The 71,037-nt window shown below is 38.5% G+C and overlaps 6 protein-coding genes and 1 long non-coding RNA gene across 11 annotated transcripts; 5 read left to right on the top strand and 2 right to left on the bottom strand.

Moving 5' to 3' along the window:
* The first annotated feature begins 12,834 nt into the window (after positions 1–12,834).
* On the top strand, positions 12,835–15,430 carry LOC137086120 (uncharacterized). Its single transcript, XM_067451986.1, has 6 exons — positions 12,835–13,000; positions 13,108–13,458; positions 13,591–13,944; positions 14,873–14,983; positions 15,087–15,139; positions 15,225–15,430. Exons 1-6 carry the CDS (start codon positions 12,952–12,954, stop codon positions 15,312–15,314), a joined length of 1,008 nt encoding a protein of 335 aa, XP_067308087.1. The 5' UTR covers positions 12,835–12,951; the 3' UTR covers positions 15,315–15,430.
* Positions 15,431–19,713: 4,283 nt separating this feature from the next.
* On the top strand, positions 19,714–25,845 carry LOC137066035 (uncharacterized). The gene is made up of 6 exons (XM_067437336.1): positions 19,714–19,926; positions 20,033–20,383; positions 20,455–20,868; positions 21,827–21,934; positions 22,103–22,155; positions 25,747–25,845. The coding sequence occupies exons 1-6, from the start codon at positions 19,881–19,883 to the stop codon at positions 25,843–25,845; spliced, it is 1,071 nt and encodes a 356-aa protein (XP_067293437.1). The 5' UTR covers positions 19,714–19,880.
* Positions 25,846–28,457: 2,612 nt separating this feature from the next.
* LOC137086084 (uncharacterized) lies at positions 28,458–41,843 on the top strand. Of its 3 annotated transcripts, none has more exons than XM_067451985.1 (6): positions 28,458–28,539; positions 28,628–28,978; positions 29,054–29,404; positions 40,934–41,041; positions 41,271–41,323; positions 41,442–41,843. In XM_067451985.1, the coding sequence occupies exons 1-6, from the start codon at positions 28,494–28,496 to the stop codon at positions 41,487–41,489; spliced, it is 957 nt and encodes a 318-aa protein (XP_067308086.1). In that variant the 5' UTR covers positions 28,458–28,493; the 3' UTR covers positions 41,490–41,843. The 3 variants fall into 3 exon arrangements, with proteins under 3 accessions (XP_067308086.1, XP_067308085.1, XP_067308083.1); XM_067451984.1 differs by lacking the exons at positions 40,934–41,041; positions 41,271–41,323; positions 41,442–41,843 and adding exons at positions 29,573–29,677; positions 29,917–29,981; positions 30,068–30,514 and having other exon boundaries at positions 29,060–29,404; XM_067451982.1 differs by lacking the exons at positions 40,934–41,041; positions 41,271–41,323; positions 41,442–41,843 and adding exons at positions 29,573–29,677; positions 29,917–29,981; positions 30,068–30,514.
* LOC137082000 (T cell receptor alpha chain MC.7.G5-like) lies at positions 39,675–40,851 on the top strand. Its single transcript, XM_067447687.1, has 4 exons — positions 39,675–39,847; positions 39,941–40,291; positions 40,367–40,725; positions 40,843–40,851. Exons 1-4 carry the CDS (start codon positions 39,805–39,807, stop codon positions 40,849–40,851), a joined length of 762 nt encoding a protein of 253 aa, XP_067303788.1. The 5' UTR covers positions 39,675–39,804.
* Positions 41,844–46,870: 5,027 nt separating the features above from the next.
* On the bottom strand, positions 46,871–48,397 carry LOC137077636 (uncharacterized). Of its 2 annotated transcripts, XM_067445254.1 has the most exons (6): positions 48,358–48,397; positions 47,889–48,260; positions 47,460–47,789; positions 47,224–47,331; positions 47,093–47,115; positions 46,871–47,000 (listed from the first exon to the last, which is right to left on the bottom strand). In XM_067445254.1, exons 1-6 carry the CDS (start codon positions 48,395–48,397, stop codon positions 46,878–46,880), a joined length of 996 nt encoding a protein of 331 aa, XP_067301355.1. In that variant the 3' UTR covers positions 46,871–46,877. The 2 variants fall into 2 exon arrangements, with proteins under 2 accessions (XP_067301355.1, XP_067301356.1); XM_067445255.1 differs by lacking the exons at positions 46,871–47,000; positions 47,093–47,115 and adding an exon at positions 47,007–47,023.
* A 5,224-nt stretch (positions 48,398–53,621) lies between these two features.
* On the bottom strand, positions 53,622–54,726 carry LOC137064987 (uncharacterized). The gene is made up of 5 exons (XM_067436887.1): positions 54,696–54,726; positions 54,271–54,600; positions 54,031–54,129; positions 53,900–53,922; positions 53,622–53,807 (listed from the first exon to the last, which is right to left on the bottom strand). Exons 1-5 carry the CDS (start codon positions 54,724–54,726, stop codon positions 53,685–53,687), a joined length of 606 nt encoding a protein of 201 aa, XP_067292988.1. The 3' UTR covers positions 53,622–53,684.
* Positions 54,727–57,795: 3,069 nt separating this feature from the next.
* LOC137086053 (uncharacterized) lies at positions 57,796–58,853 on the top strand. 2 transcript variants are annotated; one of them, XR_010907508.1, is made up of 4 exons: positions 57,796–58,120; positions 58,226–58,287; positions 58,446–58,507; positions 58,730–58,853. It is a non-coding gene; the product is annotated as an uncharacterized lncRNA (long non-coding RNA). The 2 variants fall into 2 exon arrangements; XR_010907507.1 differs by having other exon boundaries at positions 57,798–58,120; positions 58,446–58,837.
* Positions 58,854–71,037: the final 12,184 nt, after the last annotated feature.

The following is a 71,037-nucleotide window of genomic DNA, read 5'->3' as shown; positions in this document are numbered from 1 at the left end:
CTTCTGTGCAACAGAAATGTAATAGTTCTACCAGAAAGACTCGGGAGATAAGAATGATGAATGAAGCATACATTTATTGACAGCCCAGCAAGCATAATAAAGTTTTGGCATAGCAAAACTTCCAACAAAAAGTCCATAGTTTATAATCCGAGGGTAGCGGATCAGCATATTCCTGCCTGAAGATGAAGGCAGGGGCGCAGCCGACCCCCCTTTGGAGGTATGGACGGAACCATCCTGGTGGTGGTGGGGAGGATGGAGGTTATTGTCACATCGGCATCTGCGAACTCAAACATGTGTAAGTACGACCTTTATACAGAAAATATGAAGACGTGATTGGACAGAGATTAGGTTAATAAGTGACGAAATGATTAAGTCTTCCTGGCAGAACTTAAGCTGAATCTTCCATTTATGAAGACTCTGCTACTTGCTATTTTCCCATGCAACTGCAATAAATGGGAACTTAAAAAAAGAGTTTTCTCTTCTTTCTCAAATCAGATTAATCCAGTTTAAGTGGGCATTACTGCCACCTACTGGACCAGAGTCATTTTAGTAACACTAACTCTAATGGGAAGTAGGTAATATACAAAAACCAATGTCAAAACTCAGTCTAAATGAAAAGAACACCTCTGGTCCAAAGAATGTGCATGTGCTTTTTGTGATGTTCTTAATACGAAGCCAGGCACAACAGATAACGTGGTTAAAAGAACAGGTTAAATTTCTTTATTTCTCACTAAACACACATCAGCTCATGCTCATCCTTCTTTTTTTCTACCGCTTTCCTATTCGTATTTCCCTCTTCCTACCTACTTCCCCCCAGTGGTCTGAGTAAGTATTGCACTGCCTAACAGGACACCACACTTTTTAAATTAAAATTATTGTTACTTTACTTGCTTTTCTCGAGCAGCCATATTGAATGTTACAGTTTTGAGTGGTTGGGCTCTTTCTCTTTAATGGCTGCGTTTGGCTGCTTTAAATATATATATATATATATATATATAATCATTTCTGCTTTTGTATTTTTTCACAACAAGTTTTTTTCATGGATCATGAATGTCTTCACAAAATCAACAATTACTCGGTCTCCACAATAAAGAGAATATCTGGACCACACACACACACAGTTTATCTGTTTATCTGTTTATAGGGTTTTGTAGGTGTGCGATAACCAACCCACTTTACTTTCTCTTATTCAAAATGGCCATTGCGGTCACCTACAAAGTGTTACTTAGCTTGCACAGGTCTAATGTTGTGGTCTTTGCACAAAAGCAGTAGCAGACCCTCACTTGTTTCTGTTTCAGGATGTGTCGTGCTGACCTGATTTCTTTTATCTGTGTTTGTGTTTTTGTGACCTTTTAAGATAAACGCACCCACATTGGTGTAGGAGAAAACTGCTGATACATGCACTTTGGTCAAAAAAGCTGCAAAATCTTTTAATAGAAGTGCCAGTCTCAGTAAATGCCTGACTTATTGCTTACATTTCATTATGTTCTAAAATGCTTGTTGGGAATTTTTATGAAATTAAAAAGGAATGCTGCTTATCATGTTGACAGGAAAGTTGATCGATTGATCGCAAGTGATTCAGCGGGGAACTCTTGTCCTGTATTGTTTGTGCCACGTTTAAACTCTGTTTCACATTGGCTCTGTCTATATTAATAAACCTTGTGAGTTTTACTATAATCTTCTTCTTTGGGACCTGAGCCTGACATAGTTAAAGGCAATGTTACTACTTTTAAAAGAACTTTCACTGTTTTTATTTATTTTGAAGAATACTGAATCTGTTTTTGTGCAAGTGAGATGAGTAAATGCATATTCACATTTAGTCTAATAACCATTGTGAACACAACACCCCTGCACTTAGAATTTCTCTCATCATGAGGACAGGAGAGCTGTTAGTTAACAAATAGGGAAAATAAAATAACTCAGATATTTGTTGTAACTTTAAAAGTAATGAGCTACTTTACTAGTTGAATAAGTAATCTGATTATGTAACTAATCAGAAGAACAACAGCAGAAGACCCCACCGGGTACCACTCATCTCTGCTACAAATAGGAAAACGAGGCTACAATTTATACAAGCTCACCAAAATTGGACAGATGAAGACTGGAAAAATGTTGCCTGGTCTGATGAGTCTCGATTTCTGTTGAGACATTCAGATGGTAGAGTCATAATTTGGTGTAATCAGAATGAGAACATGGATCCATCATGCCTTGTTAGCACTGTGCAGGCTGGTGGTGGTGGTGTAATGGTGTGGGGGATGTTTTCTTGGCACACTTTAGGCCCCTTAGTGCCAGTTGGTGATCGTTTAAATGCCACGGCCTACCTGAGCATTGTTTCTGACCATGTCCATCCCTTTATGACCACCATGTGCCCATCCTCTGATGGCTACTTCCAGCAGGATAATGCACCATGTCACAAAGCTTGAATCATTTCAAATTGTTTTTTTGAACTTGACAATGAGTTCAATGTACTAAAATGGCCCCCCACAGTCACCAGATCTCAACCCAATAGAGCATCTTTGGCATGTGGTGGAACGGGAGCTTCGTGTCCTGGATGTGCATCCCACAAATCTCCATCAACTGCAAGATGCTATCCTATCAAAATGGGCCAACATTTCTAAAGAATGCTTTCAGCACCTTGTTGAATCAATGCCACGTCGAATTAAGGAAGTTCTGAATATAAAAGGGTGTCAAACAGTATTAGTATGGTGTTCCTAATAATCCTTTAGGTGAGTGTATATCAAGAAAAAAAAAGTGTTTGTGTAAAATATTTAATAAGTAAGGGATAATGTAGCCTACATCCTTTTATCGCAGAATAAACCCCAAAAGAGTGATCAGGACACAATGCGGAGGGGTCTTGTGTCACTCTGAAGGGGTTTATTCTGGGATAACAACTGGCTGGATGTACATTCTCCCACTTATTACACGGCTACTTGTCTCAAGTAAATTAGACACAAACATTGTTTTGAGTTTAAATATTTTATTAGCTCTCACTTTCAAACTGCTTTAAGCCTTTATTTATTGCTAAACATTTGTTTTTACCATAGGCTGTTGAAAATAACACTGAAAGGGTTAGTTCACCCAAAAATGAAATTAAGCCCATGGTTTAGGCTACTCACCCTCAAGTCATGTATATGTCACGTCAAACACAAAGGAAAATGGTGCGAGGACTTAAGTGCAGAATTGATAATTTATTAACTAAATAAAACATAAGTACAAAACAAAACCCATGAGACCAGGGCCGGGCGGGGGGAACAGGGGAAACAGACAAGGAAGGAACAGACAAGGGAGGGGTCAACAAGGCGAGAATGGGGAAAACAAAATTCAGGAGGCCATGGTGGCCCACAAAATTCAAGTGGCCAGTGCGGCCCACTGCGTCCAGGTGGCGGGGGCAGAGCAGGACGCCATGGACGGGAGGTCAGTGCAGCACGCCTCTGCGGTGCAGGCAGAGCAGGGCGCCTCAGTGGCGCAGGCAGAGCAGGGCGGCGGGGAAACTTCTCCAGTCCAGCAGTGTCCACCGGAACCGAGTCCACCGGCACTGGGACCACCGGAATTCGGACCACCGGTGCAGGGACCACCGGCATCGGGACCATCCGAACACGATCCATCGGCATACGATCCACCGGCACTGGGACCCCCGGAACACGATCCACCGGCACTGGGACCACCGGAACACGATCCACCGGCACTGGGACCACCGGCACACGATCCACCGGCACTGGGACCACCGGAACACGATCCACCGGCATACGATCCACCGGCACGCGATCCACCGGCACGCGATCCACCGGCACGCGATCCACCGGCATTGGGACCACCGGAACACGATCCACCGACACTGGGACTACCGGAACATGATCCACCGGCACAGGGACCACCGGAACAGGCACAGAGGGAGCCTTCCTTCTCCTTCTCTGTTTCAAGACCACTGGAATAGGATCCTCTGGAACACGGACCACCGGAACTGAGTCCACCAGAAAACGGACCAGTGGCACAGGGACCACCGGCACAGCATCCCCTGGAACTGGGACCACTGGAAAACAATCCACCGGTACAGGGACCACCGGGTGGGAGGTGAATGTGGAGCCATTCTTCCTCCTCCTTCTCCCCGAAGGGGTCATCAGAGGACTGGGGACTTGGCAGTCTGTGGGGAAAATTGGGGGAGGCCCAAGAGGTGGAAGACCATCCCTCCAGGGCACTCCTTCACCATCACGATCGTACACATACCCCACAAACTGCCAAAATGATAACGTCCCCAGCATTCCCATCTCCCAGGCGATGATTGGCTCATTAAGGCGGGTGTTAAAAATGTCCTTGAGCTCTGTCTGACTGATGTTGAGCCCCTCCGCTGCAAACAGGAACCGGTAAGCAAACTCCTTTATGCCAGATCCGACACAGACTGAGAAACACAAGGAGCCTATAAAGGGAAGAAATCAAGAGGGAACATGTGGAAGAATTCAAACACTAATCAGATAACAAGGGGGGAGGGATCAGACAATTACATCAGCACATGCTCAGAATAACAAAACCCACATGTGCACACAAGACAGGACAGGCATGTGACAGTATATGCCATTCTTCTTTCAGACGAATACAATCAGAGTTATACAGGTCCTTCTCAAAAAATTAGCATATGTGATAAAAGTTCATTATTTTCCAAAATGTAATGATAAAAATTAAACTTTCATATATCTTAGATTCATTGCACACCAAAATATTTCAGGTATTTTATTGTTTTAATACTGATGATTTTTCCCACTCAGTGGGAAGTCTGTGGGAAGGAAAAAGTGTGGCAAAAAACGCTGCACAACGAGAAGAGATGACAGTACCCTGAGGAAGATTGTGGAGAAGGACTGATTCCCGACCTTGGGGGACCTGCGGAAGCAGTGGACTGAGTCTGGAGTAGAAACATCCAGAGCCACCGTGCACAGGTGTGTGCAGGAAATGGGCTACAGGTGCCGCATTCCCCAGGTCAAGCCACTTTTGGGCTACAGAGAAGCAGCACTGGACTGTTGCTCAGTGGTCCAAAGTACTTTTTTCGGATGAAAGCAAATTTTGCATGTCATTCGGAAATCAAGGTGCCAGAGTCTGGAGGAAGACCGGGGAGAAGGAAATGCCAAAATGCCTGAAGTCCAGTGTCAAGTCCCCACAGTCAGTGATGGTCTGGGGTGCCATGTCAGCTGCTGGTGTTGGTCCACTGTGTTTTATCAAGGGCAGGGTCAATGCAGCTAGCTATCAGGAGATTTTGGAGCACTTTATGCTTCCATCTGCTGAAAAGCTTTATGGAGATGAAGATTTGGTTTTTCAGCACGACCTGGCACCTGCTCACAGTGCCAAAACCAGTGGTTAATGGTTTACTAACCATGGTATTACTGTGCTCAATTGGCCTGCCAACTCTCCTGACCTGAACCCCATAGAGAATCTGTGGGATATTGTGAAGAGAAAGTTGAGCGACGCAAGACCAAACACTCTGGATGAGCTTAAGGCCGCTATCGACGGACGCATCCTGGGCCTCCATAACACCTCAGCACTGCCACAGGCTGATCGTGCTGATCATGCCACGCCGCATTGAGCAGTCATTTCTGTAAAAGGATTCCCAACCAAGTATTGAGTGCATAACTGAACATAATTATTTGAAGGTTGACTTTTTTAAATTAAAACGCTTTTCTTTTATTGGTCGGATGAAATATGCAATTTTTTTGAGATAGGAATTTTGGGTTTTCATGAGCTGTATGCCAAAATCATCAGTATTAAAACAATAAAAGACCTGAAATATTTCAGTTGGTGTGCAATGAATCTAAAATATATGAAAGTTTAATTTTTATCATTACATTATGGAAAATAATGAACTTTTATCACATATGCAAATTTTCTGAGAAGGACCTGTATTTAAAAAAGCCCTGGCTAACTTTAATCCAAGCAGTAGTTGTAGCTGTTTTTAAAATCCATAAAAATGCAGCTGTCCGCCAAATAATGGACTACACACGTCTCTCATGGGTTAATAGAGGCCATGTGATTCAAATCAATGCGTTTGTGTAAGAACATATCCATATATAACACTTTATAAAGTAGCCTAAACCCTTGAAGTCTTCCATTGTAACCCATGGTGTTTAAGTGTTTAACAGCTTCAAGATAGTGCCAGATATAGTCAGCGACAGCGTAAGCATATAAGTAGTATCGGTTGTAGTGGCAAAATGTAATGTTTAGTCAGCAGGGCCATACTGAGACAGGCAGGAACCAGGCCTAACCATAAAAAGGTCAGAGGTCTTGGGACACATGAGCAAGAGCTGAATAAGACTCCTTCTTCTTTGGGAAGATCACATCCTCAACTCACGGTTGACTATGTGAGATATACATCTAGGGGGTGCAGGGTCAGATACGTGGCGTATGTGACACCCTGACTTAAACAAAGACCTCTATGGAAATGAGGGGGGTGTGCTTGTTGCCAACAGTGTATAAGATTGTGTCTTCTGTTGTGTCTTTAGAGTACGCTTGGTGTGGCCTTGTGGTTGCATGAACCGTGCCCTCTTTCTTGCAAGAAATCTTTATTAAATTCTTTTTGTTTAACCATATTGACCAAGACTTTGTCTCTTATTCAGTAAGCAATTGTTTTGCCGTAACACGGTCAAGATAACTTGTAGTACCCGGATGAGGGGTGTGTTATTCAACTTTATCAGTTGTTATCTGGAAATAACTTACCGCTGGAATGCACGACCAATAAGAATCAAGTATTTCACAGAGCCGTGTAAAAAAAAAATAATAATCAATTGACCCTATTCATAAATACATTACAGCATGCTAAAGTGTTACTTTTCCATAATGTGTTTGTTAAAACAGTCTAGAACAGAGGTTTGAAAATGTTACCAGCCTATGGCTCATTCAAACAACCTAAAAAACTTCCACAGACCCCATCCACAACTCACTATATGAAGTAAATTGACCTACATGACAGAAGTCATGCACACTTAGTTTATACTGCACATCTGCTGTTTGTTGACCTTTGACCTACTGATAAATTCTCCATTTTATGCATATTCAAAACATTTATAGCATTCAACTTTAGATACTTTGTTTCAAAAACATTGTGGTGTCATAGAGCTATTAGGAAAGAAAAGTTTAATAAACTGATGGAAAGAATGGAAAATGAACCATTTCATAGTCAGATTACATTTCGTAAACTGGCCTGAAAAGGACATTTTGTTTCCTTTAAATGGATTAACATAGATTACTGTCTTTTGGGGCCTTGACTGCAGGACATCCACTAGGTCAAAGGTTTTTTATTGTCATGGAAAACTTAAAGAGGACAAGGGGTGTCAACTGTAAGAAAGGTTATAACGTCACTCAGCCAATGAGAACTCGAAGTTTGGACAATTTGCATTCATGATATACTGAAGTTTCTCAGTCTATGTGCCATTTTGTTATCAGGATGGAGACCGCTCATATGCCAGCTATCAAGAGGTTTGCTCTGCGCACATACGTTCTCATGTCTTGCATATCTTGTAAGTAATCTATCATTTATTTATTTAGGATGTTTGTAGTTTTTATTTTACACTTTACAGTATTATTAGAATAACCTTTGCATTAACTACATATGAATTGCATATGAATTTCCGACTTTGTCAGTATTTGGTCCTTCTTCTGGTTTAATGATAGCAGGACTCGAGCTGATGCGTTTTTTAAAGCTGATCCAAAAAACATTTTGTGCTTCAGTAGAATAACACCTGAGCGTCTTTACAAAAGATTGACATGATTAGTGTCACAAATATGCTTTTTTGATTATTAGTGAAAAACTTATACAATTCTAAATTTAACATCATAAACTTTAATTTAAAACATTGTACTCTTATTAACAGATTTAATTTACATTTACCTTTAATCATTTATCAGATGCTTTTATCCAAAGCGACTTACAAATGAGGTGAACAATAGAAGCAATCAAACCAGTTCCCAGTTACCTAGTCCCAGATTCCTAGTCCCAGTTAGTCTAGCACAGTACACGTATCAAGTTAGAATATTAAGTGTTAGTATAAATGGTGTTCCTTGAAGATGGCTAAAGGCTCAGCAGCTCGGCTTGAGTAAGGCAGGTCATTCTACCAGCTTGGAACAGTCCATGTAAAGGTCTGTGAAAGTGATTTTGTACCTCTTTTGGATGCCGTTTACTTGCAGAACGCAATCTACTAAAGGGCACAGTATTGAGTTTAGGTATAGGGTGCAGAGCCAGTGGTTGTTCTGTAGGCCAACATCAGTGCCTTGAGTTTAATGCGAACAGCAATTGGCAACCAGGGCAAGTTTATGAGGAGCGGTGTCATGTGCACTGTTTTTGGCTCATCATTTAAGACCACCCTTGTTGCAGCATTCTGGATCCTTTTGAGAGGTTCCTCAGTGTATGCTGGAAGCCGTTATACCATTACTGTAGTCCAGTCGGGATAGAACAAGAGCTTGGACAAGGAGCTGCTCTGATATAGGACTGTGAAGTTTAACTGGTCATTAATCACATCTCAAACTTCTGGATGTCCTGGATGGAGTTATGGTTGACAAACCTAGCTGAATGGAGAAATGTGATGAAGTATTAGGTCTAACAAATTCTTTAGAGTGTTAGTGGAGTATTCGTAGACTGGGTTAGGGTTAGAATAAGTTGAAATGTACTTATTACTTATAAAATGACTTATAGTCAGCATGTCTGTTGGCGGACCATCACAATAAACAGTTAGCAGAGTCTACTTATACTCTAATGAGAGTTATTTGACATGTAGTTGTAAAGTAACTTGTAGTTAAGGGACAATCAAAATGATTGTGTGACTGAGACCACCTCTTTGCAAGGTTAAGTTGAAGGTGGTGGTCCTTTATCGAGCAAGAAATACCTGAATTATGACCATAAACTTTTGAACTATCCATCCATCCATCCATCCATCCATCCATCCATCCATCCATCCATCCATCCATCCATCCATCTCTTTGTTTATTTCAGGTATTTTAATGGCACCCAGTGTTTTCCAGCCAAGCGCCGCAGTCACAGCCCCAGCCGGTGGTTCGGTCATCCTGGAATGCTACACCACTATTTTCCCAGTTGTGGCCTGGGTCTGGTTTAAACAAATCCCAGGACAAAAATTAAACCCTATAGTTTCCACATATTTCAAGAAGATACATCTTCAAGAGGAATTTATTAATGAATCACGCCTTGAAGTCAAAGTCGATGATAAGAAATCTACATTAATTTTCACCAATATTCTACCCAGAGATGCCGCCTATTACCATTGTGGTGTGCACTTGTATGAAACGTTGCACTTTGGAGGGGGATCTTATCTAACAGTTAATGGTGAGTGGAAACCTGGAATGTGAGAAGTTTTAGAAGCCTAATTTTGAAACTCTAAGAATATTATTTTTATTATAGATTCAAAGCCGATTAAAGTCATCCAGCATCCCGTTTTGGACTCTCATCATGTAGGAGACTCTGTGAATCTGCATTGCTCAATCTATGGTGAGACGTGTCCAGGAGGGCAAAGCGTCTACTGGCTTAAATACGAACCAAGGGAGTCTCATTCAGGATTCATTTACACCGATGGGGACATAAAAGATCAGTGTGAGAAAATCTCAGTGTCTGGATCGACTGTGCAGAACTGCGTGCACAAAGTCCCCAAAAGCCTCGCCAGTGATGAAACGTACTTTTGCGGCGTGGTCACATGTGGAAAGCTAATCATTGGAAATGGAACTAAACTGACAGATGATGGTAGCATATTTTATTGCGCACATATGAATATGTATCTTTTTCATATTTTGTCAATGAATTTCTTATATTCAGTAACACAAGTTTTCATAGAATTCAATAATAGAAAAAGTTATTTTATTCAGTTTGGATTGTTCAGATTTTGATGATAAAATGACATATTATTTATTAAACTTTTTTTCTCTCAGTTGTTTCTCAGAAAACAATGTTGTATATCATCATTCTGCTCTCCGCTGTATTAGTGATATCAGTAATAGTGAATGTAATAATGTTGCTGTTACGCAAAGGTAAGACTATTTTTACTCATCTCATATTTCAAAATTACATTCTGTCTAAAAAACAGATTCAAACAAATACTGATGTTTTTTAATGTTGTTAATGTTTTTCAAAGTAGTCTCTTGTGCACACACAAGTAATAAATGTGTAATAATGTGGAATATTATTTGAATTTGTTGTCTATTATTAATATATTTTTAAATATCATTTATTAATGTGATTCAAAGCTGAATTTTCAGCATCATTACTCCAGTCTTTAGTGTCACAGGATCGTTCAGATATCATTCTGATATGATGATTTGAACAGCTTAATATTTTTGCTTAATATTATTTATAAAAACATAAGTGTTACAATATTTTCAGGATTCTTGATTAACATGATCAATTTCTCTACTATAACTTTTGCCTAAAAAAAGTATTAATTTCATTAAAAAACATATTACTTAGCAAAAATGATTAGATACAATAACTGTTTTAATGTGTGATTATGATACATTTTAAGGTGTTGACAAGGTCCAGTCTACAACCCCGGTGAGTTGAAAGCTTTTTACTTTTACATTATACTATGGGGGAGAGTGTGTAAGCTGTGCCACTCAAATAAAAAATGACATGAACATTAATGACTGGTTAATAATGTACTTTACCACCCCAAAGTCTAATTTTGCTGCCCATTGTTTGCATTATTAATATATTCATAAACCATCCAGAATAACACATACATATACCATAGAGAGGTGTAAAGATTACCTGAAAACTATACTTAAGTAAAAGTACAGATACCTGACAGTGAAAATCAATCCATTACATATTTCAATGTAATGAATAAATAGAATCATGTTAGGTAATATTAAATAAAATAGTTAAAGTCTACTAGCACTGTATGTAATTTCGTAAAATATGAAACACATGCGATTCAGCTCCTGCTCATGCGCTCGCATTCACATAGCCTTGGTGACAAGTTCGGTGAGGTCAAAACTCACAAGATATAGTACCTTCAGACAGCGATATCGCTTCTTTTGCAGTATAAACTGCTGCAGAAGAAATTGGGTGCCATGCAAAATGTAACCAGTAATTGCATTATTCAACACAATATTGGAGTAAGGTATACATGTTCAAAAACGCAGTGCAAATATCTTACTAGAAAGTAGCCCTAAAGATACTTAAGTACAGTTTCTAATCATATTTACTCAAATACTTTACACTTACACCGTACTGACTGAGTAAAATGATTTTCTCTCATCAGACCGCTGACATAGAAAATTATGCATCGCTGAAGTTTTCTTCAGACCAGCCTACACGTAAAATAAAAAGCCACAAAGAGGTCAGTTCTGTGGTCTACGCATCCGTCCGTCAAACAAGAAGTCTAAAACGAGAATTTCCTCATTCTTAATGCTTGTCATGATGTAACTGTGAGTAAGACTGATTTTTTTTTTACACTTTTTTTGCTGTAATTTTTTAATGAAAATATGTCAAAAACAATTTGAGCATCATGAAGTCTTGTATTTGGAAATCAGTATACAGTTGAAAAAGTGATGAGGTTTAGACTTCTGTAACTGTCTTTTATAGATTTTTATGTATTTTTTATTGTCTTGTGTCTTGATGTTTATTGATGTTGTTTTAAGACATTCATCTTATAATAGCATTTATGTGGCATTGAAGCGTCACCAAGTGTCATTAATATGTTTAAATTTACGCATTAAAACATGAAAAAATCTATAAATTGTGTGTTTACAATAATTTACCATTACATTCAGCACCATGGAGAGGGGCAACGTTTTGCAAATGAGGGGGATAAAACTTCAGTGCAAATTACTTGGCATCAATAGACTGTAAATATCGGTATTATTACAAATTAACCCCAAAATGACCCAAACATGGACAATATGGTACTTACTTCTCTTAATCATTGTCGGAGCATTATGCAAACATACAGAAATGTACTACTAGTCACATCCAGATGATGGCAGTCAGATATCATTAGTACACACAAACGCAGATACACACATATAGATACCCTTTATACATAAAAACATGTGTTAGAATTGGCATGCAATGGCTTCCATTGATGAACTTCTTATACTCCTTATACAACTTAAATCTTTTTAACATGAAGTGTTTTCTTTCTTCCTCCTCTAGATTTATCTCCTGTTTAGATTTATCTCCTGTTCCACAATATTCTAGTCATTTTATTTTATAGCTGATATTGTAACAAATATTTATTAATTATATTTTGCATGCCGCCACCCTAAGAATTTCTCTCTAAAATGCATTCATTTCATCTAGACGCACCCTAGCGGCAGCAAATCTAATCTAGCAACTCTCAATACACGTCTGAGCTGTAAAAACCAAACTCTGGTCGGGCCAATCACAACGTGTATATATGGTTGGTGGGCGGGGCTTAACATAATGACAGCCGAGTTGCGTGCTTCTAGTAAACACAGAAGTTGGCGAACGGTGGTCTTTCGAATCAGCTTTGACCGCGAGTCTGGAAGACTTGGAGATAAGCTTTTCTCCGAGAAAAGAAGAAAGAACGGCACTGAAGTCATTCTTAAAAAGGGAAGATGTGTTCGGAGTTTAGCCGACCGGATACGGCGAATGTTTAATCAGTCAGCGAGCTCCCCTTCGCCGTCGTTGCTCCGGTTGGTGTAGCGCTATCCTAACGCGTGCAGAGGGAGTTTGAAAGACAACCGTTTATCCCGCCCTTCGGATTGAGCCCTGTCTATGGTGAGTTTCCAGACCAAACATCTTGATGTGGGTCTGGCTTGTCTGGCTACATTCATTTGGCTTGCTGACAAGACGTCTGCTAGTTGCATTTGCTTACTTCAGGAAACGGGCAGTAATTCGTGCATGCAGAGAGCCAGTAGAGTCACATGATGAAACCTTCAGAAAGCATAGATTCATAGACTGAGCAACACATTTAGACAGAAGTGAAAAAGACCCAGGAAGATCATAAAATGGATAACAGCATCTTCATGATACTCTTTCTCTTTCTTCATAAAGTCTGTAAGTAAAAAAAATAACAAGTCATTTTTATCCTTATCATGAACATTTGATAATGCTTTTACTAAACATTTACATCTTAGGAAACTGCTATGTTATTTTTCCAACAGGTGAATATAATTGCAGTGTCGCTCATGTGGATAAGGTCTTATCCGTTCAAGAAGGGGACCGTGTGCTGGTATCTTGTCTTATTTTAGATGATCAGTTACACAAAGCATTATGGTATAAACAGGTTCTTGGAGAGAAACCTGCCCTGATAGTTTCTTCATATTATCCCTCTCAACCCAATGAATATTCTCCAGACATTGAAGACAAGCAACGATTTAATGCAAAGCGAACGGTTGATAGTTTTAACTTAACCATCCTGGGGACTTTGAAATCTGATTCAGGCACGTATTTCTGTGCCGCTGCCTTTGCCAATGTTGTTTCTTTCGGGACTGGAACTATTCTGCTGGTTAAAGGTGAGGATTGTAATACTGTACTCTTTATATATATATATATATATATATATATATATATATATATATATATATATATATATATATATATGATTGATTCCATTTTTTGTCAATGTCTATTTTCTCTCTTATAAGGTGCAGACCTCAAACCTGCAGTTATACAACAGCCCGTGCTAGGTGTTATCAAGCCAGGAAACAATGTGACTCTGCAGTGCTTGGTGCAAGCACAAATGTGTGATAAAGGAGTACAACTAGTCTACTGGTTTAGACAGAGTTCAGACACAATCCATCCAGGAATGGTTTACACTCATGGAGACGTGAACAATGAGTGTGGGAAGAACTTTGCAGCCTCCACTTCTAAAGCGCAGAGCTGCCTCTACAACCTCCCCAAGATGAATGTGGGTCTCGCCGATGCTGGAATGTACTACTGCGCTGTGGTAACTTGCGATGAAGTTTTATTTGGAAACGGCACAACGTTGGTCATTGAAGGTAAGGTTTTGAGAAGTGCACTTTTATCCAAAGCGACTTGTGAAGTAGGAACAATGGAAGCCATTTATTATCAGAGCAATATTTGCAATACATAATGCCAAGTTTGAAAGATATATTAGATAAGATAGATAAGTTAAACACGCTTTTTAAAAATAGATAGATAGATAGATAGATAGATAGAGAGATAGATAGATAGATAGATAGATAGATAGATAGATAGATAGATAGATAGATAGATAGATAGATAGATAGATAGATAGATGATTTTGTTTGAACTCACCATTATGGTGATCAGTATTCCCTTTGGTTGGGCAGTGTTCGCTTTGGTTGGAGCAACCAAAGGGCACCCTGGCCCACAAAACCAGTATTACAAGCTGAACAAGTAAGCGTTCCACTGATGTATGGTTTGTTAGCATAGGACAATATTTGTCAGAGTTACATCTATTTGAAAAGCTGGAATCTGAGGGTGCAAAAAAAAGAAAAGAAAAAAAACTGAATATTGAGAAAATCTGCTTTAAAGTTGCCCAAATTAAGTCCTTAGCAATGCATATTACTACTACTACTACTATATATATATATATATATATATATATAATAGGAAATATGCAAAACATATTCATGGAACATGATCTTTACTTAATATCCTAATGATTTTTGGGATACTATTTTGTTGTTGGCTATTGCCACAAATATACCTGTGAGACTTATGACTGGTTTTGTGGTCCAGGGTCAGATTTATATTATTGTAATTCTCTTCCTATTGATGCAGCGATGCAAATTGAGCAAATTGCTCTTCATAATCATATTCACGTAGGCTTTTATATACTTGTGGTAATGTACTATATAATTATGGGGATTCAATTTAATTTGACTAAATATATTTTGAACAGTAGGTTTATAAGTTTGCACTATGTTTATTGTGTTTCAGATGAATTTAATAATGAGAGAACGCAGTATTTTATTTTAATTGGCCTTGTAGTGCTGTGTACAGTCAGCCTTACCATCAATATATTGCTCTGTTTACCAATGAGAAGAAAAGGTGAGTTATTTCTAAATGATGTGATATAATTCCAGTTTAGGTATTATTATCATTAATCTTAATAGGGTATAACTCTTCTAATGCTTTATTTGACATCTAACAGGAGAAACGCATCAACAAATCCAGACTGCCAGTGATGATACAACCAGAGTTCAGGTTAGGAGAATCAGACGTGTGAGTAACATTTAACTCATGTAATTCAAAAGAGTGCTGAAAAAAGTCTCTTAAATCTTTCTTCTAGTACCGCAACACTGATGACATTAGCTATGCTGCCCTGAACTTTTCCACAAAAAGAGGTCAAAGAAAGAGGACCTTAGACCTGAAGCTGTGATGCTCCAGGAGTGCATTAATTATATTCCACATTTGAGTCTCTAATGATAAAATGTCCTATGCACTTGGTGAGCCTCTGCTTATTCTGCTACGTATTAAAGATGTTTTTTTCAAGAATTGAGCTATGAGTGTTAACATGAACAATTGTGTGTGTATGGGAAACGACATGCAAAATTACATATGAGCAGAACCACATCCTGTAAGGGTGTAAATGTGTTCATCATCTTATGTAAACCTCTCGACGTTGGCTAATTAGATTTAGGTCACCCTTCTCTAATTCGGTTATTCATCCACAACACTATATGGTTACTTCCTCTACAACAGAGCATGTGTGTTGAATAGTTTATCATGCAATACAATGCACTCGATTTGACCTTCTGTTTCTAGTGAATACAGGGAATGGCCCCACTTTATATTAGTTGGCCTTAAGTACTATGTACTTACAGCGAAAAATAAGTTGAATGTACTTACTTTGTTCAAATTGCATTTCAAAACACCTTTGCTGATATTGAGGAGGGATACGGGTAGAGTGTGGTGGTGTGTGTCAGTTTAAGGGTAGGGTTAGGTGTAAGGGAAGTCCCAACTGTGCAATTACAAATGTAACTACAGATATTAATTACAAACGTAATTACATGCAGGTATTTTTTAAAATTTAAGTACAATGTAAAAACATGTATGAACACAACAAGTGCATTGTATGATTAATTACAATGTTAGTACATAGTAGTTAAAGGGTTACTTCAGCGATTAGCATATGGCTTTGTATCAGTAGAAACCCTGGAGTATATTCAAATGATTGTGCTTTCCCCCCTCATATCTCCCTGAGACAAGAGATTTATGCATTTTACTTCTGAAAAAATTCCTCCTATGATGCAAATTGACGATTTTTGCATCATAGGAGGAATGTTTGCCCAAAGGCTAAAGACTACAGCCAGCAGAGGGAGCCATTTCCGCATGTTTTGAATCCGCGCATGGGGGATGGAGATCACACTCAGCTCGCAGCTACAGGCACTCATTTAAACGGAGCTATGGTGAGCAATGTAAGTCTTTTAACTTCTCAAATTAATTTCTATGAAAGTTAAGCTTGCAAAGGCATGAACTGAAACGTGCCAGACTGAACTCGCGTTGTGAATGTATGCCGCGAGTGTAGTCGCGATTACCTCCGCTCTCATCACTCGTGCAGTTAGTGCTCAGTGCTGTGACACTCGTGCGGTGACTCACTCATTATATTGAACAGACACGTTCAGTTTTTAATTGTAGTGTCTTCAACAACTCAGTCACAGTAATGAAGTTGGTGGCTTTGGGAATGGCCTCACAGGGCAGCGAAGCATTCTGGGAATTGTAGTCTTTCATCCCCATGGGACAAAAACACATTTTCTGTCTTTTCTCAGGCTAGAAGACACCAAATTCAAAAATAATTTCACATTTCTACTGCATTGATGACCCAGATTAAATACAGATTCATCTTCCCAGCGCTGAAGTACCCCTTTAAGGCCACCTAATATAAAGTGGGTTCAAGGAAATTATATTTAACATATCATTCAAGTCAAGTCACCTTCATTTATTTAGCGCTTTAAACATAACAGATTGTTTCAAAGCAGCTTTACTGTGATAACAGGATACCAAGTGATATCATTGTTCAACTGAAGTCAGATTCAGATAAATATCATCAATTATTAAATTAGTTCATTTTCATGTTTTCTCCAGAAAACAGTGATGACATCATCCAGCTCAGTTCAGCTCTCATCCAATAGCGTTAATGCAGTCAATAATGAAATCAATAATACTGTTGTATATTAAGTGAACCCAACTAAGCAAAACAGAGGCGACATCCTTCTTTACTCATGATGTGATCATGTGATCAATTCTTTCCGAAAACATCCGAAAAATAGAGAGCAGTGGGTGGAGCTAAAGAATCCCAAGCACACACACACACACACACACACACACACACACACACACACACACACACACACACACACACACACACACACACACACACACACACACACACACACACACACACACACACACCTGTTCCTGGAACTTTCTATTCACAATACGTTGTGTTGACATTATATGCACTGACGTGCCGATTACCAACAAAATAGAGAAATTTGATGCAGTTTCACAAACACACTAATAGAACATCGTTGCTGCTCTTGAAAAAACAATTTTGGGAAGCTTGGGTTTGCGCATGCTCATCCCAGAGAAGTGCCCATACAAGTTATTCCTCCCTTTATAATGCCATAAAGGGCCATACTTGAAAAAAAAAAAAAAAAAAACCTTTCTGAAACTTTCTGAGTGTTTTTGGCACAGGAAAACTCTGGCATACCATGTTTTGGCCATGTTTAGCATGTGAATCACAATGGTAAACTTGTAATAATGTGTTATAATTTGAGTGGTACTGGTGGATTTTCCCTGACAATCCTCAGTGACAACTGGAGATTCACCCATAGTCAAAAGCAAAAGATTAGACTGTACAGAAATGTAAATCTACAGTAATGCTAATACGCTGTTGGTAGTGCAATTTATTGCAATGATTTTTTTTCTCAGTCAGTCAGAACAAAAGTGGAATATGTTACTTGTTCAGATTACATTTTCCGGTTTAACTTATTATTTTGGTCATACTTCCAGTATGTAGAATCTGTGATTCACGAGTTCAGTATCCACACCGATGTGTTGAATGAATGACAGCCACACAAAGTCCTCAAAACACTAAATAAGTAAATAAATTCCACAAATAACTGCAATTGCAGGTTTCAAACAGAGATGGCAACAAAGAGGCAAAACTTACAGACTGCAGCTTTCATTCCCATGCAAATCATGGAACTGGTTTCCTTAGTTAGAGTGGGATTAATGATATGAAAAATGTTATATTTTGAAGAATGTTGATAATCAGACAGTTGACAGTATCGATTGACTACCGTAGTATTTTTGAGTCAAAGGGTGCTGTCAGCTGTCTGGTTACCAACATTCTTCATAATATCTCCTTTTCTTTTGAATAGAAGAAAGAAACTTATGCTGGTTTGGAACAACATAAGGGTGTGTAAATGATGACAGAATATTTTTTTGGGGGTGAACTATCTCTTTAAGTAAATTTGGATTAATACTGACCAGATATTTTTATTTACAATACGAGAACAGGATGCAAATGTTGAATTAACCTGAAAAGTCACTTTTCTTCCCTATTGTGATGTACTGTATGTCCAAGTAAAATAGCTTCTCAAACAAGAAAACTATCTAGGACAGGACTTGTTTTTGTCCTTTAGGAATTGGATTGAATTGGATGGTTGTGGTTTGCTATTGGTCAATCTCATGTGAGTGACAGGTTGTCCCGCCCTCACACTGAAGGTCTAGAAAAGAGAAGTCTCTCTCTCTGCAAGAGGGATGATATTTGATTAAAGATTACAAGCGGACATGTATTGTAAAAAAATGATGTGCATAGATGCATAATTTATAATAAATACTGCAAATTTCCATTAAAAAAAGAAAGAATGGTCAATATGTCATATAGTGATTTTAAACATGCAACATAATGAGGTCATGTGGCAACAATGTAGACTACTGCTATGATAAGCTACCAGGTGATGGCAGTGAGCGATCACAGAAATAGAAAAACAGATTTTTTTGGCAAGGTTTGCAAAAATACTTTACACTAAGGTTAATTAGCTGACATTAACTACATAACATGAACTAATAATGAACTGCACTTATAAAGCATTTATTAATCTTTGTTAACATTAATTTCCAAGTTGACTAATAATTCATTAAAATTTTGTTAACATTAGTTAATGCACTGTGAACTAACATGAACAAACAATGAACAGCTGGATTTTTATTAGCTAACATTAAACAAATTCAGTAACAAATGAACTGTTCATGGTAAGTTCATAATCGCTAATACATTAATGTTAACTAATGAAACCTTACTGTAAAGTGTTACCGATTTATCTTGATTTACAACATATGTCTATGTAAATGTACTTGTACAACATTCAATCATCATTATATCCAGATTTACAGTATAATCTCCCAGCGCACACCTTCATTTTCATACATTTGCACACAGACATAACTCATTATCTGTTTATAATGGATCTCTTTCAGAGTTTCAAATTGTGGGTTAATAGTCCAGTTCTTGACCATAAAAGCTATGCAGGTTCCAACAAGAAATTCCACATGGACCTGTTTTGTTGTATACTTGTAATATTTCAAGATTAAACTGATTTCATGTTTCTTTGTGTGAGTATATATGTCGGCTATTGACCTCTCACATGTTTTATAAAGAGACGTTTCTTTTGTCTGATGAAAGGTATTTGTGTAAATGTTGTAAATGTGTACAACTTCGTTTCTAGTAAGATCTATTTATGTTACATAAATTGATAAGAATATCAGAATAGAAAATGTACATTAAAGATATATACAGTGATGTAGCACATCTGTGTTTAAAGTAAGCTGAACAAGGAAATGATTTGTGAGCTCAGAGAGCCAATGGAATCGTCTCATAGTGCTTCCACCTAAAGCAGAGTGAAGGTTACAGAGAATTACCCTTCTTAGAGTGACAATGTTTGTCTTTCTCATCATTGTATGTGTTCTCTTTTTTAAACCATGTAAGTACAAAACTTGTTTTTCTTGAGCTTTCTTTACTTCTCATTGTGCCATCTATGTATCAACGCATACACATTTATGTAATAACTGCGATTAAATATTTTACAGCAATGCAATATTCTGGAAGTATTTTGCAGACTGAGGATGCAACAGTTCAAGTGGGCGATGATGTGACATTTCACTGCTTTCACCCAAAAGACAAAATGAATAGAGTTATGTGGTTCAAACAGTCTCTGGGAGAAAAACCTGCTCTTGTAGCCTCTTCATATCACTACTCTCAAGAGAGTATACTTCATGATGAGTTTAAGAAGACGAAGCGCTTTAACGTGACTCCAGGGTTTGATAGCTTTAATCTGACTATTGAAAGAACCGTACAGTCCGATGCAGCCACATATTATTGTGCAGGTTCCTTTTCTAACATGGTCTACTTTGGAGTTGGAACTAATCTGGTGCTTAGAGGTGAGTGGTCAACATTTAATGAACCTTTTCTGAAATGTTTCAGTCTTAAATTCATTATGTTCCTTCAATAGATTCGAAATCCAGTCAGATTCATATTCTGCAGCAGCTGAGACCTGGAACATCATCCTCATCCTCATCATCATCATCATCCTCACCATCATCATCATCATCATCATCATCATCATCATCATCATCATCATCATCATCAGATGGAAAAGTGACTCTACAATGTACAATCCAAAATGAACAACAGAGTTGTGGAGGCGAACACAATGTCTTCTGGTTTAGACATGATGCAGGAAAATCTAGTCCAGGAATCATTTACACTCAAGAAAGTTGCAAAAACAGCTCAGTGGCCGCTTCTCCAACCGGGAGCTGTGTCTACAATCTGTCCGTGAGAAACACCAACCCTGGGATTTACTACTGTGCTGTGGTCACATGTAGGGAGATTTTATTTGGACATGGAATTAATCTGGATATTGACGGTAAGTGTGTTCAATAAGAGAAGTAGTTTTATTGATGATGCATATGACGTCATTTCAGTGATCTAGTGCATTTTATAATGCTAAGACAAAACCGGTTTATTTTTGACCTACTGTATAACACTGTATAGTATACCACAGAGTACTTAAGTTTGCATTTTGGGATTATTGTTGATATGGGATAATGAATTGTATGCTTCATATTGTTGTACAGTACACTGTAAAAAAAAAAATCAGGCCTCATTTGAAAGTTTTCTATTGACCGATCACATCTAAATTTTTCAGTTGGCCAAATTGAATTTCTGTGAATAATCGGTCAATAGAACATTTTCAATTGGGACCTGAATGTTTTTTGACAGTAGTGCCCAAAAGTGATGCCTAAAGGGGATATTTGTTTATAATGACCGTACAAGTTCAATTAAACTAAAATATGAGGAACAATTAAAACAAATATATATATATATATATATATATATATATATATATATATATATATATATATATATATATATATATATATATATATATATATATATATATATATATATATTCAAAATACGAAACAAAACCCTGACCTTGGTTAAGGTATTTCTCGGTTTATTTTGCAAAAAGGGCAAAATACAGCTTTACTTTAATATGAAAATAATAAAAAAAATGCATAAAAACATCACAGGAAAAAACACACATTGACTACAACATAATTAGTTATTAATTTGTTCATTAGTTTTTGTATGACAGCCTGCCCAAAATGTTGTCTGCACAATTTGCCATGTTTAATTGCGTTATCACACAAAAAAGAAAGTAAATCCAAACACAATTGCAATGTGCTTGCAAAATCTTTAGCAAATGTTCAATAATATTCGAATAAAGGCTGAAGATGTATATGTTCCTAGGCCGGACATCACTTTTGGCCTTTAGTTTTAGGTATTACGTGATGCATTCATTTATGTTATTGTTTCAGATGGACATAAAGACCAGCACATGTCGTTCTACATTCTCATTGGCCTTGCAGCATTGCTGATCATAAGCTTCATCACTAATGTTCTGCTGTGTGTGAACAAGATGAAAGGTAACCACTGACTTCATATATGATACATCGTATAAAAGCACACGAGAAAACATGCATTAGTTAGAAGTATTCAGAAACGTCATGTCAGATTTATGCAAAAAACATAATTCTCCTTAACAATGCCTTTTTGAAGTCCTAAAACTCGTCTAATATTTCATCTTATAACAGACAACGCTTCTCAGCAAGTTCATGCTACAGATAACATGGAGTCGAGTGCAGAGGTTTGTTTTACAAATGATATGAGTGTCTAAAAGTCAAGTATTTAGTGGTGTAATGTACACAGAAATATTAAATATATGTATATTTATTTTTAGTACCACAGGACCACGGAAATGAATTATTCTACCTTAAAATTCACATCCCAATGCTCGAGACAGCAGAGAGTGGAGAGACAAATGCAGACAGAATATTCTGGACAGAAATTAAACGATTCTGTACTGTAACACTATTTGCCGTTGCTAATATGGTTTTTGAACCAGAGCCCCTCTGAATTATATTTTATGTTCTGAAATAATTATGAGATGTAAATGTCTCTTAATTTTGTTGAAATATCCACAGCTTTTGATCTCTTTCATAATTTGTATTAATGTTAATTAGTATTGTACTGTATGTGAACACAATCTTATTTTCCCAGAAAAACAAGAATAAAACAGAAACACACTTGCTTTTCTTTTGTGTTGATAAACCTTAGATAAGAAACACAACAAAACACAAGGTCACATCAAAAAACAAAACTACAGAGTAGAGCTTAGTCCTCTTTCATTCAAAGAGGCTCTGGCCTATTTAACACCTACTCAACTCTAGGGGTGTAGCCATCCTTTCAGAAATGAGGGGGACAGAAATGTCAAGTAGAATGGCAGTTTTTTTTCTGACCTTTTTTGAGATGTTTTGATGCCATAACATTTAAAATCAACTTATTTTTTCTTTAAAATGATACATTTTGTCGGTTTAAACATTTGATATTTCATCTATGTTGTATTCTGAATAAAATATAAAAATTTGAAACTTCCACATCATTGCATTGTTTTTTATTCACAATTTGTATAGTGTACCAACTTTTTTGCAATTGGGTTTATACTATTTTATAGTTTCTACTGTATTAATGTTTCATCAGTCAAAACTTTTCTGCTTTTTGTTCAGCTACAGCGATAGTTACTGAATGGATGCATCCAAAATCGCATACTCTCTTGAGTAGGTACTTATTTTAAGTAATTGCTTCACAACCACTAAAAGGTATGTGTGTGCGTGTAGTGAGTATGTAATCTGTATGTACTACATTCGCCATGTTGTCATTATCATGTGACCTTCCAGCATCAGTTGAGTCGCTTCACCTTCATTCACCTCCATTCATAAATCCTCTCCCGTGGCCTCATGGGATAGTAAAGTGTTCATCATACACTCTTAAAAAAAAGGGTTCCTTGAGGTTCTATATAGAACCATTTTAGGGTTCCATATATGAAGCAGGTGATAGAACCATTTCTGGTTCTAAATAGAACCATTTCTTTTAAGAGTGTATGCACACTCCAGAATCTCCCCAGTAGTAGTTGGTCATCCAGGTACTTTTTGTCTACCCTTTAATGAGTACTGTGAATACAGATATACTTCTCTTGTCACATATGTTCTTTCACCTTCTATTTAGTGTGAAAGTATGCGATTTTCGGATGTCTTTGTTCATATAAAGGGTTTCCAGGAGCGTCATAAGTTATTTCATCTACAAGTCCTTTCCCACTTTCTGCAAGACGGCGCCCTCTTGTTTTTTCTTCTTGTTTTTTTTTTTTTTTTTTTTTTACATTTAAATCTAGATTTTTCTCACATTAGCCCATGAAAACCTTTCAACAAATGTATGTTTTATTAAAACTGCAGATGTATTCTTCGTCCATACTCAATGCTCTCCTTCCTCGCTCTGTGACACTGGGACAAGCTCTTAGGTCCCATTACCCATTGATGAGTAATGAAGGAAACATGACTCCCATCAGGAAAATCTCTTCATTTCATTTCATCATTTCATTTCATTTCATTTCATTTCATTTCATTTCAAGTCGAGCAGAAAAGTAAGAGAGCAGATATAATAGAAAGTGGTCAGGCTAAACATGTGATTCAAACTGAAAGAGGCGGAACGAGTGAATGACATCATATCCTGCTGAGTGAGTGTCAGGAAGAAACTGATCAGTGTAGAGCAAAACCTGCTACAGTGAACATCAGCGGATCAGCTTCGTGCCTGGTACTTATAACTGTGATCAAAGTACATTTGAATAATTTTTGCTTAAATCAAATTAATTGTGTGATCATTAAATATTTTATTTTTAAAATATTATTAAATAGAGTTTACGTAAATGACTGTTTGTAATTTACCCCACTTTTATTCTTGAAAAGTCCCAATTTTAGGTCTTTATATTGCTTAGATCTGAACTAAAAAAGCATAACCAGGCAAAAGTACATACAAACATAGCCGGATAAATATTAAAAAAGTGATAAAATAAAACACTACCAAAATAAATGACATAAAAAAGGTAAAAGTGGATCAGGACCTTTACTTTGCACTGTAAATGAGCGAGCATCATGGTTTAAGTAGTTTCCAGCCACAAGACCCATTTATTTTTCTTTCGCAACACTTCATGATTCAAAACCACAACATAAATACTTACTGCAACTATTGTCTTCACGTCCCTTTCCATTACAAAAAACAGAAAGCTCACCCTGCTCAGAAGGAACATTTATTACAAGAAGCCTCTGAGATCGTAATGGACAGTCTTTACATAGGGTACAACAGGGCAAAAAGCAAACAAGTTATTTTCAATGCACCCATAGTGTATGATTACGGAATGAAAAATGTTGGTATAGAAAATAAATCATAAAAGTGGTTTATTTAGTTTAAAAATATTTTGGTGGGCCTTTAAGGTGGGCAAGGTGGGCCTTTTCCACACACGTTATTTATACAAATACTTAAATGTTTTTGTACTATTTTAAGTTTATTTTGATAAATACAATAATACATTTTTGTTCAATCAATAAAGGCCACTGTCATTAAAATATGTTAATATAAAACTATATATAAAAAAACCCCACAGAGACAGATTTATTTAAAAAAAGTAACGATTTCCAAATTCATTTATTATAGATGTACAGTAGCAACAACAATAAATCATATTTTATATAATTAATATAAAAATAATTTTGTTTTAGACCTGATGGTTTGATTATAAATATTATGTTTTCTGAGATTATGGGCATGGCATAAATATTATCTTTTTTGGTGTAATTTACTCACTTAAAGGGATAGTTCTACCAGAAAGACTCGGGAGGCCAGATGAAGTACATAAAAGAACAAGTTTATTAACAGACCAGCAAGTATTATAATTAGAGGTTCTTTGGCAGAGGCCCCATCCGTAGCTCTCGTCTCGAGGGTAATGGTCTCTGCATTGCCTGCCTAAAGATGAAGGGAGGTGTAGGCGGGGACCCTCCTGGTGGTGGTGGGAGGATGGAGGTAAATGTAAGTGACCATATTTTATACTCTGAGAATTAGGACATGATTGGTTAGGTCTGAATGTGATGAGTGACAAGCATTGAATCTTCCTGGCAGAACTTAACGCTAGAGCTTTCATTTCACCCAAAAATTTAAAGTCTCTCATACTCACCCCGAAGTTGTTCCACACCTGCTATATATATATATATATATATATATATATATATATATATATATATATATATATATATATATATATATATATATATATATATATATACAAATGCAATAAAGTTTTGTTTTTAATTTACATTTAAATTAAATATTTTTAATTGCATGTGTTATTTAGAATTACAGTGAAAAACAGAACAGACAGATCAGCAAGCTCAGCTATGAGTTCACAGTGCAGAATGCCTGCCTCAGTGTTGCGTTTGTGGTCAGTGCATGAAAGTAAAAACAGAATGGAAAGATCAAGCAGGCAGGCTTCACTAGACCTCAATCTTAGTGGTCAAAAGTTTCCACAGTTGCTAAAAAAAAAAGGTGTCAAAAACAGTCACATGCATTTGCTTAGTTTCTTAGTCTATTTATCGCTACCACATGTGAAAGAGTGAGCTACAAAGACTTTTGATTTCAGGTGTTACATTCGTTTTCATAGGGCACTGCAGTAGTAGGCCTACAGTTTAAACTACTAATATGAACACATGTTAAAATATCACCTTTCTGATGCTGAGGGTTGTTTTAAAAAGTGCAGTATGGATCTCAAAGGGAACTGCAAAAATAACTGTCAGACAGGTTCTATTATTGAGATAAACAGGTCCCGCCTCAAACTCACACTATCAGTTGAGCCAGAGTTGCTGTGTCATAATAACAAAAATAAATAAATAAATAAACACAGTAATGTTTTGACAGAGCCACAGTTTCAAATTAACTTAGTAATATAAAACTTAAAGTTGTATCTGCATGACCTGTGAGAAAAAGATTACATACTTACAAGAGTAGAACTTGTTCACCAATAGTTAAGTAATAAAATAGATTAAAATGATATTTAATGTACAAAAAATATTTTAAAAATTCACAAATTATTTATGTTTATTATGTATTTTATTGATTATTTCTACCGCAGAATAAAGAAAATGTGATAAAGACAATATCAACATTCAGTGGTCATTCAGTAAATTCAGTAAAATTCAGTAAAATTCAGTAAAATTCATCAAAGATGATCATATGTGACCTGCTGTATGATATGATTATATCATCTTTCATTTATTTTCTGTAGACAAACAATCATGGTGCATCAAAATATTTGTTTAGTTTTGTGCTCACAAATCAGCAGGGCATCAGAAATAACAGAGTTGTGTAGTTTCAGGACCACGGACAGTGATATTATATGTCAAAGGTTGCAGTGCTTTATACATGTGGCCCAAATAGATTTATTAGCACTGCTGTCATTGACGGTCACAGTAAAGGTGAGGGAACGGATCTATTTGCAGCAGTGTATATTTAACAGAACTCAAAATACTAGAAACAGAACAACCACTATACAACACAGAACAGAAAGAAACACAGGACTTCAATACACAGACCAAACTAATTAACTAAATGAACACCAGGTGCAAACAATAATCAGACAATAAATAACCAAGGAAACCACCTTAAAACACACAAAACTAAACTAGTAAAAACCAACCCAAACAGACAAAGAACACAGATAATCCCCATACATTACCCCCTATTAAGAAGGCGTGTCCACCTTATTTAGAACAATAACAACAAAAACACGAGTCCAACAGAGGAGGTCAGGAGAGGGTTTACAGGGGGACACAGAGCAGAAACACAGGACAGGCATGCAGGGCGAGGGCAAAGATAAAGGCGGGAGGAGCCAGGATGGAGATAAAAGGGGGGAGAGATCAAGGTAAGATAGCCAGGACACAAGCCCATGGTCGAGTCGAGGGAGAGAGGAGCCATGGTGGAGGTTTGGCAGCTGGAACCAGGGGGACATCTGTCTGAAATGCTGGCTGTGGTGACCCAGGCTGTGTTGACTCAGGAGAAGATGACGAGTAGAATGAACTGGGCTACACAGGTCCTGAAGAGCAGGGTGGAGCTGCAGCGACGAGCAAACAAGTCTGAGCCAGGGTGCCAGAGGACTGAGACGAAGGCAGAGCGACTGAGGACCAAGGCAGAGCTGGAGGGAAGGAGGAGCCTGTGTGAGCCAAGGGGGTGGAGGGACGAAGTCCACGAAAACCTATGGACCAGGTACATCGACGACTGATCAAGGTGAAGCCGGAAGGATGGGAAAGCCAGGTGGAGTCGTAGGGATGATGGTAACAGGTGAAGCCGAGATGGTGAGGAGTCAAGGTGGAGCTGACTGCCTGACAGGCTGAGGTGGAGTTTCAGGCCAGGAGATTCTTGACAGAGCTAGTGGGTCGACACTCCAGGGCTGGCGAACACGAAGCCCAAGGTGAATCCAAGCAGATGGGTGGAGCCAGTGTAGGAGAAGCTAAAGGGTTGTGAGGAGACAGTGCAGGCAGGGGTTCACAAAAAGTTTTCATGGATGATAAAGTACAGACAAAATACAGGAATGACCCACTTTGATGCAAAACAAGCAGATATTTCACTTGGCTGACTAAAAACTGGCAGAGGAAGTGGGAGTAGGACTAGGACTAGGACTCCACTTCATCCCCTTAAATGAGAACTGTGAGATGAATTGAAAGAATAAGAATAAGAATTTATAAGAATTGTTTTGATTAAATATTAAAGTCAAATCTCACCAATTTCAGTTAATAGTCAAATAAAGTTCTGTATTAAATAAATTGATTGAATTGATAACATTTTAATTTAGGCCATATCATTTTAGGTTATGAATAAATAATGTGTTAAATTCTATTGGAAACATGAGAAGTATATCATCCAGTTACATTTTACATGGATCAAACTGTTATGTCTGTGGTTGGAAGCAATCTGCACTTAAAACTGTGTCAAGTCCAGGAAATGAGCATGAGTTGCTGTCTTAGAAAATCATGTGATACAACAGTTACCTCTGCGTGAGCTACTGTACTTTCTTTAGCCTGAGCACAGGATGATCTAGATGAAGATAAAATGGACAAACAACTTTGTTTGACGATCTTCCTCTTGTATGAAATCTGTAAGTGCCATTTCAGTAATATCCACATCCACTTAACAAATAATGTTAATGCATTTCTCAAGATCTAAAGTTTGTAATCTTTTAATAGTTAAGACAATATATGGCAACATCATACAACTGGATTCAGTTGTATCAGTTCATGAAGGAGAGACTGCGGTATTGTCCTGCTTCATTTCAACAAGACAAATAAGTGTGGCTTCATGGTACAAACAAGTCACTGGAGAAGAACCACATCTCATCGCTTCATCTCTTCTCCATTCACCAGAAATCCAATTTCACAACGAATTTGATGGCAATCATTTTGAAGTGTCAAGAGTGAGTGACAGTTTTAGTCTGAAGATCAAGAACACCGTACGATCAGATTCAGCCACATACTACTGTGCCACATCTTTCTCTAATATCCTTGACTTTGGAAATGGTACTCGTCTGGTTATTAGAGGTGAGTCACCTTCATGTTAAAGCTTTTGTGAGGGGGAATTTTTTTTATATTTATCCAAAACATCATCCATTCTAGGAGCAGAATCCAGCAAACCCACTCATCAACGGACGACGTTTGAACTATTTGAGTCGGATGTAAATGTGCCTCTACAGTGTTCAATCCAAAATCAGTTAGTGAGTGATGGAGGTGAACATCGTCTCTACTGGTTCAGACACGGATCAGGAGAATCTCCTCCAGGATCCGTTTATATTAACAGAAACACAAGTGATCAGTGTGTGGGGAGATCTGAAGCTGGCTGTCTTTCCCCGACCTGTGTGTACAACCTCCCAAAGAAAACGTTAAATTCACCAGAAAAGGAAACGTATTACTGTGCACTGGCCACATGTGGGGAGGCTTTATTTGGAAATGTTTCTAAACTGAATCCCGGTAAGAGTGAGCGTTTGATTATTTCTTCCGTACTTATATTTGGAAATGTCCTGCTTTTATAGTCAAGAGTTTTGTAAGAGTTGTCATACTGTAGAGAAAAACAGACCTAAATAATGGTATGCGTACTAAATATAAAATAAAGTAACTATTTTTCCTCTCATGCTTAAGACTCAGATAATAGCCAGAACATACAGTTAATTCAAATCGGACTTGGAGCAATACTGGTAATAAGTGTTACCATCAATATTCTACTTTGTTGCTTGTGGAAAAATGGTAAGCATTTTAATAATTCATCTGTAAATACATATTAATTTATATTATTATTGTTACAAAATATTGTATGAATTGCCTGATCAGTGTAACAGAAGTGAAATTTTCAGAAGTTTTATTATTATTTCCTTAATCAAAAATGGTGTACCATTTGAACATTTCGTTTTAGGCCTTGTGTCAACGATGAAAAGTCTCTCATTTAGGCATCTACTCAACACCGTTATATCTCTTTTTAAAAACAGGGAGAAAATCTCAACAAATGCAGGCTACTGATGAGGATAATAATGATGATGGGTCAATAAACCAGGTGATAAAAAATGGATTAAATCCACTGTTTATGCATCTATAATGAGCGATATGATTAACAACATGGAAATCTGCTTTACCTTTTAGAACAGGGAACTGACTTACGCTACTGTACTGTACGCCAAACACTCAAGAGAGAAGAGGATGAGCAGCCCCGAGGACACGCTGTATTCTGGTTTAGCATGTCAACAGCAAAGCTGAAAACTACTTTATTTATCCATATTTGGTCTATTGTTCTGTGTGCACAAACATTTACTTCCCTTTCCAAAGCAAAAAAGCACATCAGATTTAGTTGGATATTTCTGCCACCATAGTAACAAAAGAGGCAAAAACACACTATAAGAAGTACAGAAAATTTCATCATAAACATTTATTTGTCATCTGATCAGAATTTCCAATGACCTGCTATTGTACAGAATCATTTGTTGTTGTTTTTAAAAAAAATATGTTTTTATACTTAAAAAATATATATGTTTGTATGTGGGTGAGGCCAAACATGTGCAGAGTAGAGAAATGCATGTTCTGGAAAATAAAGTTATGGCACAACAAAGGCTTCTTTTTAGTTTGAATTTTCTCACTAAATACTATAGCAACAAATGCCACACAATGACACCATCCTAAACACGAGTTTTCAACATTTTTCTTCTCATTCAAGTCAAGTCAGCATTATTTTTACAGCACTTTATATAATAGAAATTGTTTCAAAGCAGCTTCACAATAATCAACCAACAGTATTGTACATAATTATTTATGCGAACGGCATCAAATATGAGACAAATTCAAATCCTGCCATAAGCAGCTGTAGCAAGGTATTAGTCATGTCACATACTCACAGACACAATGACAAAAATAATGCTAATATGAATGTTAAAAGGGATTGAAGTGATGCCATAGTACAACATTTTGATAATATGGTAGCCTACGATATTTTACTATTATATTCTTTATTATTTGCTATTTCATTCACGTTTTTTAAAAGATTTATACGATTTTAAAATCAAGCCTATTTTATTTCTTTTCATACAAATTGTAGTAGATAGATAGTAGCTATGTGAAGGCAGTATTAATGCGTCTAGATTTCTAGACTATGTCACACCACTTGTTGTGTTCAAGTGCTTTGTTGTCGGAAAGAATGGAGGACACACATACTTTTTGTGCGTCTTGGGAAAATGTTATTTTAACACAATAACCATTTCAGTAATTTCCCGGTCCCAGAAAATCATAGAATCACTGGCAAACAGTAGCAGCACAACACGAAAGCATATTGTTTATAATCACATTCACAATAAAGGCATAATGTAGACAAGATAATGCTGCTTAAACACTAAAATGGTAATAGTTTTCAGCCATACATCCTATTTAGCTACTTTTACCACACTATCTAGATAGCAGCTTGCTCACTATTCTGGATGATGGTCAACTACATGCAATTTTCGATGTGTTTGAAATACACAATATGCTTCAAATGATTATTTATTTATGCCTACTAATTTAACGACAAGACAAGACAAGACAAGACAAGACGGAAAGACTCACGGAAAAAAAACTAATAAAACACCTGCCACAGCAGAAATTCATCTCCCATTCGCCATTTTAATGGTTAAGCCACGCCCCTCTCAGGAACTTGGGTATCAAAATTATTTCCGAACTATTTCCGCATATATTTGACCATCATTTCAGAATAGTGAGCTAGCTGACTAGATAGTGTGGTAAAAGTAGCTATACAATAGTATGGCTGAAAACTATTAGTCTTTAAGCAGTCTTTCTTGTCTACATCATCCCTTACGAAACAAAAATATATTGCAATATATTTGAAAATATCATGCAATATATTTACATATATGGCATTTAATATTTATATTTTCCAATATATTGCAATATATTGAAAGCGGCAATCATTTGTATATTTTGCAATATATTGCATGAATATATAATATATTTTATAATACCATCAATATATTATTCCATATATTAAAATATATTTCAAGAAAATATATTGGTAAATATATTTTCCTTTCGTAAGGGATGCCTTTATTGTGATTGTACATTATAAACAATATGCTTTCGTGTTGTGCTGCTACTGTTTGCCAGTGATTCTATGATTTTCTGGGACCTGGAAATTACTAAAATGGTTATAGTGTTAAAATAACATTTTCACAAGACGCACAAAAGTATGAACCTGCATCCTCCATTCTTTCCGACAACAAAGCACCTGAACACAACAAGCTCGTAAGCACGGCTTCTGAAGTGGGAAGTAGGAAGCTCCCGATAGAGCATAATTCGGGAATTTAGGGATAAAAATTATGCTGCCTTCATAAAATTGCAGATGAACTTGCTGATGTGTTTACTTGGAATTTAGGAAATAATGCCAAACATGCTATCTGAAAGTGATCATATTGACTTCCGAAGTCGTGATTACGAGCATTGTATTCAAGTTTCAAAATGTGTGACATTCATGTTGAATGAGGGCATTCATGTGTATTTTTTATTTATTTATTTTTACCTAGGAAAGTAAAGTATATAGTATTTAAGACAATTCCGAGAGCACGTGAAGGCAGCGTAATTCCCGTGATGGGCGTGTCACAAACTTTAACAGAACTACTGCTGTGACAGCCTAGAAATCTAGACGCACCCTAGCGGCAGCAAATTTAATCTGCCCGCAAGTGTCGTCTAGGAATTCTCAATACCATTCTGAGCTGTATTCCTCACAATCTGGACGGGCCAATCACATCATTTATAGAGTTGGTGGGCGGGGCCATAATGAGGACAGCCGAGTTGCGTTTGTGCTTCTAGTAAACAAACACAGAAACTGGCGAACGGTGTTGCAGTCGATTCTGTTCCCTTCGGAATGTCTGTTTCCCTTTACGCAAACATACTGCAAGTCACTCGTAGTTGCCGAGTTACCATGCGTACCGTCAGAAATAACGTGAGCACGAAGCACAACTGGATGTACGGGAAGCCGAAAGGTTCAGAAAGGTTTTTTTTTTTTTTTTTTTAGAAGCGAGGGTTTCCAGCTGCCAGTTTAACCCTGCTTATTTCTTGTCAGTTTTAAAATGTATTATCGATTTCAATGTATTGTTTACTAAGGCTTTGGTTAGATGTTCACAGGTGTTTGTCACATTTTATATTTTGAAAGTAAAGACATACTGCTTGTTTTCAGACACCGATTTTCAGGTGTAACGGTTTACCAAAAGTGAAAAATAAACACAAACTCCAAAAACAATTGCTTCATAATAGTCATTTAATGCAAGAAGCACATTTGTATTCATCTTCTGTAGATGGATTGCCCACACACTTCATGTGGAACCAGCGCCCACAGTAGTCACAGGAAATCTGTAAAAAAAGAAAAATTTGTTATTATTATTTAGTGTATGCAACACCAACTAAAAATGCAGCCATAGTTACCCATTGGATATCTCCATCTGCATCTTTTGCGTCATCCTCCGAATCATCATCTGTGTCTTTTGCCTCATCATCATCTTTGGCATCTTCAAAGATTTCTGCCTCCCCACAAAAGTGGCACAGATCACTTAGGTCATCTATAAGGTACAGTACAACACTAATGAAAGTGATGCACATCAAAAAGAATAGGTCAATAACAGTCAAGAGCTTATAAAGCCATACCAGATTGGCGGAGCAAAAATAAAGCAATCTCCATTCTGTATTGGGTTACATCTTGTGGCCTGTTGGAGAAGTCAACTGCAGTGTTTTGCAGAATGTGTTCTGCAAACTAAGGAAGTAACCACAAAAATAAAACCACTGCAAGGTATCATACCATTTTAATGAACATTATTTACTGCTATTGAAAAAAAAAACCTTTAAAGCGAAAACGCCACATGACGTAACATCCCTCTGAAGTGGGTGAGGCAGGCTTTCACACACCCATTGTGAAGCTGAAATGCCATTTTCTGTCATCAGGGCTCTACAAACAAGAGTTTTCTCAAGAATACATAATTTCACAATAACACTACATCTGACTGTGGTGCAAAAATACCTTGTTGTCTCCAAACACCTTTTCTTCTTGATGTTGGACTCTCCCATTGAGTCAAGCAGAATGGATTTTTTTTTAGATGGGTATACAGCCTAAATAAAATGCAAAAAATATCCAGACAACACGATACGACAACAGGAATATTGGAGAATATCAACAGGAAAACTATTCACTACCACAAATACTTACAACTAGGAACCAGTGGTGGCCCTTGTTCACAATGCCCACTATTAGCTCATAGTTTGCTGGGTCCACCTGAAAGAAAATGTGATGCATATACCTTGCTCACTAAAGCCTATGTACCAATAAACAAATGAATTTTCACAGTCCCAAACAAAGATGGATATTAACACCAATAATAAAATGCAAAATAACAACATTAAAATTTACAGGACACCTTGAGCCGTCGATACTTTTTCTTCCACATGTCGGTCATGGCAAAGGTGTCCATATGGAAGGCTTTTCCCGGTGAGGTCAAATTGTGGTCCCTCACCTTCAGTGACAGATATGCATTTATAACCTTGACAAACATAGCAAAATTAAACATTAATACAAAATATTAATGTGCAGATGAAAGGCTTAGCTGTTAAAAATCAATTAAATGTGTACCTCACTCTCCAACTCCTTCCCAGGGCCAATCTGAAAGTCTTTATAAAATAATTTATATGGTCCCACTCTGGACAGCAGTACATAGCTGTTGTTTCCAGCCCAGGCACTTTTGATATCTACAGAGGATAACCAAAAAGAGCATTGCACCTACCACCATACAAATATATTAGAATTCAGACTAATATGGAGCTTTTATAAGATCTGACTTTACATCACTTACAGCTATGCACAGTGTCTGTTTTGTCAGCTGGTACAACTGAAGTGGTGTGGGACACAGGTGAGGAATGTGGCATTTCCAGTGTTGATTTTTTTGACAAGTCCAGTGGAGACAGGGGAGAGGAAATGGTAGATTGTGTGGATGTAGGTGATTGTGGGGGCTGGTTTTCTTGTGACTTAGTGATGGTGAGGTCTACAGGTGGGAGTGAATGGCATGGTCCAGTTTCTTTGTGCGATCTTTTATGTTGTGATTCTTGGGTAATTCTGTGGGGTATCCGGGGGGTGTCTTCTTTAAATGGTTTGAGGTGATCGGTGTTGATTTTCGGGAATATCTTCCCTTTTTCATCCCTTAAATCAGCACTTTTTTCTTCAACATGCGTTATTTCATAAGGTCCCAACCAGCTGCGCTCAAGCTTGCCCCCTTTCCTTTGCTGGGACCTTATGTTTTTTCTTAGGACCTTCTGGCCTAAGGAGAATGGTACCTGATTTACCACCTTCTGTGTCCTGTCCTGTTTTTTTGTTACATTTTTTTTGACAATGTTGTCCATTTTCTCCTTTAGAGAAATGGCCTTGGATATTGTGTCCTCTGCAATGACAGATTCCACTGTGCTGTTGATCTTTTCAGAAACAATATTGAAGATTGAAATAATTTCATTAACTTTTAATTGATACTATAATGATAGTTATATGGAACATGTAAATTATAACATACCTCATAAGTCTCAGGAACCTCACAGGGATATCTCGCCTCCATGCCAAACATTAAGAAAAACGGTGAGTACCTAGTTGTTAGCTGCGTCTTGGTTCTAAGACCAAACATTACCGCATCTAGGTACTCATCCCATTTTTCAGGCCTTGTATCCACTAGTTTACATAAGGCTCTAGAGTCAGAACCAAAATAAGTTGAAAGTTATGAGTAACCAGTTGCAAAGACAACTATTTCCTTGAATTTTGCACACCCACAAAGCAACCTGTTAATGAAGATTTACCTCTGAATGGTTCCATTTAATTTTTCCACAAGCCCATTTGTTTGTGGATGGTATGGGGCACAGAGGCTTCTCTCCACACTGAGGAATGTGCATAGTTCTTCATTGATCTGTTTGCAAAACATACATTAAAAATTAATTTAAATAGATTAGAATCATAAATGTGCGCAAATCATAATCCAACAAATCTTATGAACATGACATTTCTCATGCATACTTAATTTGGTTCATTCAACAAACTACAAACCTGGTTCACAAACTCAGTGCCTTGGTCTGTAAGTATCCTCTTTGGTGCCCCAAACCTATAGAAAAAGTTAACTATGCAGCGTGACACAACTGCTGCCGATTTGTTGGGGATGGCATAGGCCTCGGACCATTTTGTATAATAGTCAACAAGGACACAAATGTATTCATTGCCCTGGTTGGTCCTGTTGACTTTTCCCACCAAATCCATGCCCAGCAGTTCCAGAGGTTTATCCACCTTAAAAATAATATAGCCCAATGAATACATTTCAATTTGGTGACCCCAAGAATTACCCATCTCAAACTCCATATACATGTGGACAAGTTTACATACACATATTGGGATGTACTTGGGCTCCTGCTTGATGGTCAGTCTGCTGAACTGGCACTGGGCACACTGCAAAACCTAATGTTCAGAAATAGGCAAGACATTAATTCCAAAACAATCCATTTGTATGTCAAACAGCAAAGTTAAAAGGGAACAATTTAGTATTTACCCATTTATCAATGTCCACCCCCATTCCAGGCCAGTAAAACCTTGCTGAAATGGCAAGCTTTGTCTTCTCCATTCCACAGTGTGCTCCGTAGGGGCTGGCGTGGAATTCTGAGAATATTTGGTTGGCCTCTTTTTGTCCAACGACCACTTTTCGTCGTACATTTTTGGAGGAAATGTGGAAAAGTTGGCCATCTAATGAAATAGCTTTATTGTTAGTAAAATCTAAACAGGTAACCTGCAAGGAGGTTTTGAAGGCCCAATGGAAGGAGGCAAAATTAAACAACATATTTTTTAAATGTTTTAGTTGCTAGCAAGTCCATTATACATATAGTTCATTGACAAGTATTTACTTTTTGATTGTACCAAGTCTTGGTGTATCACTACTTCACTCCTGTCAGTGGAGCTATGTGTAGAGGAATTATCATTTATTTTGAGTATTTAGAATTTTGCTTACCATCAACTTGAAAATTGTAGCAACGTCTCCGGATAACATATTTATGCTCTTTTTTTATGCCAAACGGATATGTGCCTTGAGTTTTATAATTAAAGATCTCCTCATACATTTTTGGATCCATTGTTGGAGTTCGCCAGCAAGAATAGAAATTCAGGTGACAATGTTGTGTGGTCATCTCCCCAATTTATAACACCATTTATTTACCTTTTTGATTGATTAATTGATTTAATTAGTGCCCTCTGAAGCTGTATGGTAATTATGATAAGAATGTTATGTTGCACCCTTGCATCTTGCATGTGACAAATATTAAAGGTAATAATAGCCATATATGGTTTTATTCAAATGTATTTATTTATTTCATTTTAGACAGGGAACATAACACTGAAATTAAATGAGCAAAAAGTTATCAAAAGATGTGTTTTTACATTGTTTTACCTCATCAAAATAGGTTCAACTCATTTCAGGTCAATTTAATGTAATTTCCATTGAAAAAAAACGTAAACATCTGAATATGTGTTTCCCTTATGACAATAATATGAGGCATTGAGTTTTGAAGTCAGCATGGACAAATTAGACTAATTCGTATAGGTAGAATTCAACTGCATACATTCAGACATAATAGGCCTACAAGAACAAGTGCAAAATTAAATTCACAGAATAAATGGAGTGTGTGTGAGAGAATCATTTTATTATGCTGCAGTGCGTGTGACATTTGGAAGTAGCGCCAACACTTTTGGCCTTTTTCGCTTTCCGTACACCCAGCTGTGCTTAGCTGCTTCTGCATCCGCTATCAACAGACATGCTTCGTTGAGGGGGAACAGGAATTCCGGAAGGGAACGGAATCGACTGCTTCAACGGCGGCGGTCTTTCGAATCAGCTTTGACTGCGATTCTGGAAGACTTGGAGTTAAGCTTTTCTCTGAGAAAAGAAAAAAGAATGGCACTGAAGTCATTCTTAAAAAGGGAAGATGTGTTCGGAGTTTAGCCGACCGGATACGGTGAATGTTTAATCAGTCAGCGAGCTCCCCTTCACCGTTGTTGCTCCAGTTGGTGTAGCGCTATCCTATCGCGTGCAGAGGGAGTTTGAGAGACAACCGTTTATCCTGCCCCTCGGATTGAGCCCTGTCTATGGTGAGTTTCCAGACCAAACATCTTGATGTGGGGCTAGCTGTGACAGGTAGGCCTATGATGTTTTGTTTTAATTTCCCTAATATATAGGCAAGAATAAACCATGAATCCTGTTCATTCCGACCACAAAGCTCTTAAATGCAACAAGCTCTCTCGACTTCTGAAATGGGAATTATTAAACTTCTGATAGCATGTGAGGCAGCTTTATCCCCGATCTGCCCAGTAGCCTAGTAAATACGACTTGAGATGGCGTTCATGTCCAATTTTAACTAGAAAACTCGTACTTACGATAATCCCAACAGCACGCTAAGGCAGCATTACTGTAACTTACTGCTGAGGCAAACCTTCTCCATGCTTATTTTGACATTATTTGAAGTTGAAGTGATCATGTTTTAATTTATAAGTTAATAATATATTTCTTATTTAAACCTTGGAAAAGACTTTGTTAGTAGACTATGAATCAGTTTTTGAGAAGAAACCATTCAAAATCAATTTTCAAAATTAGAGAAGTAGGCTAAATGGCTTTAATCAATGGCTAAACTAACAGCTCTTGCACCAACATCTAAAATCCACAAAGTGGCAGTAGAGACCATATTTAGAGGGTCTACAGGTGACTTACATTACACTCATATATGCTTGCAGGGATCTTTTACATATTTGTAATATTGTTTACATATTTACATATATCCATTACATGTATCTATTCAAAGATCAAAACAAAAACTCTCTGATTTTGGAACATGCAAAATCTAAGTATTTGAGTTGTATTCTTCTCAAATCTAAGACAGATATGTGAGAAAACAGGGGTGAAAACAGTGGCTGTGGTGGGAAAAAATAAGGCCATCAGATAACATCTAACAAGATAAAAGACAACTATACCCACGTAGGAGGGGACGTTCTCGCGACCTTGCGCAATGTTCCCTACAAATTCTCTAAAGGTGATGAAAATCCCGAACCTTTATAGAACATTGGGGACGTTCCTAAATGTCCTCTTTTGGTTTTGAAAGGGCCTCAGTTGAAGGTTCCTTTATGGGGGGTTTCCATTTTGGTTATTTTATGGTCACTGTACAGCCAAATCAAATTCTGTTGCATTATTTTCCTGTTAACACTGAAGCTGCTTTGAAACAATCTGAATTGTAAAAAGCGATATATAAATAGGTGACTTGACTGGACCTAGCAACATTACAAAGGGGCCATCTGGGACATTAACAGAACGTTCCCATAGTTTGCTGTTGGTTAGATGGGGACGTTTCATTCGGGACTGTGCTGCAACATATCTCGTTCAGTACAGTGGTCTCTACACTACATTCCCATAACGTTTGTAGGACCTTAAGGGAACAACCTAGAATGTGATTTTAGGTCTAAGAAAGCTTTTTATGAAGGTTGATTATGGAAATGAATTCACTGGTGGGGGAAAAAAAAGTACATGCACAACCACTAAACATGTATGAACATATGTTAATAAATGTTCCTAAAAAAGAACACCATGGAAAATAGTACATATTCCAATTGTTTGATTATATTTTAGCACATGCATGAATCTAATCTGTGGTTGCTGTGTCTGTAGAACTGTGTCAGGTCCAGGAAACGGGTAATAGCGCTAACAGGACAGAATCATGTGACCGTGCAGTGCTTCACGGTATATGTTATACAACATGATATAACTTTGGGTGAGCTTCTCTTTCTCAGCCTGAAGAAGAAAATGGATAAAAAGTTAAAAATCATTTTACTCTTAACAGAAATGTGTAAGTATATATTTCAATAATTTATATATTTTTTCAAATTAGTCTGATATCAATGTTTCCTTTTAGTGGTAATTGTACGGTGTTTCTTTACAGTGATGGGACTATATGGCAACATCATACAACTGGATTCAGTTTTATCAGTTTATAAAGGAGAGCCTGCGGTATTGTCCTGCTTCATTTCAACAAGACAAATAAGTCTGTCTTCATGGTACAAACAAGTCACTGGAGAAGAACCACATCTCATCGCTTCATCTCTTCTCCATTCACCAGAAATCCAATTTCACAACGAATTTGATGGCAATCATTTTGAAGTGTCAAGAGTGAGTGACAGTTTTAGTCTGAAGATCAAGAACACTGTACGATCAGATTCAGCCACATACTACTGTGCCACATCTTTCTCTAATATCCTTGACTTTGGAAATGGTACTCGTCTGGTTATTAGAGGTGAGTCGCCTTCATGTTAAAGCTTTTGTGAGGGGGAATTTTTTTTATATTTATCCAAAACATCATCCATTCTAGGAGCAGAATCCAGCAAACCCACTCATCAACGGCCGACGTTTGAACTATTTGAGTCGGATGTAAATGTGCCTCTACAGTGTTCAATCCAAAATCAGTTAGTGAGTGATGGAGGTGAACATCGTCTCTACTGGTTCAGACACGGATCAGGAGAATCTCCTCCAGGATCCGTTTATATTAACAGAAACACAAGTGATCAGTGTGTGGGGAGATCTGAAGCTGGCTGTCTTTCCCCGACCTGTGTGTACAACCTCCCAAAGAAAACGTTAAATTCACCAGAAAAGGACATTTATTACTGTGCACTGGCCACATGTGTGGAGGCTTTATTTGGAAATGTTTCTAAACTAAATCCCGGTAAGAGTGTACATTTCATCATATCGCACAACATTTTAAATCGTTCAATTTGTTGCGTAAAAAATATCAGTCCTACAGTGCTAAATGATGAGCTGTTTGCATGACAACACTCTTTAATATTAAAGGCATCCTAATCAACAGCTTTCCAAATTGTTTATTAAGATTAATTTTATATACTATGTGTAATAAATACAAATATTCTTCCTCATGATTTAGACAACTTCAAGAGCCAGAACACACACTTAATATTTGTAATTGTCCTCACGGTGCTGCTGACATCAAACATTACGATCAATATGCTGCTGTGCTGCATGAGGAGAAAAGGTAAGTGTTGGTTTGAATCAACAAAGTTGGTTTATTTCAACATAGTAGTGATTCCTTGAGAAGTTTAAAATATACTGCATAAAATTTTAATGTAATATTTGGTCCCACTTATCAAGTGTCCTTAACTACTTAATGTACTTTTCTGCAATAAGATCTAATATTTTATTTGTCAGATGCCCTAAGAATTCGGGTTAACCATTGTCTGTTTTATTGTCTATCAATTCAACAGACAGCACATATCAGCAAATCCAGACTACTGATGAGGATGTGTCAATCATTCAGGTTTGTCAAAATGAAACTCTCCAGATTTAAAGCCACTTATAACACCTTTATGATGATTTATGACTATAATTTGGTGGAAGCTAAGATTGTATTGTCTGTAATGTTATTTTTTGTGTAGTATGAGGAAGTGAACTTCTGGCCTTCACCCATCACCACCAAACACTGAAGAGTGAAGAGAAACACCATAGATACGATAATCAAAACCTCAGCAAAACAAAAACAAAAAAACAAACCGGCTGTATATATTAGCTGGTATTATTCATTAATAACCTTCATTTTATTTGAACACATCTGAAAATGATTTTTGATCAGTAAATGGTATTAGTATAGATACTGTAATGACTAAAATACCCGTCTCAGTAAATCCCCCCCCATTATCTTTATGCTTAATTATGCTGTATAATGATTTTTATTTGCTTTATTCATGTAAAAAACATTAACCGCTATAATAATGTCAAACTATTTGCATTCTACTTATATGTACCACTGAACAATTACTGTTGTTCTTATATGACTTTTTGATTTTAAGATATATAATGGCGTAAATAAAGTACTTTCCATGTGTATTGTTCGGCCGTGTTCTTTTTTTTTTCTTGTGTTTTTGCTGTGTTGTGAACTAGAATGTAAATACAATATACAAAAGAGGCCAAACCAACGGATCTCATGCCAATGATCTACTACCACTAGGTGGCGGTACAGACCATATGTTGAATCGGCATTCAGCAAGTTCCTCTTTTAAAGGGATAGTTCACCTTAAAATGAAAATCACATACCCTAATGTTGTTTCAAAGCTGTATGAGTTTCTTTCTTCTGATAAACACGAAGGACGATATTTAAAAGAATGTTGGTAACCAGACAATTGACAACACCCATTGACTTCCATAGTATTTTTTCCTACTACGGAAGGCAATGGCTACCATCAACTGTTGAATTACACAAATTCTTTAAAGGGTAACTAAACCCCTTAACAAACTTTTTTTAGTTAATGATCTGCAAGACTGGGGCTTTAATAATGCTGATTCGAGTAAATGTTTTGACATTTGGGTATAATGTGTTTTAATTCTATAATATATGGTGTAAAAACGTCTTAGTGCTGCCCTCTTAAGGTTGAACGGTGGCTACTGCAGTCGAATTTTCCTATTGGACGTTGTGGTGCTTCGTGAGGTAGGATGGTACTTCCAACTGCTCACTATCCATGCCCCTGGCACGAGCTCACCACGCCCTTAGAAATGTTTTCCCGTGATCACATGATGAGAACGGCTTCAGTCCAGTATGAGCGCTCATGTTACATAAGGTAGAAACATTATGAATGAAACTTTCTCGTCAATTGCTTTCAACATCCTAATGAAGAAAATACAGATAAATAATGCAGTTCTAAGTACATGTTAAGCTTTTCTTTTGATATTTTTGCCGCCCGTCATGTCCACAGATAATTTTCATACTTCAGACGCTTTCAGACAAACCCTGACACGCAAACAACATTGTAACAACAATACCGTAACGTGCTGGCGTATATAAGGTGTTTCTCAATGTCAAGGAAGGATCCTCGGAAGCCAGAATTCCAAGGATGCTACGTCATCGACATCCGACGAAGGACTGTTCCAATGTCGAGGATCCTCGGAATTTCAACCAAGGACTAAGTCCTTCGTTCGAAAAATATGTCATATACAGGAAAGGATGCATACGAGTAGCCTTCACGCTATTCGCGTTCTCAAATCACCCACAATCCTATGTGCGCAGCTTCGCTATCTTCTGACGTTCCGGAAGTCGGAGTGTGAACGGGGCAAATATGCTTGTATCGGGGTTTAGAGATGGGAAAGAAGGAGACGGGAACCGGCGAACGTTCAGCAACTTTATAATAAATAATAAACAAAACGAAAGTAAGGCGGGGAGCCCCTCACGGGTGACTGCCCGCACACACATAATAAAACATAAACAAACCATAACCTAAAGTCCAGGCCTAGTCCTCTCTGGTCTTCCACGCTCCACCATTTATACTCCAATCACTCTGCCTTGAGCCGAGACCGGTGTGGCGATCAGCTGCCGCTAATTATCACTCCACCGGCCCGCTCTCACGGTCCCTCGCCTCGCTGATTGCCACAATGCTTTTATTTACATTACCAAACATTTATTATAACCGTAGTAAATATACATAAAGTTTAACGTTTAAATGCCGGTACTAATTACTACTGTATTGATATAAAAAAAAAATACAAATAACGTTACACATAACGTTATTGATGGCCAACGGATCTTTTCACTGACATAATGACGCAATGACGTGCACTTGCTAGCCTGTTCCATTTACGTGTTCTCCGAATGCTAAAGAGGAGCCTCGCCTAGCCTCTGAAGGAAGTGACTTGAAAGGATCAGTCCTTCCAAGGAAGCATCCTTGACATTGAGAAACACCTATAGAGTCTGGGATCGTGACGTAAGCAGCGCAATGCATTTTGGGACTTTAGGTCACGGAGGCCGCTGTCGGTACTGTGTTGTATAGGAAATTGACGCTTTTAGTTCTAAAAATAGAACTAATTCAGCTAAAAACTGTTACAATGGTGAACGCGTGTTGTGTCATTAACTGCCATAATCGCACTCACGACCGGAGTGGAAACCTAATCGCAAATGGAGTGTGATTGTTTAGCTTTCCCTCCTGGAAACAGCACATTGGATCTCATTCGTGGACTTTAGGACACAGACACTACATAGCGAATGTGTAGTAGTGGAGGTAGACGTAAAAACACATTCTAATGGTGTACGCTTGCTGTGTTATGGACTGCTATAGCCGCTCTCATGAACTGTGCGTGGGGGAAAAAACCCTCAAATGACGCGCAATTTTTCAGTTTACCAGCTTGGAAACAACAGGTGAAGGTGAAAGTAAACCTCAATGAAAATAAACAGCTTATCCAAAATGTTTCTTTATAATTTGTGTTTATTTATTTATTATTCATAACCGATATATTACAGATTTATGATTTCTGAACCGCATATGCGTACGTCATAAATAATGTAAACACATCTGGAAATTCTTCATTGCTTCTCTCAGTAGAAGGACTCTTGTACTTGCACCTTTTAAGTCCAGTAAAACTGTTTAGTACTGTAACTTAGGCTAAAGTTGCGTTCACAATTCAAATCATTTCAAAGCTGCATTACAGGCCATACTCTCATATGTTATCCCTTATGATTACGTTACGCTATGGAATTGCGATATGATATATGTTGATGAAACAAATGACCCACTGGCTGATCAAGCAATATTATTTTAAATATCAGATACAGACCTTTTCGTTTGGCTATATAAAAAAAACTGCGAAAGAGAAATCAATGTGTAGTCCTGTGTGTGGTGCGATAGACGGCCGTATGATTTCTGATTGTATGAAATGAGATGAATATGTGCAATGTCCTGGCATTACGACTGAGTGCTCATGTACGCAAGAGATTCAAATATTAGTACATTCATTCCAAGTGAGTGCAAGCAGTTCTTAAAAAACGCGAATACAGTCGTTTTTTCTCTAGTGATTCGTATTTGTTATGAGCGTGACCTAAAACATGGCGGCAACTGCCCAGAATGCAACGCGCAGTGACGTTGATTCCCAAACTCTATAGTCTAACTTTTATTTGAGGAAATCTGCTGTAATCGGCTATTAGGTTTGAAATGATTGGTCCTGCGCTTTTTTTTAGTGGCATTTAGTATAATGATAGGCTGTTCAATGTTCATAGATTAGTTAGTGATCTCATTCTCTCTTGCGCTGCTGCTTCGCTAGCATGAATGAATGAATGAATGAAAGCATCATCGGCATTGGGAGCTAACGCAGTTTGAGCCAGCGGCTCGATTGATAAGGCTCTGTGTCTACAGACATTTCACCCTCCTCCACTTCAGGTGAAGGTGGTGGAGAAAAGTCCTCTACTTTAGATGACCGCTCTGTTGCAAGGCTACTGTCGTCACTCCAGTCACTATCCATCTTTGCGAGTCTGACAGCTGTCAATCAATCCGTCACTGTGGGTCTCAGATGGGTTCATCACTTATCCCGCCCTCGTCTCGCCCCCTCTGTCCCTGCTGGGCTCTGCCCACTTTTTCAGCATTTTTCAAATATTGCCAGTGGGCGGAGTTAGGCTGTGAACAGGGGTTAAGTTACCCTTTAATATCTTCTTTTGTGTTCAACAGAAGAAAGAAACTCATACAGATTTGGAACAATTTGAGGGCTAATAAGTGATGATACAATTTTCATTTTAGGGTGAAATATCCCTTTAAGAATTTTTGTTAAAGTCAAGTCTACTTTATTTATATAGGGCTTTTACAATGACGATTGTTTCAAAGCAGCTTCGCAGTGTTAAATAGGAAAATATTGCAACAAAATTAGATTTGGCTGTACAGTCGTTCTGGAGAAAACGGTGATGTTATCAGCTTATTTTAATGTATCATATAGCGACAATGTTGGCAGATCAGTATTATAGTTTATACAATTAATTAAGACTTAATAAATACATTTTATTTGGATATTTAGTTGAAAAACTTAGATCGAAATTGAAGTGTCCCCAACTGAGCAAGCCAAGACAAAGAGACAGAAATAAAAAAAAGACCAACTAAATCTAGTACTTTTTCAGGAAACTGTACAAGCACACGGATCAAACTGAATAAAGACAACATAAACACATTTAAACAAATGCACATCAAATGAAATGAACATATATTTTTTATTTAGTGGATGCAAAGGAAGCATACTACACACAAGTGTTCACAAGGAGACTGTACAACGGAACGTATCATACACAAAGTTCCAAAGTTGCTCAGAAAAGAACAACACAGAGTTTAACATCGTCCTTATGGACATTTTTGTCCTTTTCAGTTTTGTTTTTTTCGATAACTTTGCCTGTGGTGATTATAACTGCATAAAATTTACCACAGGTGTGTATTTTTATTTGAATTTGAATATTTAACCACCATTTCCTTAAAAAAAAAAACAATTTAGCACTATAGGTACACAAAATACTCACACTTAGGCCATTTTGGACAAAAATGTCTACATTGAAACCCATTAAAACTGCTATTTTTAATCTTGTTGTCATTTAACTATAAAATTATGCAATCTTTGTTACTAGGCTTTCATTCGTTTGGCAAAGCTTCAAAATTTTAAATTTTAAAATTGTACCTATTTTAAATAGGTGGTGCTATTTTGACAAAAAAAAAATATTATGAGCACACAAATCCAAGCTACCTTTCTTTACATACAATCATCTTTACTGTATTGAATAAATGCATATATTTAACAGTACACAGTGCAAAGCCAAAATAATTTTTTTTATACAAAAACATTTAAATATGGCCACTGACAGCTTTCATCTCGCAGTCCGTATTGTGATGACATTGTTAAAAACACTTTCAGAGCACTTCTTTTTAACACTTAAATAATATATATATTTAAATAATATATATATTTAATTATATATATAATTATTGCGACAAATGAAATGAGATGGATGAAGTCAAATATGTAGTTTTAAGATGATGATGATGAAAACATTAAAGCAGTTAAACACTCATCTAAACCTCTGGATGTCACGGCTGTGATCTGACCTGAGCGTACAGAGACTGATCCTCAATGATCTTTGATTTGGTCCTTCTAGTGTTCAGAGGTTTCTGACCAAAACTAATGGATGCATAATTCATGCTGTCTTCATTCTGATATCAAGAGAGAAAAGAAACTCCAGTTATGAGAGGAAAAATACACATGATGTGGCATAATATACACTAAAAGATAATTGTGTACTTACTTGATTCTCTTGAGGTGCGGGCACTTTGGGAAATTAAGAAATTGTTGTAATTATAAATGGCCGTTTTGTTTTTAAATTTTAGTAAGTATTTCCATTACCATAAGAAATTAATCTTGTTCAGAAAGTCTTACCTTTATTCTGACCCCTCCATAGTTTTATTCCCATAAAAACAACAAGAGCCAAAAATATGATGTTTGAAATTCCAAGAGCAAGAAGAGTCTGATTCCCATCACCACTCGCTGAAACAAGAGTCATTTTATTTTTATAGAAATCAATTTTAGATAGGTTTGGTATCATGTACATGAATCACATGCTTTCCCAGAGAGATAAAATACGTCAACATTTCAAGCCATGTATTTCACCTTACCTTTAATATTTATTTCAGTTCCTTTTCCAAGCAGTATCTGTCCACACGCGGCCACAGCGCAGTAGTAAATCCCAGCATCAGAGTGACTGATGTTGCTCTTGAGGAGATTGTAGAAGCAGCTCTGCGTTTGAGACTCACTGCTGTTCTTACACTGACCGTTTCTCTCTCCTTTGGTGTAAAGGACTCCTTGAGAGTCTCCCAAGCTTTGTCTGAACCAGTAGACGCTGTGTTCTCCAGCACAACTCTTACTGAAGATGCTGCACTGCAAATCCACAGAATCCCCTGGATGAAGCGCGTCTATCAGAGACTGATGAAGAGTTGTGTGTCCAGCTTGACAAGTGACAAAAAGAACAGAAATAGTAAGGGCAAAAAAAATCAGATGGCACAAATCAAACAAAGGTAAAATAATGTGGTGATGTAATGTAAAGCAGTGAAACTTACCTTTAAAAATTAATCTAGTGCCCGGACCCATTCCAATGCTGTAATATGAAGAAACTACACAGTAATATGTGGCCGAGTCTGAAGGCTTTGTCTGTAAAATGGTCAGATTAAAATGATTATCTCCTTTGATAACATTAAAACGATTGATTTTCTCAAAGTCCTTATTCCAACTGGGTTGTTGATGGTGGTTGAAAGACACAATTTGTAAAGATTTTCCGTCATCCGTCTGTTTAAACCATGCTGTTGTTGATTGCAGAAGATTTGAAAAGGTGCAAGTAAGATTCACATCCTCTCCAGCTCGAACTACTTTAACATCTTCCTGAGCAACATCCACATTATAGGACACATCAGAGGAGCAGACTGCAAAATGAAGCACACAATATTAACCGTTATAGTTGAAAGTGTTAATAAATAGGTGGCTTTTTAATGTTTAAAAAGAAATGTAAGGTATATTTACATATTATTGAGGAAAGCAAAAGAATAAAGTAAAATCTCATGATCAGTCGTCTTCTAAAATTGTCCTCCGGCTTTGAATTCCTCTGAGAAAGTGACCGAATGAGCACACTATCAGACATGATAATGAATAAATGTAGATCACTATAGACTGTCTTTACCATGTGTCCATCGGCCTCTGCTTCAGTCAACTGACACATGCGCACTTCACCTTAACTTTTCTGCTTTCACACTCCTGGCCACATCAAAATGTCTAAAAAAATGTCTAACCTAACCATCTTTCCATTGCTCAAAAAAAAAAAAAAAAAAAAAAAAAAAACTATTAAAGCTATTTAAAATACTACTGCTGATTAAATTGGCCTCTCTCAAACCGATGTGATTAATCTGTTGTTTTATTGCTAATGCATGTGGTTTGACAGGGAAGAAAAAACTAAACAGGAAATAAGATGTTTCAAAGATGCATGTAACCAGAAGACAAACCTTAAAAGGGCCTCACAAAGCCCATGTTTTTACAGATGACGAGCAACCAAATATGAATCATTTAAATATTGTTTTGAATCAGGTTTAAAGTTAACTTAATTTTGGATGGTCCCTTTTGAACATTCTGTTGACTAGAAGTAACTGCAAAAACATGTCAACAAAATCTCATTATAGTATTTATTAGAGTGATTAATATCTGCTCACTCTTTATTGTGTTGGTCCTCCAACAGACATTCTACTCTCTGTAAGCAACTTTGCAAGTACATGTCAACTTATTATTGAAACTCTACCAGTCTACCAATAACTGTAACTGTAATAAGAATCCAATGAGATGATAGACATGTAGGTGCCACGTTACTTATAGTCAACTGAATTTTAAAGGGATAGTTCACTTTAAAATGAAAATGTTGTCATCCTTTACCTACCCTCAAGTTGTTTCAAACAAAGATGCGAGAGGTGCGAGATGGAGCCTCCATGGACCAGACTTGTGGTCTGGGAAGATATTTTGAAGAATGTCAGTAACCAAACAGTTAACTGGAGCCATTGACTTCCATAATATTTTTTTTTCCTACTATGGAAGTCAATGGCTCCAGTTAACCAGGCTGATCTCACGAAAAATGCGTATAAATAGTACGAGTGTGCAATGTCGTGGAATGTATACGCCAAAACTCATTTTGGCGTGCATATGATACGCTGTTTTTTGCGTGCATATGATGCGCATTTTATGGCGTATTATACATACGAACTCAGTAGTTTTGTTTATTTTTTTGCGCACAATAAGTATTTTCATGCTTCATAAAATTAAGGTTGAACCACTGGCACGGCACAGACCATTTGAATAATGTCTTTATTATCTTTCCCCTTTAAAGGATGTGCTGCTTACATCTTGGTGCCAGATACCACAGCACACCTCGAGTGCGTGCCTTGATGGGTTAGAGCTGTTTTGGCAGAAAAAGGGGGACCAACACAATATTCATAATGTTATGCCTGATTGGTATATATATATATATATATATATATATATATATATATATATATATATATATATATATATATATATATATATATATATATATATATAAAGCTTTCTTTGCGGTGTAGAAAACTGACACAGGAAGAAATTGTTGAATAACGTGGTTATTTTTGCTTGCTTTTGCACACAAAATGTATTCTCGTCATTTCATAAAATTAAGGTTGAATCACATGGACTATTTTATCTATGTTTTACTACCTTTCTGGACCTTAAAAGTGTTAATTAAATTTCTGTCTATGGAGGAGCCTGAGAGCTCTTGGATTTCATCAAAAATATCTTAATTTGTGTTCCGAAGATGGACGAAGGTCTTACGGGTTTGGAACGACATGAGGGTGAGTAATTAATGACTGCAAGTTCATTTTTGGGTGAACTATCCTTTAAATCCTGTAAGTTGTGAGGTGGAGCCTCCATGGATCCGACTTGTTTGTTCAGCACATCCCACAGATGCGTGATTGGATTTAGATCTGGGGAATTTGGAGGTCAAATCAACACCTCAAATTCATTGTTTTGCTCCTCAAACCATTCCTGAACCATTTTTGCATTGTGGCAGAGCACATTATCCTGCTGAAAGAGGCCACAGCCATCAGGGAACACCGTTTCTATTAAAGGTTGTACATTATCTGCAACAATGCTTAGGTAGGTGGTACATGTCAAAGTAACATCTACATGGATGGCCGGACCAAAAGTTTCACAGCAGAACATTGCCCAAAGCATCACACCTCTGACGGGTTGTCTTTTTCCCATAGTACATCCTGGTGCCATGTGTTCCCCAGGTAAGTGATGCACACACACCCGGTCATCCACGTGATGCAAAAGAAAACATGATTAATCAGACCACGGGCCCACTGTTGGCACTTTTGGACAAGTTTTTTTCTCATTTCTGGCCCTGAAGTAGTTTTGGTTCCTTTCCACCATCGCATTTGAGGCTGGGGCTGGGGCAGACGTCTGAGGCTGGGGGAGTGTAGGTGGTGTGTTGATGTGCGACGCCTTAGTTCAGCATCAGGGCATTTGTTGACAGTTAAAGAATGCAACACACGTCTCGTGGACATCCTGTAGAATTCAACCAATCAGATGACGACTATGAAACTTCTGAAGTGTTTCCAGATAAGGGTACCATATGCAACAGAAGTTCAGCAAACGGTCCGTGGTCATGACGTCTGAGGCTGAAACTAGCTCTCTGCCATCTTTCTGAGGTAAACACTTCACAATATCACTCTTTACAACTTCGGACACATAACGGTAATTCATATGATTAGTCTTTTGCTTGACTGTGTTTTCAAACAGCTAATAATGTGTTGCTGCTGTTAAAATATACGGGCATAACCCCCTGGCTTCTCTTGAGACTCCACTGCTTCAGAGCGGCCATAGTTAAAAATGATAGGCTAAAGCCCATCGGCACATTTACCGTGATTGGTTACAACATAGATTGTGACATAAAAAAACAGTGATTTCAAATCACATTTTTGAGACTTTAGATCATTGCCGTTTGAAAGAGAAAATACTCATGGCAATGGTGTTGACTTATGAATCTGCACATGGTTTGTCTTAAAGCATATTAAAAAAACAACACATAGACATTTAAACAACAATAAAAACTTGATTTTCACCACAGGAGGACTTTAAATGGCATCCAGTTTATTAGCAACACAGCACATGAGTGTGAATACCATATTTGCCTTTGATCTAATAGGTGTCTGATCCCCACTGGAAAAAAAAAAGCTGAAACCAGTCTAGGCTGTTTCTTAGTTGATTTAAGCTGGTCTCCCAGACTGGCCAAGCTGGTGTTTAGCTGGTTTTAGCTAGCTGGTCTTTTAGCTGGTATCCCAGCTTGAACTATGACTGCTGGCAACACAGCACATGAGTGTGAATCCTGCGATATCTGCCTTTGATCTTGTAGGTGTCTGATCTGATACGAGAAGAGAAGAGAGAAGTGTTCCTAACTGCACATTTTTCGATCCCCTCACTGAAGCCTCATGCTCTCACTTAAATTTAATGCAAGGGACATCTCAAACGAGCCTAACAAGACGAAGGGAAGTTAGTGAGGGACGGGCATACACGTTTGACTTAAACTCAGCCCTGGTTTCATACCAGTGATGTACAACCACAAGTTGGCAGTAGAGACTATTGCTGCGTCCCAATTCGCCTACTTATACTACGTCCTAAAAGTATGTACTCTTTTTGTGAAGAAAAAGTATATACTTTTGAGTGTAGCAGAAAAGTATTCAAGTTTTGGGACATACTACTTCGCCATCTTTAACGGACTCTGTCGCTTAGTTACGTGCATCCCGTCACCGTTTATCTGCCCTGTCAATCATCGTCAGATTCGTCACAGTTCAAATCCTTCACATTCAGTTTAATCTCCTACCATATCGGAGAGAAATGTAGCCGCTCGTTGATCTGCCATGGGTGGGTCTTTGTGGGTCAGAGACTCTCCTCATGTGTTTGCAGTTTGAATATAATGATGCATTTAAAAGTTAATGGCCAAACGTGTCATTAAAAAAGTTCCCAATGCAGCTGCAGGTGAAATATAATGTGGACAACACTGAATAAATATATTTTTGTCAGGTTAAATATTGACGGTTGGTCACTCAAACCCCTTTATCTAAACTACTTAACCGTCGAACTCGCACATCCGTCATGTTTGTAGTTTATTAACGCTTTTCATCCGCGTATGGGTTGTGGGCAATATCAGCCGTTAGAGTGCCCATCGATCCATACTGTGAATTCGGACCGGAAATAGTAAACCATCCGGGAATCTTTGGAATACTCTTTCAACATACTACGATTTGGGACATACTAATTCTATTTTCGAATACTTTTTAGGATGGATAGTATGCAAATTGGGACGCAGGGTATGTGTTAAATTCAGCATTCAGCAAGTTCCTCTTTAAAGAATTCTTGTTAAAGACTTTCTAACGAAATACTGATGCAACCAAATATTTTGCCAGGGAACTATACCTTATACATGCACCAGGATCCATTATTTGAGTTGAAAGCAACACATAAACGGGCTATTCATTTAGTAGATGCAAATGAAGCATAGTCTATACACACACGTGATTCATAAGGAAACTGTAAAATGGAATATTTCATAACACAATGTTCCAAAGTTGCCCAAAAAGTTATTAAATCACAAAAATATAAATGAGCACACAAACACACTTCTTTTATAATTATGCTTATCCGTACAATGTACTGTAAAAAATACATCTTTAAAATAACAGAAAAAGTACTGGCAGCTCATTAGCTGGACATCATCCAGTCATTTTACAGACATTTCCTAAAACACAACTCAATGAAGTGCAAAATACAGAGAAAACACCTGTAAAAATTATATACGGACAATTATGTTAAAATTATACACATTGTGCCCTAATTTTAGAGGGTACCTAACAAATTCATAGAGCCCGAGCTATCTAACAATACACAGTACTAAGGTAAAACACTTTAACATAAATACATTCAAATATGGCCACAGAGAGCTATCATGCAATCCATATTTTGATAACATTGTTATATACTGTTATTTGAGGTTACACTTTTCGAACACTTCATTTTAACACTTATATGAAATAAAGGACATGGTTCTTAGACATTATCGATTCAAGTTCAGTTTAATTTTTAAAGAACAGTTCAAGGGAAAAAACAATTAAAAAAACAGACAAAAAAAAAAAAAACACGAATAAAATTAATAAACATTAATAAAGAGTATTAATGACCAAAATTATTTAACCAAATTATATTGACCTCAAATATGTAGTTCTAAGATGATGATGAAAACATTAAAGCAGTTAAACACTCATCTAAACCTCTGGATGTCACGGCTGTGATCTGACCTGAGCGTACAGAGACTGATCCTCAATGATCTTTGATTTGGTCCTTCTAGTGTTCAGAGGTTTCTGACCAAAACTAATGGATGCATAATTCATGCTGTCTTCATTCTGATATCAAGAGAGAAAAGAAACTCCAATTACGAGAGGAAAAATACACATGATGTGGCATAATATACAGCAAAAGATAATTGTGTACTTACTTGATTCTCTTGAGGTGCGGGCACTTTGGGAAATTAAGAAATTGTTGTAATTATAAATGGCCGTTTTGTTTTTAAATTTTAGTAAGTATTTCCATTACCATAATAAATTAATCTTGTTCAGAAAGTCTTACCTTTATTCAGACCCCTCCATAGTTTTATTCCCATAAAAACAACAAGAGCCAAAAATATGATGTTTGAAATTCCAAGAGCAAGAAGAGTCTGATTCACATCTAAATTAATAAAATTACACAAATGTAATTGCTTAGATAACCTTTTATATATTCATTAGATCAGTTCAGTATCATGCACTTTATCAAATGCTTTTCCAGAGAGCAAAGATCAAGCCAAAGATTTTAAACTTTTCTCCTTACCTTTGAATTGTATTTCAGTTCCTTTTCCAAACAGTATCTGTCCACACGCGGCCACAGCGCAGTAGTAAATCCCAGCATCAGAGTGACTGATGTTGCTCTTGAGGAGATTGTAGACGCAGCTCTGCGTTTGAGACTCACTGCTGTTCTTACACTGACCGTTTCTCTCTCCTTTGGTGTAAAGGACTCCTTGAGAGTCTCCCAAGCTTTGTCTGAACCAGTAGACGCTGTGTTCTCCAGCACAACTCTCACTGAAGATGCTGCACTGCAAATCCACTGAATCCCCTGGATGAAGCGCGTCTGTCAGAGACTGATGAAGAGTTGTGTGTCCAGCTTGACAAGTGACAAAAAGAACAGAAATAGTAAGGGCAAAAAAAATCAGATGGCACAAATCAAACAAAGGTAAAATAATAAGCAGTGAAACTTACCTTTAAAAATTAATCTAGTGCCCGCACCCATTCCAATGCTGTAATATGAAGAAACTACACAGTAATATGTGGCCGAGTCTAAAGGCTTTGTCTGTAAAATGGTCAGATTAAAATAATCTTCTCCTTTGATAACATTAAAACGATTGATTTTCTCAAAGTCCTTATTCCAACTGGGTTGTTGATTTAAATATAAAGACACAATCTGTAAAGATTTCCCGTCATCCGTCTGTTTAAACCATGCTGTTGTTGATTGCAGAAGATTTGAAAAGGTGCAAGTAAGATTCACATCCTCTCCAGCTCGAACTACTTTAACATCTTCCTGAGCAACATCCACATTATAGGACACATCAGAGGAACAGCCTGCAAAATGAAGCACACAATAGTAACCATTATAGTTGAAAGTGTTAATAAATAGGTGACTTTTTAATGTTTAAAAAGAAATGTAAGGTATATTTACATATTATCGAGGAAAGCAAAAGAATAAAGTAATATCTCATGATCAGTCGTCTTCTAAAATTGTCCTCCGGCTTTGAATTCCTCTGAGAAAGTGACCGAATGAGCACACTCTCAGACATGATAATGAATAAAGGTAGATCACTATAGACTGTCTTTACCATGTGTCCATCGGCCTCTGCTTCAGTCAACTGAGGCACATGCGCACTTTACCTTAACTTTTCTGCTTTCACACTCCTGGCCACATCAAAATGTCTAAAAAATGTCTAACCTAACCATCTTTCCATTGCTCAAAAAAAACAAAAAAAAAAACTCTTAAAGCTATTTAAAATACTACTGCTTAGTAAATTGGCCTCTCTCAAACCGATGTGATTAATCTGTTGTTTTATTGCTAATGCATGTGGTTTGACAGGGAAGAAAAAACTAAACAGGAAATAAGATGTTTCAAAGATGCATGTAACCAGAAGACAAACCTTAAAAGGGCCTCACATGAAAGCACATGTTTTTACAGATGACGAGTATACAAATATGAATCATTTAAATATTGTGTTGAATCAAGTTCTATGTTAACACTATTTTGGATGGTCCCTTTTGAACATTCTGTTGACTAGAAGTAACTGCAAAACATGTCAACAAAATCTCATTATAGTATTTATTAGAGTGATTAATATCTGCTCACTCTTTATTGTGTTGGTCCTCCAACAGACATTCTACTGTCTGTAAGCAACTTTGCAAGTACATGTCAACTTATTATAACCCAAACTCTACCAGTCTACCAATAACTGTAACTGTGACTGTATATATATATATATATATATATATATATATATATATATATATATATATATATATATATATATATATATATATATATATTAGGGGTGTAACGGTTCACAAAATTCACGGTTCGGTTCGATACGATACACTGGTGTCACGGTTCGGTTCGGTACGGTTCGGTATGTTTTAGATACAGCAAAAAGAAAAAAATTGGCAGATAAATTACCTTTTTTATTATTATTTTTGTGCCGTGCGTGTTGCGTTGCGTGTGCGTTGCAGGAGCCCCACACGCTGTAGTGCTTTCACATATGCTGCGTTTGCAGTCCGCAACTGATCCTGTTGCATACCACAAACACAGCATTGATTCATTATTTTTTTATTTAAAATCCAAAAGTTTTTACTGAACATGCCTCGTCAGAATTCCAATTCTCTTTGTTTACTCTTTAATAGAAGTCAGGTTACGTAGCCTACTACATTTAAACAACATGTTATTAAGTTCATTTATTCATATTTATATACTTTAGATTTAGCTCACACAAGTGGCAAAACATTTAAACATAGTTTATAGCCTTAAATCACAAACATTTTAAATTAGAAACTTACAATAGTATATTCAAAAACAGCCGAGTCTCGTCTTTTCTTTCGTTTTTTACACCCTTTTAAAAGAAATCCTGCAGGTCAAAAAGAACTTTGCTTTTCACCTCCAAGAAAGTACGAGTGCTATCCATTATGGCACTTTTTTTAACCTAAATGCCAGGTATGGTGTCGTTTTGTTGCTTTACTTGAGAAAAAAAAGCCATGTTGACTTTGAAACAAGAGTATATTTTAAATTATATGCATCTGTGGTGAAATTACTAGATTTTCGCATCAGTACATGTTAATTTTAATGCGAAAAGTCTTCTGTCGCTTTAATGCAGCAACGCAGCGCAGCAAAAAATAGACTCTGTACGAAAACGATCCGTGCACTGCTGCAGACGCAACGCTCCTGGAACGGACTGACGGACAGCACCCGCGTGCAGTTTGAAAGCTGTCATCCGTTAACATGGGTACGGAAAAAAATACGCACCGCACACGTACTGCAGACGGAGTATGTGTGAAACGGGCGTTAGGTCTCATATCCGCGGCTATAAATGGACCACTCGTCGCGGTGATGTCTTTTGCCATTTGAATAAGTTGGAAATGTCTGTCTAAATGCTGCGGGGATAGTTTGTGGCTGTTTCTCCTTTTTATCGTCTTGTTGTCGGCTTAAATTAGTTGATTGACATGACATGAATTATTCGCTGCTGTACCATCAGCAAATGCGACATACCGTTGTTTTTTTTAATCCATCACTCTTGCCAACACCATCATAGCTTACAAAGAATCCAAAGTTCACCCAAACACCAGACCTGTTGGTTATTGGAGGATCTTCTATTTCTGGTTTGTTAAACGCAATAGCCATTTTGCCACGAGCATTCAGCGCGTAGCCTACTGAGTAAGCGAGCACCTGACTGAGCAGCCTAAAACAAATTTGGTGTTTTTTTTTTCTTCCTTTCACTTTGGCGGTGTCAGGGGCATTGGCTGTTATGTCGTTTTGGTTATTGGGCTACCTTGTTGAACGCATATTATTATATTTCACACACTTTTTTATTTTCCAAATCTAATTAATTAGTCAAAGAACCGTTCGGTAAACAATGCGTACCGCGTACCGAACCGAAAGCCTCGTACCGAACGGTTCAATACGAATACGCGTATCGTTACACCCCTAATATATATATATATATATATATATATATATATATATATATATATATATATATGTAACCAAGTGAAAAGTTTAATCACAAAACTGGTTATTGAGTCCTGCTTCTAGTAAATAACAGGTATAACATGTTTTAATGCCTTTTCTCTTACGTTGAATTAATCTTGTGCTGGCCCTTTAAGAAAACGTGACATTGGCCATCTGGAAGTGCCGCGAGAGTGGTATGAGAGCAGTGTTATTTCAATGCGGTTTTGGATGGTGAGCATGCGGTCAGGAATTAGCGCTAATAATGCTCACTAAACGGAAAATATTGAGAAATATATACTTTCTGAGTTAAACACAGTTTCTCAGTGTTTTGTTGTCTTAAATGGCCGTGTACTTGTCCGGTTGACACCGATTTCTGTTGGGACGCATCGTGTTGTCGTATAAAAACAACATTGTCTTTCAAAGAAGCGTAAGTGTAGAGATATAAACAATTTATTATAATATTGAATCTGTTTATATTTGTGTGTATTTCCACATGATACCGTGTTACTCAGAATCACTTTGTTTATTCAAGAGGGGAGAAAAAGTGCTCCGTAGGCCCTCTGGGTGTGTTTCCGGTGTGAGCCTTGAACATCAGTGAGTGTTGTTTAATGTTATTGTTTCTAAAATGTGTAACTGTTATCAATCGACATGCACATGTGTTACATTGAGAAGAGCAGAATGAATGTGGTGTTATAATGTCATATTCAAAATGTTAATGCAAAGTGTAAAATGTTTGCTTTTACTGTGTGCAGAGGAAAATCAAGCTCATCAGATGCCTCATTAATGTTTACATGAGCTAGAGTGGTGATAAACAGTAAGTTTGAATTCTTAAATCTGTTTTTGGAGTTGTAAGAGTGTTTATTTACTGATGTTGGGTTGATTGAATGCTAAATTGTGTAACGACTTTTGAAAGGTGTCAGTAATAATCAAAAGTAACCTCTTATTTCATTTGAATGCATTTTTCATGTAACTTATGCAGCCTTGTTTGGTTTCCATACAGGAAAACGCTGTAATAATGTTTGCATTTGTTTTCCAGAATGTGGCTGCTACCGTTGTCTATGTTGGCAAATTTTGTGATTAATATTTTATGATGACTGAGCACTAAAGAAACAAACTTGCGGGTTGAGAAACAAACTTTATTGATTTCAACAACTGTTCACTTGCTTGAAGCTGTTCTACTCTACTCTTCCCCATATTTGCATAATTAACGCTGCACTACTACAAGTGCAGTCTGGAATAAAAGAACCCCGTTTATATTATTCATCCTGTGTCCGGTGTTATTAGTAATTCACATTCCGGGCTACAGAGATTTTTGGTACCAGGAGTGGGGTCCCATTGCTAAATTGGGTAGAGTAGAGAGAGCATAGACAACGGTAGTAGTGAAGAGAGGTCGAGTGCCGGTGCAGAGGAGGTCGACGACAAGGAGTGACGTACCTGGAGAGCCTGTGGGAAGCAAAGAGCCAGCTTCAGGAACGCAGGGAGGTGCTCACTTCAGCGCTGTGGTCGAGGACAAAGGAGACCGCACAAAACCATCCTTCAGGTTAAACTGTAGTGACTGTGATTGTTTTGCATACTATTCGAAATAGAGACATTACAAGAACATGGACCAAGACGACGATGTGTCAGCTGCGCAGCCTGGAACCATCCGTGATGTGGACAATGCTGGGGCTGTTGGACATGGTGATGATGGTAATGGAGTGGCCGAGCTGCAGTCTCAAATTCTGGAGCTAGGTCGAAGACACGACCAAGTAATGTCAACCCTTGCTAATATGAGTAATGTGGGCACTAGGTCCTATGTTTACATTCCAAGGGAACGTCAAATTGTGCCATTTAGTGGTGACCCTGTTAAAGATGGTCAGTCTGTCGATGAGTTCATTGATGAGGTTGAACGTGTAATTCGGGTAAGGGGTTTGAACACTGATGACCAAGTGGACTTTATACTGTCCCATTTAAGAGGTTCAGCCTTAGATGAGGTCAAGCTATGTATGGGTGGTGAGACAAGACAGCCTCAAGAACTGTTTTCATATTTGAGGGGGGCCTTTAGGGAGAAACGAACTACACCACAGTTGTTGCATGCTTTTTATGCACGTAGACAGTTAGACGGAGAAGACTTCCGTGACTTTTCCCATGCTCTCTCAGCTTCTTAATTCTGCTCTCCAACAGTCCCGTAATGCTGTGTCTGATCCCCAGCTTGCTTTGAGAGACCAGTTCATCGAAGGCATAAGAGATGCGGCACTGCGTAGAGAGCTGCGCAAGCTAGTCCGAGAAAAGCCTCAGTCTTCCCTGTTTGATGTCCGTGAAGAGGCACTGATGTGGGTTGTGGAGGACAGACCCCGTGGTGCTAATGTGGCCAGGAGTCGGAACATCGTGAGTACATGTTCTGGAGATGTGTCACACCATTCAGATCCAGTTAGTTCCCCACAAAGTGACATGGTGGTCGCCTTGCAGGAGGTAGTTAAGATCATCACCCAGCAGGGTAAGGCCCTTGGAGAGCTCACTAATGCTGTTCGTGAACTCACTGTACAAAAGGCCGGTTCAAATGGTAACCAGAATGTAAAGCCCAAAGTCAAGCCCAAGTACACAGAAGATGGTCAACCAATCTGTTTAAGATGTGAAGGGGTTGGACATGTAGCAAGACACTGTCCCGTACCACGTAGCTTCAAAGCCCAGTCGACGACCACCACAAGTTCTGAGGTACAGGGAAATGGGGTCCCTCCGTTGCTGTGAGCCGGGCAATGCGAGGAAAACCAGAAGGCTCGAGACATAGCACATTGACAAAAGAACGGTTTTTAGAACGTGCAGTTGGCAAGTGCCCTGAAGTTGATGTTCACATTGGTGGTATTCTGGTTAGATGTCTGCTCGACACAGGAAGTAATGTGAGTACCCTAACAGAAAGTTTCTTCAGAGAGCATCTCCACGGAGAAGACGAGGACCTTCACTGCACTTCTAAGTGGCTAAGAATTACTGCAGCAAACAAGTTACCCCTGCCGTATCTGGGTTATGTTGAACTGGACATCCAAGTAATGGGATTGACAATACCTGAGTGTGGGTTCCTGATAGTCCGAGACAGTGATTCTGCAGATCAAGATCCTACTCCCCCTGGTATCATAGGCATGAATATCACCCAGAGATGCCGAGAGTTTGCAATGACTGAGTTTGACACTGCCTTAGGAGGAAAACTGGACCCTGTGTGGAGGGAAGCATTCAATCGGGTACAGGAAGTGAAACTGGTGAGGAAAATGTCAGCAGCCAGAGTTAGTGGTAAGGGAAAAACCCATATACCAGCGTCCTCTGTAGCCACTGTCTATGCCAGAGTGAATGAGAGAGCTACTGACACCCATGCGTGGCTGTTGCTGGAACCAGGAAGCACCCCATTACCAGGCGGATTGATCCCTATGCCCACTTTAGTGTCAGCCAGAAGTCGAGTATTTCCAGTCCAAGTGGTCAACTTCTCTCAGGAAGATGTGTGGCTGGCTCCCAAAGTTCGTCTTGGGATACTTACCCACTGTCAGTGCGTTGAGAGTGAAGCTTGCGAGGTGAGATTCCAGCGTATTTCTGCCCACCATGAAGAAGTGAGAGTTGACCAGAAGGATAAACCGGAGTCTGAAACTGACCTAAGTAACCTGCTGAGTAAGCTGCATATAGGAGGTACTCCAGAACAGCAAGCCAGGCTCGGTATATTGCTTTTAAAGTATGCAGATGTGTTTGCGGTCCGTGATGAAGATCTGGGATACACAGACCGAGTGAAACATGAGATCCATTTGACAGATGACACTCCTGTGGTTCAGCCGTATCGCCGGATACCGCCAACTCAGTTCGAAGAGGTTAAAGAGCATATCTCGGGTTTGCTCCGGAAGGGTGTTATCCAGGACAGTGCGAGTTCCTATGCTTCACCCATCGTTCTAGTACGGAAGACTGATGGAAGCTTAAGGTTGTGCGTGGATTATAGGAGGTTGAACTCCAAGACCAGACGTGACGCTTTTCCATTGCCACGCATCGATGAGAGTTTGGATGCTCTGGGCGGAGCGCAGGTTTTCTCGACGATAGACCTTGCCAGCGGTTACCATCAAGTTGCAGTCCATGAAAGGGACAGACACAAGACGGCTTTCACTACACCGTTTGGTCTCTACGAATACCGACGGATGCCCTTCGGGTTATGTAACGCACCCGCCACTTTCCAACGGCTCATGCAGGCAATCATGAGTGACTTTGTGTTCCAGATTGTGCTCATCTACTTAGATGACTTGTTGGTGTACTCATCCACCTTTCACGAGCACTTGGTACGACTTGAGACCGTGTTTAAGAGATTGAGGGACACTGGATTAAAGATCAAAACAGAGAAGTGTCATTTCCTGCAGCCGGAAGTAAGATTTCTGGGCCATCAAGTGTCATCCGACGGTGTGAGTACGGACTCGGATAAAGTAAGTGCAATCCGGGAGTGGCCAGTCCCCAGTACACTCAAGGAGCTTCGATCGTTCTTGGGGTTTTGTAGTTATTATAGAAGATTCATCGAAGGGTTCTCCCAGATAGCTGGACCGTTGCATGATGTAGTTAATGTGTGCATGAGAGAGACAAGTCAAGTCAAGGCAGCTCAGCTATATAAGAGTTCTTGGACTTTCCATTGTCAAACAGCGTTTGAGAGCCTCAAAGACAAGCTGACAAGTGCACCAACGTTGGGGTATGCTGATTTCACGCTTCCCTTTGTGGTTGAGACTGATGCGAGCAACCTTGGGCTAGGAGCAGTCTTGTATCAGCATCAGAAGGGTAGGAAGACTGTAATCGCGTATGCCAGTAGGAGGTTGAGGGGGGCTGAGAAAAGCGATAAAAATTACAGCAGCATGAAGCTGGAGCTGTTGGCGCTGAAGTGGGCGGTCACTGAAAAGTTCCGAAGTTACCTGCTGGGGTCCAGATTCACCATCATAACGGACAATAATCCACTCTGCCACCTCACGACTGCCAAGTTAGGAGCAATTGAACAACGTTGGGCTGCTCAACTCGCTGTGTTTGATTTTGAAGTCAAGTATCGCCCAGGACGATGCAACACTGCTGCAGATGCTCTCTCGAGGAGATCCGGTTCTGATGAACCAGATTCAGAAAATGAAGACGCAGAGTATGATGGATGTGTGGCGATCTGTAACTCGCTCAAGACGGGAACAGCTCTTGAACCAGACCTGTTAACAGCAGGAGTTGAGTGCAGCACAGTCAGACAGTTACAGGCATCTTTAGCAGAAGAAGATGATGATGCTGTGTGTGAGAATACTCCCACTTTGCCGGGATATTCAAAGGCAGAACTTTGTCAGTTTCAGGAGTCTGATCCAACACTCAAGGTGTTCAAGAAGTTCTGGAGCTGGAAAAGGAAACCTACCAAGCAAGAGAGGTTGGGCTTGTCCAGATCTGTGCGTTCCCTGCTGAAGCAATGGCAAAAGATTCAAGAAAAAGATGGTCTGTTGTACCGTGTGATTGACGACGTCCACATCGGAAAATGCCACCAGTTGTTGTTACCTACCTGTTTGACAGAGAAGGTCTTGAAGAATGTCCATGATCAGATGGGTCATCAAGGGATAGAGAGGACCATGTGCCTGTTGAGACAGAGATGTTTCTGGGGTGGAATGTACGAGGATGTGGAGCAGTGGGTGAAGCGATGTCAGCGTTGTGTGTTAGCAAAGATGCCTCAACCGAAGATTAAGGCCCCTTGGGCTTCATTCTTGGCTTCCCGACCATTGGAGGTTGTAGCAGTTGACTTTTCGACCCTTGAGCCAGCCACAGATGGACGAGAAAATGTTCTAGTAGTAACTGACGTGTTTACGAAGTTCAGTCAAGCATTTCCCACCCGTGATCAGAAGGCGGAGACAACGGCTAAGGTCCTTCTCAGAGAATGGTTCCTGAAGTATGGAGTGCCCCAACGCTTGCACTCTGATCAGGGCAGGAACTTTGAAAGTGCTGTGATTGCAGAGCTCTGCAAATTGTATGGAGTCAAGAAGACCCGTACAACACCACACCACCCCCAGGGAAACCCTCAATGTGAGAGGTTCAACAGAACAATTCATGACCTCTTGAAGTCTCTCCCTCCTGAAAAGAAGCGCAGGTGGCCGGAACATTTATCAGAGCTCGTCTATGCCTATAATGTTACTCCACACTCATCTACAGGTTACTCACCGTACTATCTGTTGTTCGGAGTTCAGCCGCATCTGCCAGTTGACGCTCTGTTGGGACAGGAACCTGAAACAGATGATAAACTTGACTGGTTAAAAGTACACCAGGAGCGTTTAAGAGATGCTCATTTTCGAGCTAAGGCATATGCTGAAAGGAAGGCTGTGGAACGAGCAAAACAGCATGAGGAGCAAGTATACTGTCCAGCAGTAGAAATTGGACAGCACGTGTACCTGCGAAACCGACCACTAGGAAGAAAAAAGATTCAGGATGCATGGTCTTCCACCGTGTACAGAGTGTCGGAGGTTCAGGGGACCACATACACCGTGGAGCCTGTGGAAGGAGGTACAGTTAAGAGAGTGCACAGATCCAACCTCAGACCCTGCAATAATCCAGCCCCTATACCCATGCCAAGGTGTCGGAAACTCCCTGTGGAGGTGGAACCTACCTCAGTTTCTGAGTCCGACGTGCCCTCGCTGGAGGCAGAGTGTGTTCTGGTGGAGGAAGTTCTGTGTCCTGGGGAGAGAGTGGCAATGGTTCCAACATCTGAGCGTACAGAACGGCCAGTTGATGGGGTTAAAGACTATGTTGATGTTCAGACAGAAGGACCTGATGGGAATCATGGTTTCTCAGGATCAGAGAGTCAGGAGATATCTATGGATACGCTGGGAGTGATGCCAGGACCTGTTGAGCCAGAAACTGAATGTGTTCACTTACCTGTTGAGGATCCTGTTGTTAAACCCGTGCCTGCTCCTAGAAAAGAGAGAAAAGGACATGTTAAATCAGAAGTACCATGTCCTGTGGTGCGCCGAACACAGAGAACAAATGCAGGAGTGCATAGTAATCCAGACCGATTACCAAAATCTGTGTGCAATGCAGTATCTTTCAGTCCTGATGTGCTTTCCCAAGTGCTGGCTGGAATGGTTCTTTATACCACTGGGAAACTTCAAGGAGGAAAAGATGATTAGCGTTAGTAGTCACCGAGGACGTTGACTAACAGCAGGGGAGAGTGTAACCAAGTGAAAAGTTTAATCACAAAACTGGTTATTGAGTCCTGCTTCTAGTAAATAACACGTATAACATGTTTTAATGCCTTTTCTCTTACGTTGAATTAATCTTGTGCTGGCCCTTTAAGAAAACGTGACATTGGCCATCTGGAAGTGCCGCGAGAGTGGTATGAGAGCAGTGTTATTTCAATGCGGTTTTGGATGGTGAGCATGCGGTCAGGAATTAGCGCTAATAATGCTCACTAAACGGAAAATATTGAGAAATATATACTTTCTGAGTTAAACACAGTTTCTCAGTGTTTTGTTGTCTTAAATGGCCGTGTACTTGTCCGGTTGACACCGATTTCTGTTGGGACGCATCGTGTTGTCGTATAAAAACAACATTGTCTTTCAAAGAAGCGTAAGTGTAGAGATATAAACAATTTATTATAATATTGAATCTGTTTATATTTGTGTGTATTTCCACATGATACCGTGTTACTCAGAATCACTTTGTTTATTCAAGAGGGGAGAAAAAGTGCTCCGTAGGCCCTCTGGGTGTGTTTCCGGTGTGAGCCTTGAACATCAGTGAGTGTTGTTTAATGTTATTGTTTCTAAAATGTGTAACTGTTATCAATCGACATGCACATGTGTTACATTGAGAAGAGCAGAATGAATGTGGTGTTATAATGTCATATTCAAAATGTTAATGCAAAGTGTAAAATGTTTGCTTTTACTGTGTGCAGAGGAAAATCAAGCTCATCAGATGCCTCATTAATGTTTACATGAGCTAGAGTGGTGATAAACAGTAAGTTTGAATTCTTAAATCTGTTTTTGGAGTTGTAAGAGTGTTTATTTACTGATGTTGGGTTGATTGAATGCTAAATTGTGTAACGACTTTTGAAAGGTGTCAGTAATAATCAAAAGTAACCTCTTATTTCATTTGAATGCATTTTTCATGTAACTTATGCAGCCTTGTTTGGTTTCCATACAGGAAAACGCTGTAATAATGTTTGCATTTGTTTTCCAGAATGTGGCTGCTACCGTTGTCTATGTTGGCAAATTTTGTGATTAATATTTTATGATGACTGAGCACTAAAGAAACAAACTTGCGGGTTGAGAAACAAACTTTATTGATTTCAACAACTGTTCACTTGCTTGAAGCTGTTCTACTCTACTCTTCCCCATATTTGCATAATTAACGCTGCACTACTACAAGTGCAGTCTGGAATAAAAGAACCCCGTTTATATTATTCATCCTGTGTCCGGTGTTATTAGTAATTCACATTCCGGGCTACATATATATATATATATATATATATATATATATATATATATATATATATATATATATATATATATATATATATACTGATCATGCATAACATTATGACCACCTTCCTAATATTGTGTTGATCCCTCTTTTGCTGACATGGACTGCATGGCATGGACTCCATTAGACCCCTGAAAGTGTGCTGTGGTATCTGGCACCAAGACGTAAGATGCACTTTAAAGGGATAGTTCAGCCAAAAATTATTCACCTGTCATTAATTAATTACTCATCCTAATGTCGTTCCAAACCAGTGAGACATTCATTCTGAAACACAAATAAAATATATTTTTGTTGAAATCTGTCGCTGTCTGACCCCTCCATAGACAGCGATTGTATTCACACTGTCAAGGCCAAGAAAGGTAATAAAGACATCTCTAATCGACTAGTCGACTTTAATGCCCTGCCATGACGCTTTAAGCTTGACGTCGACTAGTCACTGGCCTATAGAGGGTGCAACAGGTAATTTAAAAAGTAAAAAATTTAAAATTTAAAAGTAATTTACTGACCCGCAGGCTCTGTTTTCCACAGTTAAAAATGACAACTAAAGGCATATTCCGAGAGCTCTCCACAAGACACGTTTAATTATACCATCTGGATGCTTAAAACTGATTGGGAGACTGCACGCTTATTGAACACGTAAGTTAATCATCATGCTAAATTAATGCGTGCTGCATTGCAACGCACACACCTAGCCGATCACGCTGAGATCGCACTCCTCACACAAACCATTCAGTAGCCAGAAATGTATTATCAGCACTGTTCTGTGATTTATCAATAAAATAGCTTAGAAACTGAAAAGTTCTAGCATATATTTCTTGATAACTAAAACTCACAGCTTCACTGTTAGTAGAGAGACGCTGGCAGGTAGAATTAATTCACACACAATTACTTACTAATTTATTCATATACATGTAATCTTCATTGTGCTACATTGATCTGTATCATATTCAGAACGAGCAGAAATATAACGACCATTAGACAAAATAACTGATACAAAAGCTGCTATGTTGGAGCAATAACCTTATGGGCAGTGCTGTGTCATATGCCATAGCTGTCCTGTGCACAATAAAATCGCTGTTTGCGTCTCAGCTCAAGGTTCAGGCTTATTTGTTCATTAATGACGTCATCAGCGACTAGTCGATGTTGACTCGCCTTTCATCACATAAATGTCAACTTTAAAAAATTGGAAGTCATTCAACCCCTAGTTTGAATCACATGGACTATTTTATCTATGTTTTACTACCTTTCTGTACATTGAAAGTGTTAATTAAATTGCTGTCCTGGAGGAGCCTGGGAGCTCTTGGATTTTATCAAAAATATCTTAATTGTTATTCCGAAGATGGACGAAGGTCTTGCGGGTTTGGAACGACATGTAGGTGAGTAATTAATGACTGAAAGTTCATTTTTGGGTGAACTATCTGTGGTTCGGGTCAAGGATGTAAGGAAGAAGGCGGGGTCGGCGTTACTGGGACTCGTCACTTTTATTGCTCTTTTAATTTCAAACAAAACACGTGCTCGAGGGCACATCAACTCATTAAACTTCACACACAGGTTTCAACACTCTGCACTGCTATCACTCTCCAGACAGGCTGCGCTCCGAGTCCCAGTCCAAACTCTCTCTCTCTCGTCTCTCTCTGCTGTGGCTTATAAGCCGTCTCTCCACGCCAACTACTGCAATCAGAGACAGGTGTTAGTCATTTGCACTTAACCCACTTACGCCCCGCTCGGCTCCGCCTCCTCTCTCCCTCTGCCGATCCCGCAAAACCACGCCTCCCCTGCCACATACCCCCACCGCCCGACTCAGGCCGGGGAGCCATCCGGCCTGCAGCCTCCCCCCCCCCCCCCTCCGGGAGAGGAAGTCAGCCACAGCCATCTGAGCACCCGGCCTGTGGACCACCTTGAATTTAAATGGCTGTAAAGCTAGATACCACCGGGTGATCCGCGCGTTGGTATCCTTCATGCGGTGGAGCCACTGCAGAGGGGCGTGGTCCGAACAGAGGGTGAACTCCCGCCCCAGGAGGTAGTAGCGAAGGGTGAGGACGGCCCACCTGATGGCTAAACATTCTTTCTCTATGGTGCTGTACACCGCCTCCCTCTTAAGGCCGGAACACACCAAGCCGACGATCGGCCGTCGGGCAGTTTTTGTGCGTCGGCCAACTAAGTTTCCTCGGTGTGTTCCACATGGTTCCACATCGTCGGCTGGCGTTGGTCCTCGTCGGCTGTTTTTTCAGCCGATTCGACATGTTAAATCGGCGTCGCCGCATGTCGGGCAGTCGGGACATATGATCGTTCTGATTGGCTGTTCAGCTAGCGAACCAGAGCACGAGAAAATAAAAACGGAAGTGACGAAGCAAGTAAACGACGGAGTCAAGAGGGAACACAGAACGCCTGTCTCATTTGTTTATTTTCCTCATTCCAATACACGTGAATATTGTTAAAAGATATGGCTGTGTGGACCGAGGCAAGTGAGGACGAATTGATCAGCATGATCCAGGAAAGGCCGGCTTTGTATGACATTACAGAAAAATGTTAACGTTATGTCAACTGTGTGGCGAAAGCAGAACTGTGGCGTGAGATCGCAAATAAAGTTGTCATGTCAGGTAAGATTTCCTTTTTTGCAATAGTTTTTTCTTCTTCAGTAGTCCATATTTTTTTAAAAACTGCATGTTAGATTGTTGTGTGCAACTTTCATCTTTGCACAGCAGTTAATTTCACATTCAAAATGCACTAAAGATATCAAAACACTTAATGCATGTCTTAATGTCCAAAAGCAATGATAAATCCACAGTTTAGCCCTCATATATTTCGGTTGTACTAACTGTGTGGAGAGTTTTGCAAAAGTGACCTAAATGTATTGAGAAATGTGTTCTAGCGACTGTAAAAAAAATGCTGTCATCCAGAATACATCCAGTTAAAAGTAGAACAAAAATGAACATTACAATAGCCATGAAATTGACATAACTCAGACATAACATATATATATATATATATATATATATATATATATATATATATATATATATATATATATATATGTGTGTGTATATAATTATTTTATTTATTTTTTCTTTCCATTTGAACAAATGAACATTTTGCTTTTGGTAAAGTGGCCAATGAATGTTCAGATGGGTCTATTTACAAGTAATTCAACAAATCAACTTCCACAATGTGCATCTGAATAGATCCATTTAGCCAATTTGCAGGGTATTGTTTTAGCTATGCCCTGTTATTGTTATGGGTTATTGGTGAACAAGTGTAAGAATCTATTGTATCACATTGTTCACATTTTGATTGTGTCTTTAAGGAACCTTTGTCTGAAAGTGAATCCTGTTTACCCTCAGATGGTACCAACAGTGACACCTGGATTGGCACCCGTGAGGAGCCCAGCTTCATTACGGCTGAGCTACGGCCCAGTACACCCTTGGCTGAATCTACCTATATAGCTACTTTTATAGCTATTCTCTATATAGCTATTTGTGCCCATTGTACTGAACATTGGAAAATAAAAAAACTTTGACTTTGGGTACTTGCATTCACAGTTCTTTATGTAAAAAAGGATCACAAAACACAAGATGATGCAGAATTCTAACCTTTATTTTGCTATTTGACATCTAACTAGCAGAGTAAATAAACACATCTTTATTGATGTTTTAATTTAAGAATAAATAGATTTTCAATTAATAGAGACATATTTTCATTATGTGTTACTTCCACAATACAATGTTATCAAAGTGCATTATCTGTAAACTAATAGTTAGCATGGTCACTGTCAGTTAAGTTCAGTGTATGGTTTAGTGTTACATTATTTTCATTAACATTTCTGTGCCACTGGAGATTTCATTTCCAAACTGCTGTTATGTGATGTGCAAGAAGCAGCATGATATCATTTTGAAGAAATGTCACCATATGTTTCCAATGAAAAAAATATATACAAATTGTCATAATTCATTGAACTATCACCAAGCATTGTCACAAACATAATTTACTGCAAATCAGACAGAATTCGTCATATATATTTATTTTAATAATCCTTTGGGCCATTGTTCAGATTGTGTCAAATTAACTTCCACAATGCATCTGAATGAGCCAATTTGCAGGGTATTGTTTGAGCTATGCCCGGTTATTGTTATGGTTCATTGATAGGTGAACAAGTGTTATAATCTATGGTTTCACATTTCGACTTCGGGTATCCATGGTTTCACCCATTTAGTGAGCGTTCCTCGTATTTTTCGCGTCCGCTTCTACCTTTCCTCTTCCACAAGTAAAAGACCAAGGGCTGACAACGGCAATGCCATTTGCAACGTTCTGAAATGCACGAATCCGTCTGTGTGGGGAACGAAAACGACAGCTGATATCTTTATAGGCAGCTCTTCCGGTTTCCCGCTTCGAATAACGAAAACACACTACTGCCACCAGCTGGGACGGAAAGGTACTTCCTCTAACGCAGGCGCAGAACGGACGCGCTATTGGCCGTCTGATGTCGAGCGTCGGCTTGGTGTGTCAGGGCAACTTTGGACCGCTTTGGACCCAAGACGCTGCCGACGTGAGCCAACGTGAGCCGACTCAGCAGTTTGCTTTCGTCGCCACTAGTTGATCAGCGTCGGCTTGGTGTGTTCCTAGCTTTAGAGAGCTTACGGCTGATGTACAGCACCGGTCGTTCCTCACCCTCCACCTCCTGGGACAGGACGGCGCCCAACCCCCTGTCCGACGCGTCGGTCTGCAGAATAAAAGGGAGAGAAAAATTAGGAGCTTGTAAGAGCGGACCACCACACAGAGCAGCCTTTATCTGGGTAAAAGCCTGCTGGCACCGCTCCGTCCACTGAACCGTATCTGGTACCTCTTTTTTAGTTAGATCAGTCAGCGGGCTAGCGAGGT

Source organism: Pseudorasbora parva, chromosome 1 (genome assembly GCF_024679245.1).
Source record: "Pseudorasbora parva isolate DD20220531a chromosome 1, ASM2467924v1, whole genome shotgun sequence".
NCBI lineage: Eukaryota > Metazoa > Chordata > Actinopteri > Cypriniformes > Gobionidae > Pseudorasbora > Pseudorasbora parva.
Note: the sequence above shows the minus strand (reverse complement) of the source record. Positions and strands in the feature narration are given on the sequence as shown.

Excerpts from the sequence above, each read along its gene's own strand:
- LOC137064987 (XM_067436887.1), bottom strand. The coding sequence starts at position 54,726 with ATGGGTGCGGGCACTAGATTAATTTTTAAAG. Across the intron at positions 54,601-54,695 it reads CACTAGATTAATTTTTAAAG|CTGGACACACAACTCTTCAT; the intron begins GTAAGTTTCACT and ends TCACTTGTCAAG. Across the intron at positions 53,808-53,899 it reads CCGCACCTCAAGAGAATCAA|AATGAAGACAGCATGAATTA; the intron begins GTAAGTACACAA and ends TCTTGATATCAG.
- LOC137077636 (XM_067445254.1), bottom strand. The coding sequence starts at position 48,397 with ATGAGATTTTACTTTATTCTTTTGCTTTCCTCAATAATAT. Across the intron at positions 47,790-47,888 it reads TTTTAAAGGTAAGTTTCACT|CTGGACACACAACTCTTCAT; the intron begins GCTTTACATTAC and ends TCACTTGTCAAG. Across the intron at positions 47,116-47,223 it reads ATGGAGGGGTCAGAATAAAG|TGCCCGCACCTCAAGAGAAT; the intron begins GTAAGACTTTCT and ends AATTTCCCAAAG.
- LOC137086084 (XM_067451982.1), top strand. The coding sequence starts at position 28,494 with ATGGACAAACAACTTTGTTTGACGATCTTCCTCTTGTATGAAATCT. Across the intron at positions 28,979-29,053 it reads TACTCGTCTGGTTATTAGAG|GAGCAGAATCCAGCAAACCC; the intron begins GTGAGTCACCTT and ends CATCCATTCTAG. Across the intron at positions 29,405-29,572 it reads TGTTTCTAAACTGAATCCCG|ACTCAGATAATAGCCAGAAC; the intron begins GTAAGAGTGAGC and ends CTCATGCTTAAG.
- LOC137066035 (XM_067437336.1), top strand. The coding sequence starts at position 19,881 with ATGTTTGTCTTTCTCATCATTGTATGTGTTCTCTTTTTTAAACCAT. Across the intron at positions 20,384-20,454 it reads AACTAATCTGGTGCTTAGAG|ATTCGAAATCCAGTCAGATT; the intron begins GTGAGTGGTCAA and ends TTCCTTCAATAG. Across the intron at positions 21,935-22,102 it reads GTGTGTGAACAAGATGAAAG|ACAACGCTTCTCAGCAAGTT; the intron begins GTAACCACTGAC and ends ATCTTATAACAG.
- LOC137086120 (XM_067451986.1), top strand. The coding sequence starts at position 12,952 with ATGGATAACAGCATCTTCATGATACTCTTTCTCTTTCTTCATAAAGTC. Across the intron at positions 13,001-13,107 it reads TCTCTTTCTTCATAAAGTCT|GTGAATATAATTGCAGTGTC; the intron begins GTAAGTAAAAAA and ends TTTTTCCAACAG. Across the intron at positions 13,459-13,590 it reads AACTATTCTGCTGGTTAAAG|GTGCAGACCTCAAACCTGCA; the intron begins GTGAGGATTGTA and ends CTCTCTTATAAG.
- LOC137082000 (XM_067447687.1), top strand. The coding sequence starts at position 39,805 with ATGGATAAAAAGTTAAAAATCATTTTACTCTTAACAGAAATGT. Across the intron at positions 39,848-39,940 it reads TTTACTCTTAACAGAAATGT|TGATGGGACTATATGGCAAC; the intron begins GTAAGTATATAT and ends GTTTCTTTACAG. Across the intron at positions 40,292-40,366 it reads TACTCGTCTGGTTATTAGAG|GAGCAGAATCCAGCAAACCC; the intron begins GTGAGTCGCCTT and ends CATCCATTCTAG.